We start from the raw sequence: 72089 nt of genomic DNA on the forward strand, positions 1-72089 counted from the left end.
TGACAGTTACCCCTTCCCTCTTGCCTGTATTTTAGCCTAGGGATGTCAGCTGCCCTTGCGTGGTACCCTAGGGCGGGTAATATTAGCCTCACTGCTCTCACAATATAGACATATAAAACACCGCTCAGATATGCTATTGTGCATATAAATGCCACCTTAGTATAACAAAGAAAATTGAAACACTCACTTTAGTTAGACGTCCGTTTACCCCTGCATCCTCCACACAAACGCGTCCCCTGCATAATATCTCCACATACGCGCTGCCTCAGCTCTTGGAGCTTGTGCTCGTAAACCGAAACACGTCTTTGAAATAAGCACGCGCCCAGAAACATTAACAAAACAAACGTTCATATCCTTATCTGATCCAGAAATCTTAAACCGAAAGAACACAGCGCGAGTCTGTCCAAGCTCATATACTCCGCAGCGCGTTTGCTTCGGCTTCGACGTATGTGAAATAAACATGTCCAAACGTGCGCAAAGTTGCCTCGAAACCTTCACCAAATGAACGTCCATGTCCTTATCTGATGCAGAAATGTTACAAAGAAGCCACACAGCGAGAGAACAGGCAAGCTTCTCTACGCAGCAGAGGCCGATGGTTGCGGTGTCTTCCCCCGGCTCCTCTACCCAGCCGACGCCCAGGCTCCGGCTTCTCCTCGGGCTTCTGTTCCTCCATCTGCCTGAGCGCTTTGTTGTATTGTGGCTCATAAAGGTGCAATGAACAGCGGATTAGAGCATCACGCTTGCGAAATCACCCTCTTCTCTATTATATTGATTAACTTCCACTGTTATTGTAACATGAAGTCTGACTCGCTCCACAACTTCTGTTTAGCTTAGCTTAGCATAAAGATGGCGGCTTATCGTTTTTTCCCGTCTGTGTTCGTATATTTTCGTAAGTCCCACCCACTGATCTGTAATTGGTCTGAAGCGTGAGTGGGTCCCACCCATAGCCCCCACCTTGGAAAAATGAGGAATGAGTGTCTGTAGTCTTTCACACTCAACAGAGATACAGGATTTCCTTCTTTCAATGACGCAAAATGACGATTTTTACATAATTGAAAGAAGGAAGTGCCTCACTGAAATCAGTATTTCTCCCATCTCAGGGAAACTGAGGGCATGATGCACGACCATTCAAAAACATGACTGGGGTTCTAACGGTACAAAGCTTAATGCAAATGGGTGAAGTTTCCCTTTAATTAAATTAATGATTTAACACTGTGAGATTGTCAAAACAGTTATTAAAGCAGAAAAGCTTTAAATGTTTAAAGTTCATCAACAACTTGTGAATTTCTGACAGTTCATTTTAAGAGAGTCACATTAAAATGATTTTATCTTGTTAAATGCATTAAAGAGTGCCACATTGTAAGATTTCATAGGTTTCTAGATAAAGTCAGCAACTTTCTATGACCTGCTATTCCATTACAGTAGGTATTTATATTTGCATGATTAAGTTCATTACAGTGCTATAAGTATAAACATTATTTATATATTGCAGAAGTTGAGGTAACACTTTCTGTAACAATTAATTTAGCATTTTATAGCAGTGCATCTATAAAGTAACACTTATAAGGATTTTTTTATTTTATCACTATTTGCATTATTTTATTTAAAAATATGACTTTGTCTAAAATATGAATTTCTATTTTTTGTCCACATGGAAAGCTAATCCTGGACTGTTGAGCCAAACTGTAATTTTTTTACTCATTACAATGAGATATTTAATATAACACTGCTTCCATCAGAGATAGCCGTACACATTACGTTGTAGCGGAAGTTCTGCTGCGCGCGAAATATTCTTAACGGAATTTGCGTAACGGAAATACAAATCCAGCCCCAAACGTGCATCCATTGGCGAATTCGGATTAATGTTTGCCGCGATACCCATCTGATTGGTGCATGGTATTCACACGTAATCATTTGGGCTTGAATTATCAACTGCTCACGCTCAGAATTTCAATTCACCTGGTGGACAAAGGTAAGAGAAGTTATGTTGGTATATATTGTTACTTACTTAGATGTGTAATATGATATGCATCAAGGTGGATGTTTGTCTTATGATTAGAAATAAATTATGTTCATAATTACGATTTAACTATTTATCATGATCGTTAACTGTTTATTTTTAAATCTTCAGCAGCTTTGCAATATTTTGTTTCAGTTAATGTTACACTAAGTCTTAAATTATTATTTAATATTGTCAAGCCATCACAGGAAAGATTTAAGCATCAATAAACTGACTTAAACTGAAAATCAGAGGTGATCAGGCTTGTTTTCTAAGTAGGCTACTAATGCAACAGATTAAGGGTTTTTCAGAAAACACTTCTTGTAAATATTTAGAAGTTATGGATGGTCACTAGTACTCGATGTACTCGACGTGACATTGATGATCGATCACGAAAACGATGATCATGTGGGTTTATTTATTTATTTATTGTGGATGGCAGCATATTGATGTCTGGTTAGCGTTACAAGCGCCTGATAAAGACTGGCCGTGTGTCTCAATCAGCTCCCTTGTTCAGTAGTCAGGGCACTGATCAGGGAGTCGGCCATTTTAAGGGCTGTCTCAATCGCAAAATCCGCCCAGTGCACTGGAACGTTTGTTCCCTAAAAATTACCACAATGCAACGCAAACTCGCCGACCAAAAATCACGTGATCCATCTCAATAAACTTTAAGAAATGTGACAGAACTTTTAAAGACAAACGTTTGTTTTAGTTTTAAATATAAACACACATCGCAAAACAGTAAGGGACCACAATCTACTCAATATTTAAAACAATAATATTTATTTTAAATTGTACATTTTTTTACACATTTAAAATGTAATTGTATTCCTCCATTTTTATGCATGTATGTGTAAGAGAATAATGACAGCGCTTTTTACAATGTTCTCTTTAAAATTAAGTCGGAGATATGTTGGTTTTGCCGGTTGTTGATGAGTAACAGCTGTGAGTGATCACAACGCGCTTAAGCAATCACGTGACAGAAAAATAAGTGAACATTGTCCCAATGTCAAGTAAGCTAGGGTCATTACCAGTGCCCGAACCTGTGTACACGATATACTGATTCACAACCTCGGGAGCTAAGGAACGAATTGAGACACAAGGTTAGTTGAAGTCTTGCATTTTATGCAGATAGATGCATGTTGTATAATACATTTTTGTTGTAAATAAGGCTTAATATTATGTAGAGTGCGTAAAGAAAGCGCATCCGTTTGTGCTTATTAACCATTTAGTTTCACTTCATCACGCAGCTTTTCCTGTAAGAGGTTTCTGTTAAAAAACATTTAATTAATTAATAATCTAAGTATGTGTTCATTGTTCTGTCATAGTTTCTTCAAAATTAAGTTTTATTTAAGTGTTTTTAATAAAAATATTTTCATTTTCAACATGATGCGTATGCTCCGCCCCTTTGATTGCCCCGCCCCCAGTTAATCGAGTACTCGTTCTTCAGACCTATGGATTAATCGAAATGAAAAAATTAGATAAATGCCCATCCCTAATAGAAGTATTCTGATTAACAGTAATGACCATATGCCAAAAATGTACAGCTATAAGATAATTCAACATGTTTTTAGTTAACATTTAATATTTAATAATTTTTACATATAATATAGCTACAGCAGATACAGTGAATAGGACTATATGAAGAATCAAATATAAAGTTATATGTTATTGATAATTAAGTCCTAAAGACTAAAAAGTGTGGTATGGAGGGTAATTGGACATACAATGAGAGGGGCAATGTGAGAAGACGCGCAATACAAAAAGTTAATAAACTAATGCAGTCTTTAGAAAATGAATATGACAGGTAGAAGAGTTGCAGAAATCTGAAGAAGGCTATAATGATGAAAGTTCAATTTGGGATAAAGATGAGTTGCAGGAGGGCAGTGATGAAGGAAATGAGCAAATTAAGGATTGGTTTGCATCTGATGAGGAGGAAATGTATCTTGGTGATGCATGCAGTGACACTGTTGAGGATTTAGGAGGTTCTCTCGCTGAATGGGCATCTAAGTTTAGCATTTCCTTAGTTGCATTATCAGCCCTACTCTGTATTCTACAGGTTCACCATCCCTTTCTGCCAAAAGATGCACGGACGTTACTTCACACAAAAACAACATACATGATAGAAAACATAGCAGGTGGAATTTTTCATTATTTTGGCTGTTGAGTAATGAGTGGTCTGCTGAATATTGATGGCCTACCACTGTATAAGAGCAACAGTACTCAATTTTCGCCTATTCTTGGTATGTTGCATGGATTCAGCAAGAAGCCAGTATTGATTGGTCTTTTTTGTGGCAACTCAAAACCAAAGTCTTTGTCTGAATATTTGCAACATTTGGTGAATGAATTGAAAACACTAAGCAGTGGGCTTGTTTTTCAGGGAAAGATGTTTTTTTTAAACATCTGTTTTGTTGTATGTGACACCCCAGCCCGAGCTTTGTCAGAGGTGTGAAATCACACTGTGCATACCACGGATGTGACAACTGTCACCAAACTGGTGTCCGTATAGGAAGTCGAATGACATTTCCTGAAGTAAATGCAAGGCGTAGGACTGATGAATTCTTCAGACAGAATACAGATATGGAACACCACCACGAACGCTCACCATTGGCTGACCTTAATATTGACATGGTTGTTAGCTTTCCCTATGATTACATTCACTTAGTGTGTTTAGGGGTTATGAGGCGTCTGCTTGATTTGTGGATGGGTTCTCCTGGCCCCCGGCTCTGTCTTATGTCAAGCAGTCAAGCGTCCTTAGTTTCAGACAGGCTACTTTCTTTGAGGGATTATATTCCTTCAGAATTTGCTAGACAACCACATGCACTGGCTGAAAGAAGTAGATGGAAGGCCACAGAATTTCGTCAATTCCTGTTGTACACAGGGCCAGTTGTACTGAAGGATGTGCTAATGTCTCAAGTATATGACAATTTCATGCTTTTGTCAATTGCTGTGTATATTCTACTGAGTTCAGATCATTGTTTAAGGATGAACAATTTGGCAAATTCACTTTTGGTATCATTTGTTGAACATTTTGGTCAGCTTTATGGACAAGAATTTTTAGTTTACAATATTCATGGTTTGGTCCATCTTTGTGAAGATGTTAAAATCTATGGTAATTTAGACTTATTTTCCTCTTTTCCATATGAAAATTTCTTGGGTCAGCTTAAAAGAATGGTTAGGGGCCCACATAATCCGTTGACATAAGTGATTCGCAGATTGTCTGAAATTGATGATGCCAGCTCTAACTGTGGTCACCATTCACAGAAATCTAAAGATTATAAATCAGAACATACTGAAGGACCAGTACCACAGTTTTTCAGGGGAGATTTTAAACAGTTTAAAGTGTTGTCCATGGATGGTGCAGTTATCAAAACTTCTAAGAGAGATTGCTGTGTCAAAATCAAAGACAGGGTGATTTTGGTTGAAAATATCATTGTAGACAGGGAAGTTGAATATATTGTAGGTAGAGAATACAGATGTCAGGAAGCATTCTTTGATTACCCATTGGACTCTAGGGAGTTGGGAATCTTCAAGGTAATCTTTACTCAAATAATGGAGAGTGTGCAAAAGTATGTCAGGTTGCCATTTCAAGACAAGTTTGTTGTTATTCCCAAGCTGCATTTAAACTAGACACACTGCAGACTATCTCGGTACAGAAGACAATTGTGGTTATTATGCACTTTTTTGGGGGGTACATGAAATCATATTTTGTTGCAGATTTTCTGTCTGCTATAAATGTTTTGCACATATACAGTTTTAGAATAGTGTTTCTTCTCCAACATGATCTCACAAAGTTCCGTGGTATAGTCACAGAATATTTTGCTAATTTTTCCGTGGCATTGTCACGGATGTCCACATTTTTCCGTGGCAGTACCATGGACTTTCTTTGCTGTGTCATTGTCACAGATTGGTTACTCAACTGCTTTTATCTATTTTCAAACCATTATCGCTTCGGTTTAGGGTTAGATTTGGTGTTTGCTTTAGAATGTCACTTTAAGTATGGGTTTATACTATTTTTTTCTCATTTATTTTATATTTTCTGATTTTTTAACCATTGTCGCCTGGCGTTAGGATTAGAGCCCAACCGATTTATCGTTTTGCCGATTTTATCGGCCGATATGAGCATGTCGCAGATATATCTGTATCGGCGTATAAGCCGCAGATATGCGCCGATATGAACGTTTGTTACAGAACACATTAAATGCATTTGAAAGATGTAAGTACTTGTTTGTCCAGCAGAGTGCGCCATACTGGTTGCTAATGGTGACCCAGATCACTCACTGTAGTGACACCAGCCAATCCCCCACCCCCTTCACTTCAGTCAGTCTCTCAGTTCAGGTGGCATGGAAGCAGTCACGCAGTGTCTTCTTCACAACATTTTTACACCTGGTATTAAGACGCGCTTTGGTCGATTGGATTATAAATGGACAAGAGAGACGCATTCCCGCTTACATTTGGTGTTTTTAATCCGTCTCTTTGTCGACTTGCGAGTTAAAACGCAAGCGGGAGAAATGACGCGAGACGGAGAAATGACACGTTTAAACTACGCGCAGCCGTGGACTTATATAACACTATATGAGATTACTGCAGATTACAAAGGTGTTGTTAGTTAACATGCTCATTTCAGAGCAATTGATTCAATAAGCTCGCGCAACTCTACGCCCTTGCTAAATAAAAGAGGCGGAGCGAAGACGCTTTAGTTTTATAAAAGTCTAAAGTTTGCACGGAACCCTGGGTTTGTGTTATAAAAACATTGTGCACAACATTAAACATAGCGTACATTAGTATGTGCTCCGTCAAGCATTGTCTTCGTAACTGTGAGTGGCTAACTAATTTGTGAAGTACACAACTTACTGTAAAGCCAAAATTAATCAATGACTTCATAAGTTTCTCTTTATAACGTTATTCTCGTCAAAACTGCAAATGATGCAAGTTTTATGTCTTTTGTTCTCTTTGTGTTTTAAAGTTATTTATTACAAGTCAAGTTTACTGTTTAGTGCACTGATATCCAACTAATTTTGGATAATAAAGTTTGTTAACTTCTTGCCTATAGTACATATCTTTGTCACATCAATATAAGTGTTGGATCACCACATTTGTGAGTGATCACCACATTTGTGAGTGATCATTGCATTGCATTGTATTTATTCATATACAGTATATTATGTTAAAGTATATAGTGTATTCTATGTACAGTACTGTAGTATAATATACTGTAGTACATACTGAACTATAATATACACAAAGAATATCGGCCGATATATCGTTATCGGTCTTTTTTTACTCCCTAATATCTGTATCGGCATCGGCCCGAAAAAACGCATATCGTTCGGGCTCTAGTTAGGATTATAGTTTGGTTTGGGTAAGGATGTCATTTTATGTAAATCTAACCCTAAACCGAAGCTACAATGGTAAGAAAATGGGACAAACCAGTTGTAACCAATCCGTGACAATGACACGGAAAAGAAAGTCTGTGGTACTGCCATGGAAAAAGGCAGAGATCCGTGACAATGACACACACATTCTGTGACTATAGCACGGAAATTCGTGAGATCAGGTTGTTCTTCTCACATTGTCCACTCAAATTAGTTTTTATAGATCATTCCGAAAGAAGCATATATTCAACTGTGCTTTTGTTTTCTGTAGACAATGTATCACATTGTTATTTTTGAGATAACAAATGAAGTAGAAGTAATTGGATCAGTAATGATGAATGTATGTGGCCACCAAACAAAATGGATGTTGTAAAAGCAACAAAAAATAAGGAGCAGCCTGGGAATGGATGGACTCGACACAGGGTCAGAATTATATTTACATCAAGTAAGTAAAATTGTATGCATTTTGTTTTATGTAGAGATATTTTCTAAGTAGACCTTACTGTAAATTAGATTTGCATATTTTATGTTGACCTATTTCACGACACTCTGGAATTCACACTTTGTGAATTATTTTTGTAGATAGTTACAATGAGGCAAGATTAAAGCTACCAGAAGCTGTTGACCATACAGATCTTGCAACAGATGAGGAAGATTCTCCAATTAAAGCTAAACGAAGGAGAGTGTAAGTTGTCTATTTTTACATTTGGACAATTTCGGTGTTATAATAAAACACAAGTTGCAAATGTCACATCCATATGTATTTTACCAATATATTAAAGCATCTGTTTATATATATACATATATATATATATATATATATACACTAGTCAACATTTGAAGTGGATCAAACCCTTTGATAAAAGTTGTCTTAAAACCAATACCCAAGAACTGTTCTTGTCTTAAGACAACTTTGATAAACTTTTTTGAATCACTTCAAATGTTGACTAGTGTATATATTTAAACCCCTGATGGTAGAGTCAAGACATAAAAATATTTCTGTTTTTGAGATACTTAGACATTCTATAAATTAAAATGTACAAACCCTAAGCAAAAATACCCATCAAATAGGGATGGGGACAATTGTTCAATTAATATTTAGTATTTATTGTATTTTTTTTAAGTTTTGTATGCACATTTATAAGGAAGATCCATCAGGTACATGACAGTACAGGAACTCGCATTTACTTATTCATGGAACATAATACAAAATGCTTAAAAACTCAAGAGACCTGGCATGGATATTTAAACCAAATATTCACATATAAGATAGCAGTATGGTTAAAACTTTTGGTAAAAACTTTACTTTTCATGATAAGGTTGACATTAACCTGAAATTTGCCTGTTTGTGATTATATAAACTGTACAAAGTAATCTTTTTAGGCCAAAGAACATACTCTTTCCTGGGAAGGATGAGGACGATGAAATCGGTGTAGAAGCTAATGCAAAGAAAACGTAAGCTTTAGTAGCTTTTCTTGACTTTATTTTATTTAAAAACTGTATAAATTAATAAATTTACTTCTCACTTTCTATGATCAGATCAGATAAGCTGCCTAGTGCACCAAAGATATTTCACCCATTTTCTCCTGACCAGAGATGTATAGTAACGAAGTAGAACTACTTCACTACTGTACTTAAGTACTAAAAGACAGAATCTGTACTCTACTGAAGTATATATTTTTTCTCCTACTTCCACTTTTACTTCAGTACATATTTTCGATGAGTTTAATACTTTTACTCCGATACATTTTTTATGTGCTGCATAGTTACTCGTTACACTCAAATGTTACGAATCATTCCAAACCCACATTATCACTGCCGGAACGGTAATACACATTAGAAACAAACACAGATCGTGGTCTAAACCAATCGGAGAAAGTGAAAGGCGGACCCCTCCCTCCCTCTCAATCACAAATATGAGCCGGGGTTGTGGACAAATGTGAAGCGAAGAAAGAACCAAAATGCGTGAGAGAGACCGAGACCTATATTACCTATTACCATTATATCGACTAATGTTTCATTAATTCTGAATTCTCTATCTCCATGGGGCAGTTTCCCGGACATGGATTAGACTAGTCCTAGACTAAAACATTTTTAAGAGCTGTCCAAACTGAAAACAACTTGTACTGACATATCTTAAAATACATCAGTGCCCTTTGTTTTGCCTCAAAATGTACACAGGTAATGTTTTTAGTAAGACATGTTTGTTAAAACTAGTTATATTTCCAAATTAAACTAAGGCCTAGTCCTGGATTAAGCTAATCCCTGTCCGGGAAACCGCCCCAAGATCAGTTAAATTAATCTGAATTATCTGAACATTCATGTCCTTGTACTCCTGCTACAGCCAAAGGAATTGTGAGTGTCCTTTAGCTTAAACATTTGAAATAATATAAACAATATTATATTCAAACTTTTGACTGTTTTCTTTAATAACTACATTACACAATACTTGTACTTTTACTTTCAGTACTTGAGTAGTATATTTAAAAAAAACCTACTTGCAATACTTAAGTACAAAACATGTTTAATACTTAAGTGCTGTGCTTAAAGAGCACTTCAACTTCTACTCAAGTCACTTTTTTGATAGAGCACTTGTACTTTTACTCAAGTCTGGGTCCCGAGTACTTTATACATCTTTGCTCCTGACTCACCAAAAAATCAGAAGACTAAGAAGAGTGTAAAAAAACAAAAAATGTAAGCAGTCTCAGTCAGTGTTATTCTCATATAAGGTATAATTATTTTTTTATGAAATGTTTTTAACTTGTAAAATGTCTGTAATGCTTTGTTCCATTATTTTGCAAACCCCTAAATACTGTAGTGCACCAAGTCCCTGCACTCCACCAGGCTTGCTTCAGAGAAGCTGTATTTCTCCTGAGCTGTTTGAGGATGACCTGACCCCTGACCTACTTAAAAAAAGCCCCACAGTGGATTTTCAGCTTAAGAGAGGCCGCACTTCTCCTGTCCAGCTTCAGAGAAACTACACTTCTCCTGTCCAGCCTCTGCGTGTTCATACTCCACCTTTCAATCTTCAACATGTTCACACTCCTCTCCAGCTTCAGAGAAACACCTCTCCTGTCCATCCTCAGCGTTTTCACACCCCTTCTGTCCAGCTTCAGAGAGGACAAAAACCTGGCCAGCTTCAGCATGTTAACACCCCTCCTGTCCAGCTTCAGAGAGGACAAACCCCTGGCCAACTTCAGGTCCCAGAAAAGACACGTGACCTCTTTAAAGTCCTGCACGTTCTTCTACGCAGCGTCTGAAATTTGCATATTATTTATTATTTCTCCCTCCAGAAACCACTCACAAGGAGCGTGTGACGTGCCGTTCTATGCTGGTGAATGATCTCAGCTTCAGAGTGGATATTTGACAAGATCCCTGCTTTAATCCAGTTTGCAGACATTTCTCATCGTGATTCTCATTTCTCATTTTAAAGAGTTGAACCATAAGTTCATGTTGCTTATCTGGCAATTTTATGGTATTTTCTGGGACCAAAGGTCTGTGTGAATGGGGTTTTAGTCTCAGGCTAAAATGCATTATTGAGCTGCCTTTATTTAAAGGGGACATTTCACAAGACTTTTTAAAGATGTAAAATAAATCTTTGGTGTGCCAGGGTACATCTGTGAAGTTTTAGCTCAAAATACCCCAAAGATAATTTAGGCATAAGAAAAAAATTTGTTTGGTTCCGGTTTCCGACCGACCCTGCCAATTTATGTGCGACGCAAATTTATTTTATGAGCTTGGGGAAGAAATAATACACATTAAATAAATACACAAAAACTTTGAGGTGAACTATAATTTACCTTTTAGTACAGCACCGTTTTTGTAAAGCACGCGATGCAACGTCCTCTACCAATGCTAAAAACAAGGCAGCTATACGGTCGTTAACACACTCGTTCACACATCGTTGTCGTCACTTAAAAGCACTGGTAACTTTTGGTGTGCATTCGAGATGCTTTTTCGTGCACAGCAACGTAATCTTTTGTGCCCGCCGAAAGTTGTAACTTACAGACCAAAAAAGACGAGCTGAACAACGATATGCAAGTGGGCTTTTCTCTTCCAGAGAGGACAAACCAAGGCTCATTTTTGCGGTCAGAAAGTGAATTATAATATTTGAATTTATGGTATTATGACCAGGGCTTGACATTAACACCCACCAAATGCGGGTAGATTTCGGCCGTGGCGGGTAAGACAGCCAATCCCACTAGCCACTTTGCCAGGTTGAATATAATTTTTTAATTGTAGTTTTCTTAAAAGTTATGCGAAATGATAAACAATACGCAATGCGACAACTTCCACGAGCACTCTGCACCCAGCGCAACGCAAAGAGACCGTTTGTTGAGAGACGCGCACGCGATCAGCGGGCCGTTGCGGACCAAAGCGTCACCTTCCAGAGAGCGCACAAGAGCTGATGGGTTTGGGAATGCACAAGAGGACGCAGTCTGAGCGCATACACACTTCGGGAAAGATAAAACAATTGCATGGAAGTGATTGATTAGATATAAATTGTGTGCAAACTCTCAGGGCCAGAGCGAAGAGAAATTCAGCGCATACCTGAACGCACACGAAATCAAAGAAAACCCGCCAGCTGAGAGGTTTGCGCATCATTTTAATGTTACAATAATGCCCTCTCAACATTTGTCATTAAAAAGTCTTAAATCACTTTTATCAGTAACCATGATCAAGCTTATAAAATACAAATGCATAAACTAGCTGACAGTAAAATTAATGTACATTTCTTGACAGTATTTACTGCTGTTGTTAATAAATATTTAAAGTGGTTGTCAATGGTGTTTGTGTTTATCTTTTCAGTTTAGAATTAGTGTTTCTTCTATACCCCTGCTCTACTTTTAATATATTCATTCAAAGTTAATCTATTTATGCCTTACTTAATAGCATGTTTTTCATGCACCTAAATATATGATATGATCTATACTGATATACCAGCTATATACCAGCTAATAAATGTTGTCTTAATTTGGGTAGTCAGACTGCATTTGAAATTCAGTCTGCATCTAATTTAGCAAGTAAATTTGCTCGAATTAAAGTCATTTTAGGATGCCAAAGTCAAGTTTAATCATATAAAATTGATTTTACCAGCAACAAAAATTTGGCCAGTGAAAATGCTGAGTGGCTAGTAACTTTGAAAAACTAGCCTCTTTGGCTGGTGAGCAAAAAAGTTAATGTCAAATCCTGATTATGACAAAAGAGATAATCCGTGGAGACATGCTGCGCTGCGTGAGACAAACACGCAATATAGCCAAAGTCACCTCATATATCCGCTATTCAATTTAAAAATGTAACAATTTCCTACCTATCCCTTGCTGCCACTGAAAAAAATAAAAATAAAATAAAATCCCTACCGACCCATCACCTAAACTGACAACCAACCAGAACCAAACTTATTTTTTAATGCCTTATTATAGCATGTTAAATTTGCCACTTTGTTGGTGTGAGCAAAAATGTGCCGATTTGGGTGTGTCCTTTAAAATGCAAATTAGCTAATGAAATGCAAACATTGATAGCTATGGTGGTGATTTATTGAAATTGAAAATCAATCATTTTTTTTTCTTTCTCTCTTTCTCTCTGCACTAAATGGGAGTGCCGTGGGTGGATAGTGCAGATTAAGGGGCAGTATTATTATAAGATCCCCTTCTGACATCACAAGGGGAGCCAAATTTCAATGACCTAAGTTACTGGGTTGTTTTTTTTCATATTTTCTAGGTTGATAGAAGCACTGGGGACCAAATTATAGCACTTAAACGAGAAAAGTCAAATTTTCATGGTATGTCCCCTTTAAATGCGCTCTAAGCGAATTCATGCGTTTTAGGCCATAAGACATTTTTTGTTACATATAGCTAACATCTCCTCAATATCCGCTAGCTGCCTGTCCCCTGAACACACTATAAAATCGCGGTCTCTGTAGAAAGCCCAGGCTCCATAAACGGCAACAAAAACAAAGTGGCACAGCCTACTGTACAACAATGAAACATAAAAAATGTGTTCCAGCCAATAAATTACATTTGTTATGTTTTGTGGTTGTAGGCTGTCTACAGAGACCGCGTTTTTGTACCAAAGATTTTTGCTTAGAGCGCCTATAAAATCATCTTGCACTGACTTATCTTTACATATCACTGCCATTGCCTTAAGATGCACATCAGTATTGTTTTTGTAAGGTATGTTTGTAAAAAACACTTAAATGTCTTTCTTTCCCCTAGTTCGTTTGAGCTGTCTCAAGTGAAAGTAACTTAAAATATGCCAGTGCTATTGTTTTCTCTCAAGATATAGACATCAAGACCTGTAAAAGATGCGTAAATATCTTAATTGAACTAAAGCCTAGTCCTGGCTTTAGTTAAGCCTTGTCTGTGAAACTGGGCCATTTCAAGTTTCTTATGAGATTTTTAGGGATTCACAAGTCAAATATAAAAAATTGTTAAGTAGAACAAGGGCTAATCGCTCTGGTTTTATTGACTTTTGGCATCATACAAGTTGGTGGTAAAAAATTTGGTGTCTTATTTTGACAATGAATTTAAATTTGATACCCTTGTCAAATCCTTTTTTCCATCTGGCAAAAGTCAAAACCCCAGCGAAAATGGTTTAAAAAACAGAAAAAAATTGAGAAACCAATAAATAAACGACAAAAAAGATGCCTCGTTTAAGTAAATGGGAAGGACTTCCGTATCATATGCACGCCAGTTCTAAACTTCGTGCTATTTATACGCATCCTCAGGAGATTGGGTAGCAGTAACAGTATAAGACTTTCCCAAACACATTTTTACATGTTCAAAAATAGTGTCTGTTGTAGTTGCCAGCAAATGACCCAGGTATGAATTTTTGTCAATATCACACACCTAGGCTGCATAAATGCGCAAAGGTAAGCTATCATTAGAGTAATAAGTTATTTTACACTTTCATGCGCATGCCCAGTTACGTGATTGATCATGATTCATGCGTTTATGGTGGTTTATAGTGTGGATGAAGATTCTTTTTAAAATGCCAGTATAAACGAGGATCGTTTTCATTTTAAAATGCTGTTTTAAAATGCAAATGCTCTAATATAAACAGGGCCTAAGCTTTTACAAGCTGTTTACACTTGGCATTAAGATGTGTTTTCATCGATCAGATAACAAGTAGACGAAGCTAAAGGCAGGTGTAAACAGTGTTCAAAATGACACATTCATTAGTTTCAAAAAGAGACGCATTTAAATACCTGATGTAAACAGAATGTGTCTCTCTTGTCCACTTGTGATCCGATCGACAAAAACACATTTTAGTGTAAACACCCTCAAAAGTCCTCTGATCAGCTGCTTCTGTCTAGAACTTAAACTTAGAGGAGTCACCCGGCTTTCTCTGTAGTTGCTCCTAGACTATGGAATTTTTACCTTTGCATGTTTGAGCTGCTCCAACAATATCTAGCTTTAAAACTGGGTTACATACCTTACAAAAAACTGCTATTAAACACCTGACAGACCTTCTGCCACTGTGCAGGTATGGTGATCCTGAGGAAAGCCTGGATGTTCAGGAAAAGATTATAACCACAGCACGTCGATACAAGGTGTCACTCTATGACAGAAGTGACTTTGATAGTACACCAGATGCACTGCGAGCCCATCTTTTTGTGAGCATCAAAGGACACATGCGTTGCCTTCTACTAACTGAAGATTCCCTCCTATTACACCTTTGCCGATCCCTGCATCAGTTGGCTGTGTGTAAGCGGGCACACATGGTTCAGCCAACCTACCCAGCTGCCACTGATTTTGGGAGACAATTTGTCAATGGCAAATTGGTGGCAACCATTATACTGAAAGAGGCAAAACCTTCTGAACTCAAACACAGCAAATACTGCCACTGCAAGAAAAGCATGCATGCCCGAGGATGCTCCTGTGCAAGAGCCATTGTGAAGTGTGGCATTGCATGTCTCTGCACCGGGGATCTTTAAGGATTGAACTTGCGCTTGAAGACGGGGACACGTAAGTAGGCTGCGCGCGTGTGTGTGTGTGTTAGAGAGAGAGAGGGGGTTGCATTTATCACGCTGCTGTATAACCCACCTTGCCGTTCTTGTTTGCTGTCTCCTCAGGTGGTGAGGGTGAAGGTCTGTCCCCAGAGCAGTATCTGCAGTGTGCCACCCTTCTGATTATCCCACGTCACATGGACCAGCATCTAGTTAATTATGTTTTTGTTTTGTTTTTCGTTAAAGGGACATTTCACCCATGGAAACATTAATCTTTATTGAAAGTGGGTCATATTTGTAGTTGAAATGTAACATACATTTCAAATATGGTGCCTATTTGACCAAAAAAAAAGACAGAAAGTGACTTTAGGGTGCATTTGTATGGAAGACAACAACTCCCACAACGCACAGCTCTGTAAGCCACTCCCAAATAAAATAGAAACACTTACAGGTCTTCTACCTCGTCTTCTACCTTCTACAGGCAGGTCATCTACCTCGGTCTTCTACCTCCTGTTCTTCCATCTGCCTCAGCTGCTCTTCCCTGTATTGTGGCTCATAAAGATAGCCACAAACATCCAATTCGATCAAAATCACCCTCTTCCATATCATATTTTTAACCTTCCACCATTGTTGGAAAACATCAAGCCTGGCTCCACAGCATCTTTTAGCTTAGATCTCAAAAAGATGCCCGCTGTATCATTTATTTTCGTAAGTCCCACCCACTAATCTGTAATAGGTCTGTAGCCTAAGAGGGTCCCACCCACAGCCCCTCTGGAAAAATACGGACAGAGTGTTTGTAGTCTTACACCCTCAACAAAGATATAGCAATTCCTTCTTTCAATGACGCAAAATGACGATTTTTATATCATTGAAATAAGGAAGTGCAACACTGAAATCTGTATTTCTCCCATCTCAGGGGAAACTGACAATGATGCATGACCATTCAAAAACATGACTGGGTTTCTAAAGCTACAAAGCTTAATGCAAATGGGTGAAGTGTCTCTTTAAAGTTGTAATAGTTGTCCAGTGTTTCCCACAGATCTGAAATTTACTTGTGGTGGTAGCTCGTGAAAAGGGCAATCATTATATCCACCGACAAAAAATGGTCTACTATACATGTGACAAAGAACTCATAATGTGTGACACAACACAATACTTTGATTTATTAAACATTAATATTAATTTCACACTATAGTTCATTAATCTAACCACCCCAAACTTTCTTTGCCATAAACAAAGCTGACACTGTTTGTTAAAGCACCACGAAAACACTTTGTTTTTGCACTGATATATGAAGCAATTTGATGACCCCTTTTATCAAACTCAATTATATACAATACTATGTACAGTATATTAATAGACAGTGCAGGTTTATAAATTATAGATGTGACTGATGTTATTGTTAATAATTTCTATTAGTTAGGCACTTTCACTGCTTCTGCTTTCTGTTTCTCTTTTGCCGATTAAAAAAGCTTAATCCACTCATTATTTCAGATTTAATAGTCTACTTGCTGTCCCGATGACAGACTTTACATTACAGCTTTGCGTTTTTATATCCTGAGTCAGCTAGAGCTTTGCTCATTCAGTATTAGCACTGCTTTTTGCTACAATCTCTGTGCAAACTGTTTAGAGTTTAGTAAAGATATGGTCTATTAATTGTAAGATTATAAAAAAATGGGATAAAGAAAAAATGAAGCGGCGCGTGGTCGTGACAAGAGCCAGCTGTTATCGCCAAAGAAACCGGAGGCACGCTGAAACAGCACTCGAGCTTTGCGGTAGCGGCCGTTCTCCGATCGACTCGGGTTTTACACACAATATTAATCAGACTTGGGACCCGAAGTAATGAACTAGGACCGACCCGGACCCGACTGACAATTTAAAATATAAACCCGGAACCTTACGGGTCCCGCGTCCTCAGTGAAGAAAGACCTCTAATGGTAAAACTCTGCTCAAGTTCAGAAACATGAAAGGATACAATGTGACACTGGTTGCTTCGCGTCACACCCAATTCATTGAGAAACAGAGAGCACGTGAACAGACACTCAACGGGAGAGACACAACGTGCTTGCACACAAAATGAAGCCAACTTGGATGCTATAAACACATATGCACATAAGCATATGCGACCATTTTGGTCGCAGTGTAGTTCCCTGGCTGCTCAGTTACCTCAGTATGTGCTGCAGTTGATCCAGTTTGCCGCGCTGGATGATGAGTTTATGACGCGTGCATCATCTTCACGGTCACCCGGCCCCCACCTTTCTATCTCTCGCGCCGCTCTCTCTCGCTCGCGGAAATTCGTAAAGTGGGGGGGGTCGCAATTTACCTGGGCGCACCGCCCAAGGCACCTAGGCGCACCGCCCAAGTAGAGCCTATGTATGGGAAACACTGTTGTCATCTGAGGCAATAAAATAATTAAAGTAATTTTGCTGTATTATACTTATTGTGTGACACATTTCCATTGGGAGAACAGAGTTATGTTGAAATTAAAAAGATCCCTAGACCATGATGTTAAATAATGTGGACATTAACAATCATGTTATCCAGTATGTCTTTTGGAATTTTGAAAGTAGCCAAAAATTCTATTAAGGTTCTGAGCCTGTTGATCACCAACTAGTAGTGAAATCATCACAGATCCGTTGATTTTGGTTGGATTTTTATAATTTATTCTGTGAAATGAGTATACTGTTTGGTGAAAAGAATGGCATATTGACTGATGTCATAACATGGGGGAATAGTTGATTGCCAATAAAGTAAAGATGAAAATATTGGAAAAAAGTGAAAAAATGCCTACTTTTTTGCATTAAATTGATGCAAAATTATGCAGAAATGTGTTTTAAGAGTTATTTTTTTCAGTGGATGTTGTCAGCACATGTGTTCTGTGTATCTGGAAAGCATTTATTGACAGCTTACTCAACCCACTGAGAATTTGAGGAAAAAAATAATTTTTCACAATTTTCTGATAAAAATAAAGGGTGCACTAAAATGGCCACTTTTTTTCGCGATATTTCCGGCAGAGCATACCTTCCAAATATTGGTTCTTGGGGTCAAAGTTAACATAAAAAACACAAATAAAAAGTATCGCAGACCATGTCAGGTTCAACCCATTTTATTGCGCTTTTGAGACTTTGGCTCCCCGACTATAAGGAAAGCAAGGTTAGTCTTGAGCATAGTATTAACTGCTATAAATGCTATAAATGTAAGCGTTTGTTTGATTGATGCTATACTATTACAATTTGTAGATTCGTATACTTGTTTCAACTAGCCATAATAAGGAAAAATATGACCCTGTTTGTAAACCAGACCAAATCTAATTTGAGATAACGGAAATGAAAGTTTGATTTCAGCTATTAATTTCATATTTAATTCAGAATATTTTCACAGAATGTTCTTTAAATTATGCAGAATGATTTAATGTGGAAAACAGAAAATCAAAATAAATGACTTTAGCTGGCAGGGTTACAATTAAGAGTACAGTATTGTATGTGACTGATTTCTGTGGACTTCTGTTGTAGGGCACAGTTCTGCATAAACCTTTTTGGGGATCTCAGAAATGATGGACACTTAAATGGCAGCAATGAACACCAGTGCCTGCTTCAATTTTGCTTTCAAAATATCCTGCAGGAAGACTTGGATGAATGTGTAGATGTCAGGAAATACAAAACACAGGGATCCCAAAGCAGAGATGTTTATTAATAAATCACAATGGGTAAAGTCTCTCAGCCAACAAATGTCAATCAGCCACCAACAGTCTCTCAGCATAAGATAATTCCCTGGCTATTAAGGCACGGGATGAAGGCATGGGGGGCCCCCAAATACGGAGCAGGGTACGTAGACCACTCCCGTGAGCGCCGCGTCACGAGAGCCACAGGGACAGGGGAGGGCAGATAATTAAACGCCGTGGAGATTTAACCAGCCGCACTGGACCACGGCCTCCGGTCCAAAAGGACTCGCTAGACAGCTCAAAGTCTGGAGCTGTGGCAGAGGGAGGGAACAAGTTAATGGAGTGAATCAGCAGGACAATCGCTGGACAGCGCTTACAGTACTGGACAGTGCGAAGATGTTATTCCAATGTAGCAAAGTCACACTTGGCTGAGTCACAGCAGATGAGTTGGTGAACTGAGACTTGTGATATTCCAACATACAAACAGCGAAGTAGAGTCTTCAAAACACAGGCGGGCAGATGTAGGACTGGGAACTCAGAAGGGGCTAGGACAGCAGAAGGCACAAACGATAATAAGCAAAAATATTCTGATAACACGACACGACACGACACGACAAGACAAGACAAGACACGACACGACAAGACACGACAAGACACGACAAGACACGACAAGAACTAGCAGAGCTAGCGGGCAGGAACATGAAAAACGAACTTGCAACGACACACTAAACACACAGGGAATATATACTGAACCGATTGGGCAACAAATGAGCAACAGCTGTGAATGACCCAGGTGAAGAAGATCACACTAATGCCACCCGTGATAGAGACGCACACATGTGAAGCTGTCAAAACCAAACACAAAAACACAGAGAAACCAAAATAGCAATCAATCAAACTAGAGTCATGACAGTAGAGCTGTGGAATAAGCACAGGATTAGGCCTTTTAGACTTGTGATGTGCCCTGGTGGAGTACCAAATGAGCTGTTTCTTCTACCACACAGGATCACAATCATACATATGTAAAAATGCATTTAACCAATGTAATTTAGATAAGCCAACATAAATGTATCTGCTATAGTATACATAAACAAAGTGTTACTTCTTGCAGATCTGGATCAAGGGTTTTTGGCTTTACAGTTGATGATGTGGACTTAAGAGCTTTTCCAGAGTCAAGGCTGGCAACACCGTTATGTGGGGATAAAGACATTCAGGAGGATCTAGAATTTGCAGAATTGGGAGAAAGCATTACATCTTTTTTTTTACAATAAAGGAAACAGCAGTTCTCTGAGCATGAGAATTCTTAAAGATGACACTAGAAACCACAGGGTACATCATGTTAAGAACTTAATGCCATACATAAACTGAAAACTGACATTTCAACAACTGTGAACACTGATACGACTAGTACATTTGAGGTTAATTAAATGCATCCGAAGCCTGGAGAATTCTGGATTCCGAAATCCATGCAGTTTTAAAACTGCTGTATGTATCTGAAAGCGGTAACTTGAGGGTGTTTGCACATGTATTTGCCATAGGAAAGTGTGAAGTAGCAAGAAAAACGATTCATGGTTGGTGTGTTATTCCACCAGTTGTGCTGATGCGAGACCAGTGGCAAACATCAGCAAATTCTCCAGTGACACTTCAGTCTGGTGTTCTACAAACACAAAAATTAGTATTTCTCTTATATATTTTTAAAGTTTAAAACATCTGTTTGTTAAATTTCAAATAACACACCTTTACAGTCGAGGAGATAGTTTGAGCAAAAGGAAAGGGTCTTGGATTCATTTTGCCTCTGGTTACTACCTGCTAAGTTCTTGTTTGAAGAGGTTTTCCAAATCGATGGCTGTTAGTTTCTTCACAGTTTGGCACAGGAAAGATGTTAAAACATGTGGATGCTGCTGAAGTGCAGTCAGAAAATGCAGGGTGGCAAGTCCATCTTTAAATCTAGTAAAGCAGTCAGAGTATAGTCTGTTTTACATAGAGGCTTGTAGCAGAGATGCTCACAAGTCTCTGAGCTCGAGTCCAAGTCAAGTCTCAAGTCTTTGAGCTTCAGTCCAAGTCAAGTCTGAAGTCTCTGTGCTAGAGGTCAAGTCTCTATTATAATAAGTCTCTGGTTATAATAAGTGTTGCATCACGTACGGCGACCCATCCAGGCTGCTTAGAACACTGCATAGCTATATATATATACAGTACAGTACAGACCAAAAGTTGAGGTTCTGAAGAAAAAGGACTTCCTTGTTTGTCGCTGAACTATAATGAAAGGCCTTGGCTCCTACTGTGCCGGCTCTGTGGGGCCCCTGCAAGTAAGCCTACGATGGCCCTTTATGGGCCCACTTAGGGCTTAGCCCCCAGGAAGCCCTCATACAAAAAAATCCCCAGAGTTATATGAACACTGCTGGATGTATATATTGTCCCATCTTACAGAGTGTTAAAAAGTAGCAATGAAGCAGCATTTAAAAGCTCTGTTATCCTCTTTCTCAACATCTCTGTCTGAAACCTAAAATTGCATTTCACATCTTACTTGTAGAGTCATTTCCTTAACTTATGTTAAGATGTTGGCTGTTTCATTTAAAGTCACCATTATTGTGATCAGTGGTTGTTTTAGTTGGACTTTGACTCTTGACCGTTGGCTTGTAAGTGTTTTCTGGCTGCTATATCTAAGTGTGTTTAAAACACGTTATAGCAAAGAAAAGAAAAGGCAATTGTTATTGAATATTGATGGTTTATACATAAACATTGTCAAACATAATCATTTAATGAACAGATTTATTAATATTGTTTCCTCCCCCCCTCATCAGAAGCATCATTTTCCGTTAATAATGAAATACTACAGTGTAAGGTCCAGAACTCTCATAGCAGTTTATCATTCTGAAAGATTTTGATAGTTTGGACATAAACATTAACCGCTGCATAATGTAGATGCACAGACATCAAGAATCAGAGTATGAATCTCAACAATAATGACAAAGAAAATGGTAAAAAAAAGGTAATTATTTATTCATGCCGCAGTGCATTCTGGGAGTCCTGGATGAGATTTGTAATTTGTTGATACCCAGCATGCATTGCAGCATTAAGCTTTTCATTTTATTGTCACCATCAGGGCCGGAGTGGGGCCACTTTTCAGCCCGGGAGTTTCATGCCCAAGACCGGCCCACTTTTTCCATAGTGTTATTCCAAATTAGCACTTTTTTCAAATTGGATAAATAAAGCAACAGTTCAGCTCTTACTATAGTTTCTATTAATATCATGGTTAAACAAATAAGGTAAAAGTTAAATAATATTTCACTTAAGATGAGAAGTTAACAAAAATATTCCTCTACACTCTAAAAAAGGCTGTGTTATTTTTGACCCATCATGGGTAAATATTGGACAGAACACATGCTGGGTTAAAAATAAGCCAATGTTGGATTGTTGTTATGCAACCATGGATTATAGTAACCCAACAGTTGGGTTAAAACAACCCAGCATTGGGTCAATTTTAACCCAGCAGCGTGTTCTGTCCAATATTTACCCATTATGGGTCAAAAATAATCCAGCCCTTTTTGGAGTCTATTCCACAAGAAAAGGTTGATAAATTATTAGCATTGCTAATGCTATGAGGGCTATGATTAATCAGATGCAAATAGAAACATAAAACCCAGTCCTAATTAAAAAATAAAACAATTTGACAAAAATATTGAATCCAATATTGGGTAAATATATAGCATAACAAGTGATTTATAAGCTTTTGGCTGGTCATTTTTGACTGGGAACAAAATGTGTTATATGAACACAACCTGTTCATATAACTTTGTGTTAAATAAATTTAATTCATATTGTTTTCTCATGGCCTCCTCATTTTCAGCGGGGAACTGGCTTATCTGCTGCTCAGAAGCTGCTTGCATAACACAGTCTCACCCCGTCAATATGTGACGCGGAGGGTATACCTTTCGCGTCATTTTTTGACGAACTGGGGACTTCAATACTATTACGTCCGTTGCATTCTCTTCTCCTATTTTCTTACCATTTTCGCGTCGGTTTAGGGTTAGATTACGCGAAATTAAACAGTGTACGCGAAATTAAACAGTGTACGCGAAATTAAACAGTTGTCACCTGGCGTTGGGGTTAGAAACAGTTGTCACCTGGCGTTGGGGTTAGAGTTAGGTTTGGGTAGGGATGTCATTATGTAAATCTAACCCTAAACCGACGCGAAAATGGTAAGAAAATAGGAGAAGAGAATGCAACGGACGTAATAGTATTGAAGTCCCCAGTTCGTCAAAAAATGACGCGAAAGGTATACCCTCCGCGTCACATATTGACGAATGGTCAAGTGTCGTCAAATATTGACGACATGGGGTGAGACTGGGTTGGCTTGCATAATATTTGCAAAGTCTATGAATCGCCATGTATACATAAAAGGCTAGTATTTAAAAAAAAATTGCCTTGTAAATAGTTTGACAACGGTATTAGCCGAACAATTACGTTGCTAATGCTAATCATTACTAGGCTTATTTCTCTTTAAGTTACCTGTTGTTGTCCTCTTGAAAATAAATCTGTAAGTTTGGCACATTTGGCAGCATCATCCTCCAATGGATTTTTTCTTCAACCTGTTTTTACGCCCTCCTCCTCTCAGACGCGTATTGTTACGGTAGGGCCGGCCCAGCCTACCGGAGAAAAGTTTTTTTGGACGTGCTATGGACCGAACCAACTCTATGGGAGGGGGAAACTCCCTCACATGGTACAACCCATGCAGAGGCTGCGTGCTGCAGTGTCAATGTGAAACGTGTGAAGTGTTTTTTAAGAGAAGATAGACTCACTAACGTGACAAATGTAAAAAAAAAAACTCGACCGGCCCAAAAGTTCTCCCGGTTCTCCCGATTACCCACCCCGGGCCTGGTCACCATCATTGTGATTCATACTCTGATTCTTGATATTTGTGTGTCTACATTATACAGTGGTTAATTTTGAGTGTCAGTGTTTTAAAATTCTTCAGAAAGACAAGCTGCTGTGAGAGAGCTGGATCTCATACTGTGGTATCACATTGCTAGAGAAAGATGCTTCTGATAAGTGTGCAAACAATAAATTAATACATACGTTTTCATATGATGATGTTTAGACTTTATTTACTGAACTGACCAAACGATTGCCCTCTGCCATAACAAACATGTCTTAAACACACAAAGTTATAGCAATCAAACGATTGAAATTGGTCTAGCTCACTTTTTAAGCTGGTCTAGCTGGACTTAGCTGGTCAGGCTGGAAGACCAGCTGGCCCACCAGCATGACCAGCTTTTTCATGCTGGGAGGACCAGCTTAGACCAGCTACTGCCACCTTATACCAGCTAAAACCAGCTACCAGCTTATGCTGGTTTTAGCTGGATTTTTCAGTAGGGATCTTCAGACCACATATTCCGCACTGAGCGTTTCTTTTCTTTTGTTTACGTCGTTTTGAACGTTTTTAAATGCAAAGCTTATAATTAATGGCACAGCAGCGGCTGGTGCAGTCGACATGTTCGCTGTCCTCTAATGTTTGGCCGTGTGCGCGGAGCAGATATGTAGTACGCAGTGTTGTAGTCGAGTCACCAACTGTCGAGTCCGAGTCGAGTCTCGAGTCCCAGTGTTCGAGTCCGAGTCCAAGTCCGAGTCACCAAAGAAGAGTCAGAGTCAAGTCCAAGTCGAGTCACCATTACCAGAGTTCGAGTCCGAGTCGAGTCTCAAGTCCCCAGTGTTCGAGTCCGAGTCGAGTCTCGAGTCCCGTATTAGAGTCTGAGAGTGCCTACATGTCTCCACTCTGGGACCTTCAAAAAACTGATAAAATGTATTAAAGAGGTTCTACATTAAACAAAAATGACACCACTGTCACGATTGCAAAGGGAGTTTATTTATTGATTTGACATATACACTTTACAACGCCATCAAAAGCATGTGTTTACTTCTATTGTTGTGAACTTGTGATTCAGAACTAGCGTAGAAAATTTACAAATTGCATGTTTAATCATGCTGCATTTTCATGTTGCATTTTAAAAGCATCAGATTTGAAAGCATGGTACTGCTCAATCTTGCACGGTGAGGCCTCATCAAAATGCCTCCATGGCTAAACACCCTTTCAATGGGTGCACTGGTGGCAGGAATACAGAATACCTGAGTGGCAAGCTGATAGAGTGCAGGGAACTTGACTTTGTGCTGCTGCCAAAACTCAAAGCATGGGACTGAGTCCTGCTCGGCGATCAGGTCAAGATATGCAGTCAACTGAGCATGGACAGACGGCTTGTTAGTTGAGGAGGGAGTCTTCCGATAGTGGGAGAACATTTTCAGCTTCTTCTGAGGGGCCTCAGGAGGAGATGCTGCAACATCACCTACCCCTGGCTCTGTTGCAGCGGCTGATGATGGTAACTGTTGTTTCTCGCCTTCTGCTTTGATATACTCTGAAACAAAAGAAGGCAGGAGAGGTATGGGTAACACTTTACATGATGGTTCATTAGTTAACATTAGTTAATGTATTAACTAACATAAACTAACAATGAACAATCCATTTGTTTCTGTATTTGTTCATCTTTCTTAACGTTAATAAAAATACAAGTATTCATTGTTGTTTCCACATTAATATCAACAAGATTTTAATAAAGGATTAGTAAATGATGAAATTAACAAAGATTAATAAATACTTTATAAGTGCAGTTCCTTATTAGTTCATGCATGCTGACTAATGTAGTTAACTACATTAAACCGTATTGTATAGTGTTACCAAGGTATTTTATAAATATGTTATTAAATAGGCTTACATAGTAAATGTGGACATAAAACTCATAAAGGTTTGTAACTCACTTGTCTGCATAAAAAAAAACATTTCTCACCTTTAATTTGACTTTTTAGTTGCCCTTTAATGCTATTGTCCAGCTGCACATCATGTTCTAGCCACTGGAAACCAAATGCTGGGTCCAACACGGATGCTACAAAGTAGGCAATGGTGAAAGGAAATTTGGTGGGACCTCTTCCTTCTTCTGGCTCACATCCGGGCATCATCACTGCACTAAAGATCTCTGTAAACCTTGCTTTCATGGAGTTCTCCAGAGCTCTCACCAGCGGCCCACAGTATCTGACTCTTTCTCTTACTTCCTGCAGATGACTGTGCAGAGTGAGGACACAGGGCACAACAACACTGACAGTGAAAGTTTTCTCTCCCTGAGTCAGGTTGGTTGCCTCTAAGAATGGGTCGAGAACTTCGATCAGTTCTTTAAGCTGAGCATATTCTCGCTGTGAAAGGATTAGACTTTTGTGCCCCTCTGAGTCCAACACATATGCTAGCATTTGTATGTCAAAGTTCACATATGCCTTCACTTGCTTCAAAGTAGAATTCCATCGCGTAGCATTTGCTGTTGGAATCGTTGCATCACCGAAGGTTGCTTCAAAGCAGTCTTTAAATGAGGTGCCACTGTGAAGGAGGTTGGCGGCACGGGACAGTTGGATAGGGTGCCTGACAGCCCACTGGCTTCTCTCAAACCATCTTTTATGACCAACTGCAGTGAATGTGTGAAGCACGACAGTCTCTGCATCTTACAGTTTTCATCCAAAGTAGCATTGACTGCCTCTTGGTCTTCTGGTGTCAGATCTTGCCAGATTTCATCCTCCTGCTCTGGCTCTGCAGCCTCATCTTCCTCTGGCAGAAATCTGGCCTGGAATGCTTTCCTCATATTGGATGCATTATCAGTGATGACAAAGTTGATCTTATTTTTAATTAGATATTCTTCAGCACAGCATTCAAACATCATTGCAATCTTTTCTCCGGTGTGTTTGCCATGGACTCTTTCGCAGGTAAGAAGATATGACTGAAGGCTGAGTGCATGGTTTACCTCGGTCACTGTGTGCGCTGTCACTCCAAGGAATGAACGCATCTTACGATCACTCCAAATATCTGTAGTAACAGCAACACTCGATGCTTCAGCCAGCTGGCACTTTATCTGTTCCTTTTGAACTTTTACCATTCCTGGAATGGTCACAGACGAGATAGTGGATCGTGCTATAGGCCTATACCGAGGGTCCAGGACATGAAGGAAGTGCCTGAAGTCCTCATTGTCGACAATGGAGAGAGGCAAGCAACAGCTAATGATAAGATCTTTCACAAGGGCATCACTTATAGCCTTTTGACGTGGATGCTTGGAGTCATAGATCCCTTGTGGTCCAGTATGGAAAAATGATGTAATAGCACTCTGATCTGAAGCAGCTGGTGTCAAATGTGATGCAACGGAGGCACAGTATTGTTGGTACCTAGCGGAAGAAATTATATACAATTAAGCCAAATCAAGCAACATTTTCAGGCACTCTTTCTTACAGCTAGAAATGTATATGATATCACTAGAATTGTCTTTGACCTTAGTTAAAATCATTGTTAACTAGCTGTGGCACAAGTATATTTATTTAATCGTTTAAATATTTGTTTTATATATTTCTAATATATAAGTAACATTAAAGGATTAGTTTACCTCAAAATGAAAATTTCAGTGGAAAAGATTATACGTTTTTAAGGAAACAAGAACAAACTGAGTTGGCATTGAAGTCCATTAAGAAAACATCCTGAAATTATTTTCTTTTAAAAAACTATTTATTTTCCACTGAAGAAAAAAAGATCCTGGATGGCAGTGGGAGGAGTACATGATTAGGAAATTTCCATTTTTGTGTGAACTAATCCTTTAACACTAACAGAAATACACTCAGCGAAAAAAAGAAACCTGCATTTTACAGGACACTGTATTTTAAAGATACTTCAAACGTAAAAATCAATACGATATGCAGAGAGAGAGAGAGAGATTGTGTGTATGACCGAATGATTTAACTTGTGTGTGTGTGTGTGTGTGTGTGTGTGTGTGTGTGTGTGTGTGTGTGTGTGTGTGTGTGTGTGTGTGTGTGTGTGTGTAAACCCCTGGTCAGAGCCTGAATCCACCCACTGGCAATATTTGATTAATGCAAGAAAAGTGGTAAGCTTGAACCTGCTTACGTCACGAGTCATAGACCCAACATCCAATAGGAAAATTCAACTGCAGTAGCCACCGTTCAACCTGAAGAGGGCAGCACTCAGACGTTTTTACACCATATATTGTCGTTTTGAAACACTTTATATCAATCCAAATGTCAAAAAACATACTAGCATCAATGAACAGCACTAATAAACCATCATTCTTACAGATCAGTAACTAAAAAAAGTTGGATTAGGGTTTAGTTACTCTTTAAGTTATCAACAGACAAAAATGCTGTAATCTGAACCAGACATACATTAACCCTAGCTTCTTCTGTTTGTTATACATTATATGCATTCGTCAATAACATTTTTTTGAAAAAAGCAAACGTTAGCCAATAGAAAGCATTTTACTTACTTTTCTGGGTGCATCCGTGAAAGGTGTCTGTTAAAGTTTGAGGTTGTCCCAGTCTTTTCCTCAATTGTGCGATTACACACACAACATTTAGCGCTGCTCTTTCCAGCATTAGAAGCAAAATTCGCGTAGGCGAACTTCACGATCCGGGGCACGTCTTTCTGCATTTTACAAATCTAAGCATTTTGCCCGCGAATCATGCATCATGCAGTGCACGAGCGTAAAAGTGAGTGACGTCAGTGAGTGTGTTGTCAAGCAAAGAGAGCGAGAGGTAGCAGTGTCTGTGAAGGGAGATCGCGACCGGTCTTGGGCACAAAACAGGAAAAGTGTAACACATTATATAATTTTGTATAACATATTTAGTCAAAAACAAAGTGATGAATCCTCAAGTCCGATTGTATATATCCTCGAGTCCGAGTCCAAGTACGAGTCATCAATCCGCGAGTCCAAGTCGAGTCACAAGTCCAGAGAATGGATTCTCGAGTCGGACTCGAGTCCAAAGAATAGTGACTCGAGTCGGACTCGAGTCCGAGTCCAGGACTCGAGTACTCCATCACTGGTAGTACGCATAGACAGTAAAAGAAATGGACACAGCGACCCCATTGGATTCAACGGAGACAAGTGAAATCAATTAGAAGCATGCACTTCCTGGTGGTCGAACGTACTGCGCAAACTCAAACTGAGATTGATGATGTAGATGTCTGTCTCTGTAGAGAAATCCTGCTCACAGAACCATACAGGTACAAAAAGGGCAGTGTTGTTGACAAGGGCAAGGCCTGGTGAACTATAGCAGACACACTGAATTGCTCTCAAGATCTTAAATTCAGAGTTACGCAGAGGTCAGTGAGGGAGAGATTTAGCTTGATTCAGACGAAATACAAGGCCAAAAACAATAAAGACGAGAAGAGCAGTGGAACATCTGCAGAAATAACAGAACTTGATGAACTCATTAAAGAAATAACATAGAAAGAAAGAGCAGCTGAGGAAAATAAAACGAGTGATGAGAGTACGAGGAAGTTAGAGATGGACAGGGCCAAAGCAGAAGAGGCAAGGAAGAAGGCCATGGAGAGGGTTAGCCAGACCAACAGAAGCCTTGGGCTTAGAGAAGCCAGACTGAGAGGGTTCTAAGAGAAAATGAATTGGAATTGAAAAAATACAGTTGAAGAGCAAGCAAAAGCAGCACAACAAACACAAAAGCAGACAAGTGACATGATGCAACTAATGCAACAGCAAATGCAGACTACGCTACTTCAGTAACAGCAAGGGCAAGCATTACTTGGCCTCATTGAAAATTTGCCAAAGAAATGATTGTTATTCTTTTATTAATTCTTTATTTCATTCATAAAACATTTCAATGTATAAATCCTTCTATTAATAAGAAAATATAAAATCTGTTAACATAAAATAGCATATTTTAATAACATGTTGCTAGTAGCCTATAGTTCATGTATATTGTGTGTTTGTGTAAACTAACTATATTTGTAAACTTTATTTTTATTAATAATAAAATAAAAATGTGTTATTATAAAATGTCTCATTCTTTTTAAATACAATTCCGTTTTTATATTGCGTGTTTGTATACTATGTTATATTTATTTTTTCATACATAGGCCTACATAGCACTGTGTAGTTGTGCAAGTATGTGCTACCTCATGAAAAATAGTCATGAATGTGTGCAGGCTCCAAGTTAAAAAACTGCAATGTCTGATTACCGTACAAACAAGTTAGTGCATTTCTTAAAAAAGCAGATACAACATACAATTTTCCAACACTACTCAAACCAATTTTTAAATTCTTTTACAGTTTTTCTCATGCTTTGGTACATTTCTCAGATCAGAATTGAAATTCTCAAAACTACTTGTTCAATTCTCACATTGTGTCACTTGTGCACATCAAAAAAGCAGTTTCTCATTTCTTTGAACAAGTTGCAAATGCTTTGGTACATCCATGCAAATGATTATTGACAATTCTCTGCTTTTTCCTACATTATCAGTTGCTTATGTCATGTTGATCAAAATGTATTATAATGGGTCTCTGTTGAATAGTCTCACCCCCCAAAACATTTGGGCATTAGTTCATAGTATAAGTCTTTGCATGCAAAATGGTTGAACAAGTTGTCATAATACAGGGTTTGGTCAAACATATTTTTGATACATTTCCATTAGACGTTTTTTTTTCTAAATCTGTACTGAATTGGTAAATTGCTCCCAGGTGAATCTTGACTTTATCTAACAGACAGAAACGTGCCCCAGCAAGCCAAAACCGAGACGTTGAAATGATGGCTAACTATAGACCCAATAGTAACCCACTTCTACCCTAAATAACCCTGAATTTGGTTACATGCCATTTTTGCCAAAATAACTTGAAGATGTATGATATTCCAACATGTATAGCAAAGTCAACAGCTGTTCAAGGTATTAGCTTTCATTTCTTTTACATATTCTAAAAGTATACGCATTGTCTATTCTTAGACGTCTATTAGACTTTCTCTGGCAAGCCCAAAGCAGTGCATGTACAGTTTCCCCTAAAGATATTGTTCTATGTTCACATTTCTACTTTTTTTTTCTTTGTGCTGTGTAGTGATTTCTTTTCCTTTATGAAATCTCAATGACAAGGTTTGTCAACAAACTATAGTACAAACAGTAAAAGTGTAAATGTAAATTTTGTCCAGTCTCTTGCAATCAAACTCCCACATAACTTACACTAAGGTGTAAATTACAATTTACAACACTTGTCGTCAAAACCTTTGCCATATTTTACATCAGAACATCACTTCAAAGAGTAAACTGTTATATTGACAACATGACTAAACAATTTGACTGTCTTATCCGTACACAATGACACATGTAATTGTCATTCTGATGGCACTGACATGTTCATTGACACAGATATTTACTTTTGAGAGATGAACTAAGTATTTTGAGTAAAATAGTGGCTTTTGCAGGTTATCCATGGTGTTTTGCTATTTGTACGAATTGTTTTGAGAACTGCACTTGAGAACTGTAAAAAGCGTATATGTACTGAAACACACATCACATGCTTTTGATCTTGTTTTTTTGCAGAGGAAAGGAGCAGAGGTGAGGCCGAGGATGACAATGAACAAGGGGAAAAGAAGGACTGCGGTAAAGAAGACAAAGAACATGAGAAGATCACTGTCAGTTGCTTCATGCAGTGGCTTACTGGTCAGGGACATGTTCCCATTACTTCCACACAGAGAGAAAAATTCAAAATACATTTAGAGTTTGATCATGACTGTCAACTGCGATATGGCCAACATAGTGTATGCTACCCTATTGTAAATGCATGTTCATGTAGCGTGACACTGCCTACACTAAGGTGACCAGACGTCCCCGTTTTCCGGGGACAGTCCCGTTTTTTGGTGTTCTGTCCCCGACTGAAGCTGTCCCCGGAAATGTCCCTGTTTTACAGCATTTCCAAAACAACCAGCAAATACACTGAAAAACCCGATCAACATAGATAGCGTTTGTAGTACCAGACCGGAGCAATCATGTAATTATTATTTTCACCAGCAGAGCGGGCCGCGAGCTACTTATTACTTGCGCACGCCATTGATTTAGCGATGAAGAATTTACAACGAGACACATGAGAAAGCATCATTATCATCAATTAAGTTGTCATAAGATATGAAAACAGTCAAAGTTATGGGGGCTTAAGGTACTAACTACTCATGTTAAGTTAAAATAATAAACCAACGAAGTGAACTGATCACAGTATGCTACGGAACATTTGTTTTGTGTAGGCTAAATATGTTTACATTTTGCATGATTCCTTCTGTTTTTCACGTTTATAATGTTATGAAATCAGCTAAAGTAGTACCTTAGAAGTCATTTTTGATGAGGTATGTCTCTTGTGTAAAAAACGGGAGAAAATAGATTTTTAGGCTACAGAAATTGTCCAATAAATTGAATTAGAAACACTGCAAAAAATGACTTTCTTATAAGTATTTTTCTCTTGTTTTCAGTACAAATACAAAAAAATTCTTAAGTCAAGATGCATTTTCTTGATGGGCAAAATGACCTAAGAATATAAGTCTAATTTTCAGACCAAAATATCAAATAACACTACTTAATTCAAGAAAAATATTTTTGCATGTTTTAAGCACAAATTCACTTAAATTAATTTTTTTTGTCTCAAAGCTAGATTTTTCTCAAAGCTAGAAAATGCATCTTGTTTTAAGATTTTTTAGATATTTGTACTGAAAATAAGACAAAAATACTATTAAGTAAGAAGAAAGTCATTTTTTGCAGTGAACCCACAACAATAAAAAAAGAAAACTTTTTGTCCCCATTTTTTAAATTCATAGATAACAACAAATGAGATTTTAATGATATTTTCACCATTAAACTAGGAAATGTCCCCGGTTTTCATTTAAAAAATCTGGTCACCTTAGCCTACACAGCACCTAGGGACTTACACAGAGTTCGTTGGCATTATGAGACAGGCTGTGAGTAATAGCAGAGAATTTAGTCGTTTGTGAGACTGACTTTTTGTAACGGTTATTCATTGTACTGGGTATGCTCTGTTGCTGCGTTTTAAATAAGTAATACCCTTTGGATATTTTACTGTAGTTTTTTTGGTTTGTTACTGACATGTACCGCCACAGAAGCAGCCAAGATTGCTGTCGGTTGTTCTGAAAGTTTTATTCATAACTGATAATTGTTACTGATATGCAGTAAGCTTTAATGCAAAATAAATCCAAAGTTTTATGCTCGTTTAGCATTTTGGTCTTTTTTAATTTACACTGTATTTGTTAAAACAAACTCCCGGCAAATTAAATACAGTTCTTTAACAGGGATGTTAGAACCAGTTGAATTCACCAGGTCTTCAAGAGCCCTTAACCCATCTTGACTCAAAGGGCATTGAATTCAGGGGAAGGGGTAGGCATTTCATAAAGGAAATGCCAATGTTCAGTAAGGGGTTGTTTATATTAGGTTCAATGTTGAGTGTGTGTGAGTGTTTGAATGTATGTGTAAACCTGCATCTATATAATAAGGTTTCTCCTCTTTTTTATTTTTTTTTATTATTTTCCCTTTTTATTTTTATTTTATTATTATTCCAGACATACTTGAATAACGTTAAAATTGTGTATGGAGAGGACTAAACAGGAAACTAATTTGACTGCTAATATCACAAGTTGGAATGTCAGGGGACTGAGGAAAATGACAAAATTAAAACAAGTATTGAACAGGATAAAAGACCTAAAATCAAAGATTATCTTCATACAAGAATCACATCTGACCACAACAGATATACCAAGGCTAACAAAAAGATGGCCTGGCCAGGTTTTTCATGCCTCCCTCAATAGTCAAGCTAGAGGGGTGATTATTCTTATACACAAATTGATACCATTCAAAACAATAAAAGTCACCAAAGATCCACATGGGAGATACATTATAGTACAGGGCTATATTTTGTCACAGAAAATAAATCTTATTAATATATATGGACCTAATGATGATAACCCGTCCTTTTTTGAAAAACTATTCCTGACCATGTCCACTCTGGAGGGCCCATGCATTATAGGGGGAGACTTTAACTGTACCCTAGATCCGGTTTTGGACAGAACCACTCAAACTGACAACACCCATACAAAAACCAGAAAAATACTCCATACTTATATACATGACCTTAGACTATATGACATCTGGAGAATTAAAAACCCTAATAAACGGGAATATTCATGTTATTCTAGTTCATATAAAAGTCATTCTAGAATTGACTATTTCCTAATATCCGTAGAGTTACAGCCTCAGGTTAAAAATTGCTGGTATAATAGCATTGTAATTAGTGATCATGCAGCTGTGTCTATGGAAATCGAATTGGATAAGATAGGATATAGTCCAAAATGATGGAGATTACAATCATTTTTGTTAAAGGATCCAAATTTTGTCAAATTTATAGAAAATTCTATAGACACATATTTTGAATTAAATAAGGATGAAACTACAGCTAGTATAAGATGGGAAGCCTTTAAGGCCTACATAAGGGGAGAAATTATAAGTTACACCAGTAACAAAAATAAGCAATATAAACAAGAAATACAGTCATTAGAAAAACAAATAAAAAAGATAGAGAGTGAGTTTTATCATGACAGAGATCCAATAAAACTAAAAAACCTTAATAGTATGAGAGCTAAATACGATAAACTGACAACTGAAAGAGTGGCTAGGAGTTTAATGTGGACTAAACAAGCATATTATGACCAAGGTGAAAAAGCAGGCAAACTACTGGCCTGGCGAATTAAGAAAACACAGGCTGAAAGGACAATCCATAGTATAAAGTCAAAAACAGGTACTCTAACGACTGACCCCACAGAGATAAATGATAACTTTAGAGAATTTTATGAGCTGCTATATAAATCTGAATACAATGGAAATGAAGAGGCTCAAAATACTTTTCTTGACCAATTACAATTTCAGACATTATCAGAGGAAGATAAAGCAATACTTGATAATCCACTAACAATAAAAGACATTTTAGATTCTATAGGAGATATGAATAGTGGCAAAGCACCCGGGCCAGATGGACTGCCAATAGAATTTTATAAAGAATTTAAAAGTAAATTAGTACAGCCCCTTCTAGATATGTTTTATGAATCATATGAATTGGGTGTACTTCCAAATTCATTGAGAGTAGCTACTATAACTCTTTTATTAAAACCAAATAAATCTCCAAATGAATGTTCTTCCTATAGGGGAATTAGTCTCATGGGATGTGACATCAAGATATTATGTAAGGCCCTGGCCAGGAGACTAGACATATATTTACCTAAATTGATAAGTGATGACCAACAAGGTTTTGTTAGAAATGGACAAGGTTACCACAACATCAGACGGGTCCTAAATATTTTATATGAGAAACACAACACTAAAGACACAGCAATGTTAGCTTTAGATGCACACCAAGCATTTGACAGAATAGAATGGAATTACCTCCTGGAATTGCTTCCAAGATATGGACTGGGTGAATCATTTCTTCAATGGATTCGACTATTATATACAAATCCCATGGCGCAAATTTTAACTAATGACAACATTTCAAAACCCTTTAACTTACTGCGATCAACAAGACAGGGATGCCCTTTGTCACCACTACTTTTTATATTAGCAATAGAACCTTTGGCAGTAGCTGTGAGATCACATGCCGGAATATCAGGCATTAGAATTGGTGGAGGAGACCATCTAATTTCTTTATTTGCAGATGACATTATATTTTTTCTGACAAATTTAAAGAATAGCATTCTCAATCTGACAAGATTATTAGAAGACTTTGGGAAATTCTCTGGATACAAAATTAATCATTCAAAATCTGTATTAATGTTTTTAAATGAGGAAGAGAGGGCAAACCCCCCCATAACAACACCATTTACATCAACTACTGAGGGTTTTAGGTACCTAGGTGTTAAAATCACTCCAGAACTTAATAAAATAACCTCATCAAACTACAATCCCCTGGTAGATGAAGTCACTAAATTATTAAATCGATGGTCTAATTTACCAATATCCATGATAGGACGAATCAATGTTATAAAAATGACAGTTTTACAAAGGGCATTGAAATTCTGGAACAACAACTCCCAAATCTTCACAGGCATCGTATGAAGCTGCTGTGTCCCAGTCTAGATCTGGCTCTTCAATGTCCTGGGCAGGGATGCGATTTTTCCGTATAAATAAGGATTTCCGTATTTTCGGACCTTGATGGGATTACCCGTCTGAATCGCGTAAATCCGATGAGGTTTTTTTTGTGACGGGGTGGGGGGGTAGGGTTAATCACGCGCGTGTTGTATGCCCGTGTTGTTGCAAGCAAGTGCTGTCTCAGTATGCCTGCGTTGTCTGTATGCGCGCGCTGTCTTTGTGAGCGAGCTTCGCCGTCATCCAACATGGATCCCAGACGTTTTCTGTGTTCTACGTCATACACATCAGGCATGAAAATCCCTCACCTTTTGAAGAAATTCGCCGTTTTGAAGCCAAAAAAGGTGACCCACGTGAATCGTGTAGATTCGATGAGAAAACATTTTCGGGGGCAGAGGGGTATGCACTCGTTGTTTGTAGAAGCGCCCTTCCCCTTCATCCAACATGTATACCAGACATTAGATTTATTTGAGTTCATGCTCTGCTGCAAAAACCAACAGGCAGCCGCAGGTGACATCAACGTATCATGAGAGCGAATTGAGATGTCATAAGGAAGTCTGCTTTCGAAAGGCTCTCGCGCTACTTTTATGTCATCCGCATTTCTGTGTTCTTCGTCATACAAGCTTGTTGAAGATGCGTAGAGCGACTGCCTTCGGGATGTAAAGTCAACACAAAGCGCTGTAAAACTATCATTGTTGAATACTAAGGCATCAATCAATTAAAACAACACATATACACAGACTGACATTGCAAAGTGACCTAAAAGATTTTTTGTTGGAATGGACTTGAACGGATTATGGACATACTCCTCGCTTGTAAGTCACATTGGTCTAACTAGTCTACGGCTGTAAGTACTTAAATGTAAATATGGTAAAACTGCAAAATATTGCATGAAATGCTGTAATAAGAACATAAAGACATACTGTTACAATTTACAGTTACATTTAAGCGATATTAGACTATTTGAGCGACAAAGATGCTAAAGTGAACTGTTTTCAGTGCGCATACGTGCATAAACTCCAAAGCCCACGCGCGTTTCAAAAATCACGCAAACACATCATTTCTTTGGGCTTGACAGGAGATATGCGCAAAACTATATTGTAATATCACAGTCTCTGCAAGTATTCTCACGGTGTTAAAGGGACAGTTCATCTTATAAGAAATACTTATGTTTGAGTCATTATGTTAATCAAACTACAAGACAAAAGGAAAATCACTTTTATAGCTTTAAAAATATCAATTATATTTAATTTATAGAATGAAAACAGTGTTATATATTAATTTAATACCGTTTCTTTACCTAACCAATACTGTTAGATCATCTTACTTTATTTGTAACTTTGTTCTTTTCTATTTTATATGCTTACAATTTCTTGATTTGTTTTCCCAAATCACTTTTTTGCTTATCTGAAAATTATTTAACCCATGACTCAAAAACCATAATGCAATTCATTTAACCAGTACTATATTGTAAAATTTATTCATTTCAAATTAAATGTAGGCCTTCAGGTCCACCTTATTCCAAGGCCAACTTAAAATTGTATAACCTTGCGAGTGATAGTCAGATTATGGCAAAATAAAATTATTACAGATGTAAAACAGTAAGGGAATGCTACTTGTTACAGCTTTCCACATGTATCAATCCATTTAATTAAACATGGTTTCTGTTAGTCAAATGTTTACATTTTAAATTTGAAATCTAAATTTTCCGTCAGAATTAAATAATTGAAATAATGGTCATAATGTATTTTCTGCGTATTTTATGGTGTGCATTTTGTTTCTGCCCACGTGAAGGGATGTTAAGTTCCTTCCTTCTTTTTTGTCCTTGGCCAATCACATGCCTGCCTGGGGTTTAGAATTTAAGCACATGGTTAAAAATCTACTTCATACATGCATTAAAAGCAGTTGGCTGACAAACAAACGCAGGGCCACAATACCTTGTAATTCTCTGGTTGGTCAATGGTTTTGTGCATCAACCCAATCTGCCACAGCTGCTCTGGACTTCGATTCCCTTCTGAGGAGAGTGGATGGTAATTCCAAGCTTCTGCAAATGTGTCCAAGTCTGCCTGAAGTCTTGGGAGAAAACTGTAGTGCACACTGAAAAGGTCCTCAACCACAGATAAGTCCAGCAATCCTTCTGCCTCAAGGGAGTGCAGCATTTCGGAGTATTTGTTGGTAACCATGACTCTGACTTCACGCCAAAGGCGCTCAATCCTGTTAGATATGGAATAAGACAAACTTGTCTCAAAAGTAATGCTATGAATGAGACATTTAAGATAAATTATTAAGCATAAAATTTTGTGACTTAAAAGCTACCTACAGGTATGTCTGATTATTAAAATGAGTTTAATTATAGTAACTTCAGATAGTTTAACTTTACCTCTGATTATGGACACTTTTACCAGATATGAAACTACCACGGTCAGTTCCTCTTGAAGAAAACATGAACCTGGCTATTTTAACATTCTCTACTCCTTGGTCTCCCCTGACCCTAATAAAAAAAAAGATTTATAAAATACATTAAAGGTATACAACTCAGATGTGTTTTACTATACTTACCTAGATGATAGACCAAATTTTTGGATTGCTTCTGAGAAGAACTGGTATGCTGTTGATGCCTGGTTGTTGTTTGCTGCATCCAAGTACATTACCTGCACAAAGAAAGTAAAAGAACAGTAAGTGTAAATATAACTAGAAGGAAAAAAACACATTGGAGATGATTGTATTTTTTTTTAAGTAACAAAACATACAACAACCAAATACAAAATAATAACAACACAACAATAATACAAATAATGAAAACTATTTACACAGGGGTATTGCGATAAAAAAAAAAAAACGTCATTTCAAGGCTTTACAATAGTCTATAGTCTTTTTTGCCTTGGAGTTCCTTACACCCTCCAATGATTTGAGATAATGACAAAGTTCAAATTTAAATTGTACAAAACTAGGTGTATTTTTTGCCCAACGACATTTATGGATGTGATATTTCCCCAAAATAATAAACAAATTAAGAACAAAACTAATTTTCTTTTCTAAAGGCTTGTCATAGAAAAATATAATATTCTTATCCTCCAGAGTAATGTCAATCCCAGAAACCTCCTTAAAAAAAAACTCCAAAAAATTTTAGGACAAATACAATCCAAAAAAACATGACAAATAGTCTCCTCACTCAAATTACAAAAAAGACAATTCAAATCAATATCTTTCTTAAAATTCTTTATGACCTGATTTACTGGGTTAATACAGTGAATAATTTTAAATGAAACCTCACGAATCTTATTAATGACACAGTATCTTCTGGAAACCATAAAAGCCTCTTCCCAATTAATGTCCTGAAAACGTGAATTCCAAAAACTTTTAGCTAGGGGTATTTTCAATGAACGACAAATTTGTCTAAGAAAACTATTGTTGCATTTTTTATCAACAATACTTATACCCTCTAACCTCAAATTAAAGTCAAAGGTTATATTTAAATCAACAGCATTAGCTGCACGCAACAACTGAAGAAGACCAGAAGGTATTGCATCAAAAACAACTGCATAATCCTTTGCAGATATTGGAAATTTGAATCTATCCAGAAATTCTCCATATGAAAGTAAATGACCATCATGGCGAAACAACTGTGTCACCAATAAAATATTGTTATTTAACCAATATTCCAGAAAAAGTGTTTTATTCTTATATTTGATATTTTTATTATTCCAAATCAAACATCTATGGGGAGAGAAATTGTGTTTGTATGCCAGCATCCAGGATAATAAAGCTTGCCTATGAAAGTTAGACAGCTTAATGGGGATTTTATTAATATCAAAATTGCAATTGAGGAGAAACTTAATACCACCAATTTTGTTGAAAACTAAATTTGGAATATAATACCACAATTTGTCATTAGATTTGATACAATGCTGAATCCATTTAATTTTAAAAACAGTATTAGAAACTTCAAAGTCTATAACATTTAAACCACCTTGCTGAAATGAATTACCTAATATTCCTCTATTCAAGTAATGTGGTCCATTCTTCCAAATAAAATTGTACACTTTCTTATTAACTAGATTAATAATTGACTTTGGAGCATCTAAAACCATTGCTGTATAAGATAATCTAGACAACCCTTCAGCCTTTGACAGCAATATTCTACCAGTCAAAGATAAATCTCTGATTAGCCAAACATTAAATTTCTTTTGCACTTTATCAATTAATGGAAAATAATTTACGTCAATTCTTTCCTTTTGATCTTTACATATTATGATCCCCAAATAAGAAACTTGGTTTTTCATTGGTATTCCACACAATTCCCCTACACCATCAGGTATGTCTTTTAAAGGGAACAATTCACACTTATTAATATTTATAGTTAAGCCAGAGACTGACGAAAACATATCTAAACACTTGAGTGCTGCATCTATTTCTTTGTCATTTCTCAAAAATATGGTTGTATCATCTGCAAGCTGTGAACACTTTATTTCTTTGTTGAATAAACGAATACCTTGAAATGGGTTATTTTTAACATGAAGACACAACACTTGCATAACTAATAAAAATAAGAAAGGAGCTATAGGGTCCCCTTGTTTTACACCTCTAGAAATGTTAAATCTGGGAGTTGTACCAAAAGGCAATTTAATAGAAGCATTGCAGTCGCTATACATTGTACGAATTGCTCTAATAAAATTATTACCAAAGCCAAAAAAATCAAGAGTATCCATCAAAAAACATGGTCTACAGAGTCAAAGGCTTTAGAGATGATTGTATTGCATGCTACTTTTCAGGAAACTGAAAAGCATACCTTCCTGGAATAACCATCCACACCACCAAATATTATAATGTTGTACCTACAAAAAAGGTGTTAATTTTGTTGTCATTTTTGTTCCTTTATGTTTCTTTCCATTTTATTTAAAATAACTTTGTACATTTTTGTTTTTAAAATGTTTGTATAAACTAAAGAAATATATCTCTTCCAGGGTACTGCATTAAGATAATCTAGTAAAAACCAATAAGCTTACAAATCTTTATTGGAAAGGACATAATATTTTATACTTGCAATGTACAATCACCCAACCCAATATCACGCAAATACGTGACTATTTCACGTATGGACCAACGTGAAAATGTCACGTTTTGCCGGGTTTGAACGTGAGCATGTCACGTTTTCTGTTTGTGTCACTTTCCTTACCATTGTCGCTTCGGTTTAGGGTTAGATTTACATAAAATGACATCCTTACCTAAACAAACTCTAACCCCAACGTCAGGCGACAATTGCTTAAAGTTTAGAAAATATAAAAGAATAAGTCTTGTATCTTTTTTTATAAACCAATACTTAAAGTGACAAATACTTAAAGTGACATATAACACAAGCACCAAATCTAACCCTAAACCAAAGCGAAAATGGTTTGAAAATAGGACAAAAAAGTTGAGGGTAACACTTTAGAATACGAATCCATTATTAATGAATAACTACACAGGAACAAATGAGTAATTAAACAATATTAATCTAGTAACTACTGTTAACTAACACAAAACTCTGATTAACGTACTGGTAAGTAATAACACCCAGATGAATGTGGTAGTGCACTATTAACTTATCAGTAACTACTATTTTTTTCATACTTCCCAAAGAACTAATGAGAAGTTTCATAATTCATGCTAAACTAAACGATAACTAATATAGGACAAATGACTAACACTACATTAACACATTTACTACTGTAAACTAATACACAAAACTGTTTATATTATCAATAGGTAAAAGCAGACTTGTTCTCATTGAATCATTAAAAGACTACTGGAACTTATAGATTCATCAACCATCCAAATGCCTATACACAGAGGCGCACCTTGTCAACAGGCAAGGCAGGCAACTGCTTGGAGCCCCGAGCCACTAGAGGGCCCCCGAGTTTGTTTCTCGGATGGCCAGCAACACCCGGTAGATGAAAATAGATACTCAACATGACTGCATATCAAAATTCCGATTGGATGGAATGTTGATTGACATTGGCTTAGCCCAGTCAAAATCCAACCCAGGTGAATAACTTGCCAGTTTCGAAAATGAACGTAGCGAATGGGTGACGTTGTATCGTTCAGTCGTGCTGTCGCAGTTGATCCGTACGGATCACAACCCACGGTTTGGCTCGCATGTGATTGCCAGATTAATACACTCAAGTGATTTAAAACAATTTAACCGCAAAAAGGCGCTAAAGTGAGCAGCCCTCTGTACCCACATGTGGTTTAATGTGTCCGATCCAGCTTCAGTCAGGCACGTGCCCCAGTGTAAATCTTTTGTGCCCTGGTGTAAATCTCAAGTTTAAATTTTAACAGTTAACTAGTGCAACCCTTTACAAAGACAATCGCGACAAAACGGATCTATATGCAATGTAGTTACACAATTTACGCTTGTAAAAGCGACGAAACAGTCGCAATGACGCGTGCACGCACATATTCATGTCCGCGCGCGTCTTTGCGTTCATTCGCGCACAACCCCATTCAAAAGACGCCGCGCGAGTGAGTTAGCTTATGAAAACATGACGAGACTAAAGGAAGTTTCTAAATAACAATGCTAATCTTATTTTGAGTCGATCACTATTGGCTTCTGTAGATGGACATCAAAAATGTTTTGTGCAAAGCAGGGAAAGGGAAGAAGAAAGGAGAGGTGATGAGTTAAGGGAGGTAAGACAAACTACATCCTTACTCAGTCAAGTCTCAAACATTAGAGGAAATATCTCAGGGAAACCTCTTGTCAAGTCTTTAGAATTGCATTGTTGCTGAGAAAATCAACAGATGTATGTGTTACACTGTTCTGTATTTTCAGATATGAAACTAATATTTAACTCTAGGACACTAACTTACATAACAGTTAGCAGTAACTATGACTGAGATTATTTAGTAGCAGTCATAAAATGACTGGTTTCTTAAATATAGAAAATATCGAAAAATAGAAAATATTTCTCTGCTGTCATTATTTCCAAACATGTTATGCCATTTATGCATCCAAACATGTTAATAATGTTAGGTATGATGAGGATTATATGTATCTTTCGCAGTAACTGTTGCACTGTAGAATAGTGGGTTAAGCAAAGGACATTGTAACTGTTGCACTGTAGAATAGTGGGTTAAGCAAAGGACATTGTATAGAAGTATTGCACACTTCTTGCACACAGGAAATTTTCTGCTTGGGGCCCCCATAGACCCTAGAATCGCCTCTGCCTATACAGTGATTTTTTTTCTTACCTGTTAAAAAATATGTTTTATGTATGGCTTCAAGCTCATATGTGAATAGTCTGTGAATGGTTAAGATTATCCCCTTTAAGATTAGCTTTCCATTAACTACTATATGAATAACGGTAACCCGCTGGTAATGACTCAAGTGTTACTACATCATTCTAAAGTAATTACAAATTTTTGGGATCAGTATTCTAAAGTGAAGGTCATGGTAACCCCCTAGTATGACTCAATTGTTACTACATCATTCTAAAGTAATTACTAATTTTTGGGATCAGTATTCTAAAGTGAAGATCATGGTAACCCGTTAGTAATGACTCAAGTGTTACTACATCATTCTAAAGTAATTACACATTTTTGGGATCAGTATTCTAAAGTGAATATCATGGTTACCCGCTAGTAATGACTCAAGTGTTACTACATCATTCTAAAGTAATTACAAATTTTTGGGATCAGTATTCTAAAGTGAAGATCATGGTAACCCGTTAGTAATGACTCAAGTGTTACTACATCATTCTAAAGTAATTACACATTTTTGGGATCAGTATTCTAAAGTGAATATCATGGTTACCCGCTAGTAATGACTCAAGTGTTACTACATCATTCTAAAGTAATTACACATTTTTGGGATCAGTATTCTAAAGTGAAGATCATGGTAACCCGCTAGTAATGACTCAAGTGTTACTACATCATTCTAAAGTAATTACTAGTGTGTTACCGTGATCTTCACTTTAGAACACTGATTCAAATCATACATAAAACAATGATTATAAAATTATTATCAAAAATATATATGTGTTTGGCAGACTGTACAATGCACTACTTAATATTCCGGTAATAATCACCTTAGGGCAAATAACCAATGCCCAGGGACCACGAGGACAGTAAAGAGCCAGAGTCACAATGTACAATTTCTCAAGTGTATCAGTGTATTTTAAATATGAATCATTGAGCATAATAAAGCATTCAAATAAATGAACAAAACAAAGTGTAATCCTGCATAACAACAATAACAATAATACAGAAATAACAAAGTTAGATAAAAAAAACTATTAATTGGAGATCTGGTAATGAATAATGAAAAGCAATAAAATGATTAATAGCAAAGTCCCAATAGTTTCAGGGAATGTCTACTTGATGTAACCCGTCGAGTTGAAATAGAGATGCTCATCAGTATGGTGGAAATCCTCACGTGTAGAGTTGAACAGGTGTACCTCAGACGTGTTGCTTTAAAAATGAGCGGATTGGAGTTCATTGTGATGATATTCTGTTGTTGCTCGTGACATCCGGGATTTTTATGTATGTCGGTGTGTGTGTAATGTGGTTCTAAAATAAAACAAAGCGCCATTTGTAAGAGAATCGTTACTTTATAATATTGCTCTTAAAAGGTTAAACATGTGAGACACACATCTGATGTATAAATATATAAAACATTGCAGCTATGTTATCCAATTGGAATAAATTAGGGCTGTCAATAGATTAAAATATTTAATCGCGATTAATCGCATGATTTCATGAGTTAACTCGCGATTAATCGCAAATTAATCGCACATTTTTATCTGTTCTAAATTTACCTAAATGTAACACTTTTCACGTTTTTAATGCTCTAATCAGCATGGATTTGTATAATATATATGCTATATGCAAATGAAGTCTGCAACAGCCTGTTTACATTTTCAACAGAACCATCAGCCATAGTTTTATATATGATTTTCCCCTAAGAAGTCCTTGTTCTTTCTCCATTTCTGTTTGCTGCTGCATCATTTGTGACATGTGCTGGCAAATTCAGTTGGGATGAGCAAATTTAAAAAAATGTGTCATTTATATTTTAACATTCTCTATTAAAAAACTTCAAAACAATTGGAACAATTGTTGGAATCTGACAAAGCATAACAGAACTACACCTGTTTACGCAAAGCAAAAACATATCAATGTGTGTTACATATATGTTTTTCTTTTATTGTTTAATTTTGACATTGAGACAGACTGCTTTAAGATACTGTAGGCTAATGCAACGGTTTGATATAATGTTACACTTTTACTCAACAGTTAACCAAACATTCACTTCAGATATAACAGATTATAGGTCATACCTACATGAATTCTTGTCAAAACAGATATTTTTAAAACTGTAATTTTTTGTTAGATGTCTATTTATATCTGGGTCGCGCACTCGCGTGTTTGTGTGCATGCGCTTCAGACGTCTGCGTCAGACATCGCTTTTGAGCCTTGTCACTCTTAATAACTCTTTTAACATCAATCAGATCCCGAACTTTATCTCTCTTAATAATTATTTTAACATCAATAAAGTCCTGCAGTTTATTTTCTATAATTTCTGAATGCCTTAAAAACGAAACTAAAAAGTGAAAGAAGACGCATCTTTGCTTTATATGGATTTGGGACGGTACACGTGCAGATAAAAATAATTTTAGATGTTTAATGACCATTTAGAGCATTGGATTCGCTAGACGAGAGCTTAATGTTCTTATTTTAATGAAAAGCTCCGCCTCATCTAGACAGCGCCGGTCACTTGCTGCGTCTCAATTCATCCAGCTGTGGGACAAACAGAAATTGCGTGTTGCATTAATCGCGCGTTAATAAAATTAGTGCCGTTAAAATGAATTTGCGTTAACGCGTTATTAACGCGTTTATTTTGACAGCCCTAGAATAAATACTTACAACAATATACCCGACAATACTTCAGATAATAAGATAAGACCGAATAATAAGCAAGAGTGACTTACAATCTTTATTGAGGCACACCATTGAGACTCGTCATATATACGCAAACTCGGATGCAATAATACACCATCTGTAGTCCATCCAACACGAAACCTTCTCTTCGCTCATCACTCTGTTATTTATTCGCCAGTTATGCCATCAATCTGTGATATTATAAACTTTAGAAAGACAGCACATGTACCTTCCTCCATTGCCACAGCGGATCTCGCGTTATTTCTCTCAGAACGCGCGAGTCTCGATACTTCAGCATAACCACGCCTACTAGGCGCAACCAATACCGAAGCGACAATGGATTAAAAATAGGAAAAAGCAGTTGTGTAACCAATACGTGATAATCCACGAAAACAGGAATTCATTATAGGATCACGAAAAAAATAATAAAAAAAATATGTGACTATATCACGAAACTTTGTGTGACTGGGTAGTCTTTTGCACACACTGTATGTATGTATGGAATTTAAATGGTTGATGAATCTATAAGTTCCAGTAGTCTTTAAATGAGAACAAGTCTGCTATTACCTATTGATAATGTAAACAATCTTGTGTATTTGTTTACAGTATTGAACGTTTTAATGTAGTGTTAGTCATTGGTCCTCCATTAGTTGTCGTTTAGTTTGCATGAATTATAAAACTTCTCAGTAGTTCTGGTGGAAACACCCATCATTTTTGCAATCTAATGCACGGGAAGGTTTGTCTGCAACATCTCCGCTAACTCTTCTCTTTCAATTGCAAATCTTGGACGTCCTCTCAGACCAACTGTTACATCCACCATTACATTTGGAGCTGTGGAATATGGTGGTTGTTTGACTAGTTCAAACAGTGCCTGCAGAGCCTGGATGATTTCATTTGGAATTTCCACATGTCTTGAGAGAGCGTGAAGAAGGTACAGGTGGTGGCGCGACAAAAACTCCATGTAATCCCAGTCAATATGAGATCTCAAGAGTGCCCTCTCAAATTTTGAAAGAAGCTTTTCCAAAAGATGCCTTCTCAGTATTTGCTGCAGAATACAGAGGAATAAAATGTGTTTAAACTTATGAGGATCAATTAATATGTTGAGCTTATAAAATGTAACTTTATATCGCAAAAACATTTTATGGCACCAATAACCCAATTAGTACAAAAATAAATCAAAACCATAACCCCATGCGAACATAACATACATCTTTAAAAAAAACAGTGTGTCTTAGATATAAAAGACATTTCTGAATTTGTTGTGTTTCAGAGGGGATGTAACCAAATATGCTATGTACTCTAATTAGATTTCTGAAGGCAAATCTGCTTCTTGTGCAGTATATACTACAGTAAAGAAATTAATATACTTTGTGAATGACGTTGCACAATACCCTAAAAGTGTAGTCAGAAGCGAACTTCTTTTTGCATTAAATGAAAAATACAACCACTCATAACTTACAGTACAGTAATACATGATCAAAAAACAATTAACGTTAAAACTCTACATCACTTGATATGAACAGCTAATTTATACTCAAATCCTCTTGAAGCAATTGTATATGCTGGCAAATGGGTGTTTAATACTAACAACTATTTTTAACTTTAAATGTCAAGACAATATAACAAGACAAAACATAAAATGCATTTAAATTGGCACACTTAAAATGCTAATAACTGATAACGGTTCATTGCAGTCTAAAAATTAGTATATATATCAGGTTTACTTCCGTAACATAACAACAAACATAAAACTTCCTATAAATCATCTGTTTTTATTTACAATGCAACAGCATGATATAAAAAAATGACTCACGTGAATTTGATCTGCTGATGCCATTGCTGAGTCCCAATTCGCCTACTTATACTACGACCTAAAAGTATGTACTGTTTTTGTGAGGAAAATGTACGTACTTTTGAGTGTGTAGCAAAAGAGTATGCAGGTTCTGGGACGTACTTCGATGACGTCATGCAACGTGAACGACAACGTGGTTGCCTAGTTACACACACCAAACGCAGGTCGTTTGTGAGGCGGCTGGTTATGATGTTCATGTGCAACAATGTGTGTAACGAAAGCTACTTATTTTAAAGTCAAAATAGTTAAAGTTTATAGTATAACTATTGTTTAACGTATTTTATGCTTATTTTATACTTATGTATGCAAATCAAAAATACTGCGATGAAAATGAACCATGCTTTTACTATAGTAAAAGTTTAGTAACCATATTTCTTAATAAAGTTAACATTTGTACAGCCACAGTATTACTACAAATAAGTCAGTGTGGTTAAACTATGATTAGTGTAGTAAAAGGTGTTTATTTTCATAAGGCTTTAAGGTATAAATCTAAGACAGAAACATAAAAAGAAATACATAAAAATGCATGACACAGTACTACAGCCATGGTACTTTATTTGCACAACATCAACCGAATATTACGACACAATGAAAGATAACTTTAATTAGGGTTAAACATTTGAATTCTTACACATAAAAGCTGAGGGCGCATCTCGGCTGCTGCGTCTGCTGCCATATTTACATCACCTCAAAGCTCCTCCCTCCCGCACGCAATGGGTTGTGGGCAATATTAGCCGTTAGAGTGTGGATCGATCTGCACTTCGAAATCTAACCGGAAATAGTAGACCATCCGGGTATCTTTGGGATACTCATTTCAACATACTACGTTTTGGGACGTACTAATTCTAGTTTCGAATACTATTTAGGACGGATAGTATGCGAATTGGGACTCAGCACATGTCTCAGTATGCGCACATATCAGTTATGCGCTCGGTTCTTTTTGGCACAGTTATGACGCCATACATATCAGTGAACACCCCTGACCACTCCATGAGTTTCACGTCTTTGTAAACTAAAGTTTAATGCATTTTATGAAGGATTGTTCCAGTGCACCTATACACCCATTGTAGAGGTGGGAGGTGATAGAACAAACAAAATTCAGTCAAAACTGTGCAATTTTATCATAAACAATCTGAAAACAGGGCTTTAAGTGTAAAATACCGAACTTGTCCTTTAAGTTGTTGGTGGCTATTTATTGAGTTAAACATGGTAAGGTAAAAATTTTATAGTCTATGTGTCTCTCTTGTCTTGGTTTCATAACCTAACATTTAGGGCCGGTTTCCCGGAGAAGGCTTATCCTAGTCCCGGACTAAAAAGCATGTTTAAGCTGCTTTAATTTAAAAACACCTTGTCCTGTTTAATTTTAACATTTTATTGACATTGTTTTGTCTTAAGATGTGCACCTGTAGTGTTTTTTGTAAGGTATCTTTGTAAAAACTTCTTAAATGATCTAATATTAATAAGGCCTAGTCCTGGATTAAGTTAAACCATGTCTGGGAAACTGCCCTTATGTGTACAGAAACTAACATTTAGTGTACTTCTGCGTATTTCACTCATAAAACAACATGCCTATCAGAAGAGAGGCTCATAAATATTAATTATTACAGGACAAAACGACCTGTTTTTAGCAGAGCTCCTGAAAGAGGAGCTGTAAAAATACATAGACATTGTTTTTGGTACTTCAACTGCAAATATATATTCTTAAGGACATCATAACCTAAAATAAACTCTAGATAGCTTAATATGTGACCTTTAATAAAAGCAGAATCCTTCTGAGTTATAATGGCATCTCTGTCAACTTGTAATACTGCAGTTGGGGTGGATTTTATTGCCCCTGTACATAATCTTAATGCTTTAAATTGTATCTTGTCCAACTCTCTTAGCAAACTAATAGCTGTGAATGGAAACACTATACTAGAATGTATCAACCCAATATACATGCTTTGCAAAACACAGAATTTTCATTTTTGGGTGAAGTATAACTTTAAGAATTAAGCAAAATGTTACAGTTTTGTTAAAATCAACATTTGCCACTTTTGAAGGGTGCATGCAAAAACCTAGGACTTCTAATTACTGTGCTCCTTTATAGCTCAGTTGTAGATGGATACAGTTCCTTTGGACGTGAAGTTGATGTGAAACTTGGATTTATAAAAAATACTAGCATACAAACCAAGGTACAAAATAACAATGAATGCTTTGTTTGAGCTGATCAGTCAAGTCCATCAGGTCCTCACACATTCCACCCTCTACATACTCGCATCTCATGCCTATAAAAATGTCATCATCAACCCCTCTATACACACAGCCACAACCTCACCACTCAGCCTCAAAATCTTAGGAAATTTCTCTATGATTTAAGGAGTAGCTACTACACTTTTAAGCTATACAATAGTTTATTCTTTCTATGTTGTTTTACTTAGTTTCTTTTTCTGTGATTCAAAGTAAGGGCTGTAGACGAATGTACAAATGAGTAAATGTTTGCAATGCATAAATTGGTTTGTAATGTAAAAACTTGTGTTTATTTGAAATAGTTTAATAAATACCTGAAATGTGATCATAAATGTTGTCTAATTATAAGAAATGGTCCTTTGTTCTAAGTGTAGGCATTTTGCCATGACACATGTCCAGGAGGAGACACAAAATAATCTCTTAGGATATCAAGTTGTTGCATAGCAGTGAGGGTGGGGTTACTTTTCCATCTAGCTTTCACACATTGCATGGCCCCCAGACTTTCTCTCCCCCATGCCCCCTCATGGATTTTATGGTCTACATCAGGGCTATTCAGATCTTACCCTGGAGGGCCGAGCACTACAGGGTTTAACTCCAACCCTGATCAAACACACATGAGCAAGCTAATCAAGGTCTTCATGATCACTAGAAAATCACAGGTGGTTAGGTTTGATTAGGTTTGGAGCTAAACTCTTACCTCCAGGGTAAGATTTGAATAGCCCTGAGTCGTTTCTCAATGTCAAGGACGGATCCTCGGAAGCCAGAATTTCGAGGATACTACATCATCGACGTCCGTCGAAGGACTGTTCCAATGTCAAGGATCCTCTGAATTTTAGTCAAGGACCGAGAAATATCCCATATACAGGAATGGATGCATATGTGTATCCTTCGTGCACTGAAATCACCCACAATCCTATGCGCGCAATGACGTGCACTTGCTAGCCTGTTCCATTTAACGTGTTCTCCGAATGCTTAAGAGGAGCCTCGTCTAGCCTCTGAAGGAAGTGACTTGTAAAGACTAGTCCTGCCAAGGAAGTATCCTTGACATTGAGAAACGGCCCTGGTCTACATCCACCCAGCCTGCCAGTGCTGGAGGCATGTAGGCTTCTGACTGTTGTTCACAAAGGAAGTTGTGAATATATGCTGAAGCCAAGGTAATCTTGGTTACACTGTCTGCGTGAAGTAGCATTGTGGCGCATGTGAGGGCATTTTCTACAACTATGTGCTCATGAAAGGTAGTAACTGTAGATCAGGGGTCACCAACCTTTTTGAAACTAAGAGCTACTTCATGGGTACTTAGTCTTACGAAGGGCTACCAGTTTGATACGCTCTTCTGAAACAGTGTTGCCAACTATTTTCAATGGAAAGTAGCTAAAGCTTGCTTGGAAAGTCGCTAAATGTCGCTAGATTACGTCATTGCGTCATTTGCATAACAGTGACGTCATCGCGTCGCATTTGTATTCTTACTACATTGGCTTACTACATTATTTCACGTTTCTCTTTCTCTCTGAACTGTCAAAATTTTTATTTTAAGACACATGAATGCTTGAAAATGTTTTCTCGTTTGTTTATCTGCTTATGTTCTCATAAAACGAAATGTGTTTATGTTCATGTTTATATGGCCAAACAGTCCAGTTTCAAAACATACACTGATAAATGATGGGAAACGTTGTTTTGTAGGTAAATAGCCCATTAACGCGTCAGCTCCGTATAGTTTGTCTGTTCTATATGTGCTGCTGCTCAGCTCCCTCAAGTACACTTATTTTATGTACAGTGATTCATTTTATTCAAAGACAATTTTACATTTACATCTCGCCATTAATGTAAGCCATTGCGGGATCCGCCTGCTCCGGCTTCCCGCATGCACGATTATGCCGTCTGGACGCGGATAGATAACCACTTCTCCTGACCTGACTGCAACTGGGAGAGACTCTGCTCTGCTGCGCGAGGACTAGACCGCCTGTGAATGCTTTGAGTCGGGGGTGGAGCCCACAGAAGCAGCGGTAGCTGCTCATTGAGAAGAGTGAATGTCACGTAAAAAGTTTCCAACAATGCCAGAAAAAGTCGCTAGATTTGTCGCTAGCCGCTTTTTTAAAAATAAGTCGCTAAGGGGGTCTGAAAAGTCGCTAAATCTAGCGACAAAGTCGCCAAGTTGGCAACACTGTTCTGAAATAACAAATTTGCTCAGTTTGCCTTTAGTTATACATTATTAATAATGATTCATGATACTTATATCTGAAGACACTTTAATCACGTTAATGATTTCTCACAATAACTATCAACAATGACAATAAGTTGAGAAACAAATATCAACATACAGCCATTTAATCTCAGTAATTGTTTTCAGATGATCACTTACATCACTATGTCATAAAAAATGTCCCTTTTAAAAAATCATGAACTATGTTGCACCATCTTTCAAAAAGTCAATTATGCACATTAAAGAACAATCAATCAACTTGCATATTTTTAAATAAATCTTGTCAAATTTTTAACTAATGACCAAATCTGTGGCATTTTTAACAAAATTATAACTGTATAACTTTTAAATTGAACACAATTCTTCAATATTTTAATTCAACTTCACCAAGGCACCAACAAAAGCTGGTCTCTGTTTCTTTGTTTAGTGAGAAGCCTGGCATTGCATGCTGTTCACCAGTGTATTGTAATCTGGTGTGTAACTTGACACTGCAACTGTGAGTGAGTCTTTCAGATGTGCATCAGTGATTCGTGTTCTGTGTTTGTTCTTGATGAAGTTCATGTCAGAAAATGCTGATTCACAGAGATACGTTGAACCAAACAAGCTAGCAACCTTCATAGCTGCTGTGCATACACCACTGTAGTTCTTTGTGTCAACAAGGCACCAAAAGTTTGGTGCAGCCTGGTAGGCTTTGAGGTGGAGGTCATTTTGCAATGTTATAATTTCAATCTCCACTGCTCCAGCATCCAAGTTGAATGTTGCAGTTAGTTGCTCAGCACAGCATGTTGTGTCCACATTCATGAAAGGATTGGAAATGAACGACACGCATGGCTCAAGCTGATAAAGGTCACAAGACCTATTTTCAAAATCTTGCCCAAGTCTGTTTATGACTTCACAGTACTTTTCTGCAACTTTGTCAAATGTCTCAGATGCAGAAGCATTGTCTTTCAGCACAGACTGCACAGAGGGAAAGTGCAGCACCTTTTTTCTCTGTAAATCCACAGAGAACACACTCATCTTAGCTTTAAATGCATTTAAAGCACTTATCATATCAACAACAGTTTTACCTTTGCCTTGCAGCAGTTCAAGTTGTTTAGTTTCCCAGTAATGTCCGTCAAAAATGCAAGGTCAAGTATCCACTCTGTGTCCTCTAGCAGTAAGACGTCTTCGCCTTTGGACAGCTTGAAGTCTTTGATTTCACCCAAAAGTGGAAAAAAAACGAAGTAAAACTCGTCCTCTGCTGAGCCATCGGATTTCTGTGTGTAGCAGCAGGTCACCATATTCAGCTGACATCTCATCCAATAGCACCTTAAAAATCCTGTGCTGTTTTGCTTTGGAGCGGATATTGTTTATAATTTTTACAACGGGAGTCATCACGTGCTCAAAGCCGATCACTTTTGTACATAACGCCTGCTGGTGAATGATGCAGTGGTAATGCAGAAATTTTGGGAAGTCTGGGTCACCTTTACAGTGAGCGATGAAACCTGTATGTCGGCCGATCATAGCAGGGGCCCCGTCTGTAGTCACCGCTACCAGCTTTTCCAATGGTACTTTTTTCTGCACGAAAAACTCCTTCACTGTGTTATAAATATCAACTCCCCTCGTAGTTGTCTTTAAGGGCAGTAGTGCCAGGAGTTCTTCACTTGTGGAGAAATCTTCAAACACCATCCGGATAAAAACCAACAGCTGCGTTGTACTGGTGCTGTCCACAGACTCGTCGCACTGGATGCTAAACCACCTGCACTTCGCCAGATCCCGGTCAGCTGATCGACCAAGTTACCAGACATAGCTGACACCCGTCTAGGTATCGTAGATGGACCCATTTAGACGTTGGAAAGAGTGGAGATTAGATCGGCTCCATTTTTCTCATCTTTAAGGACAGTGTTAGCAATTATCATCATTGCTTCTTTGACAACTTCTCCATCTGAAAATGCCTTCTTCTTTTTAATCAGAAAATGTGTAGCTCTGAACGAGGCTTCGGTTGCTTTTTGTGACTTTTTCGCCGGCCTCGTGAAAAAAGACTGTTGTTTACCCAAAGCTGCCTTTAGCTCACGGGCTTTTTCTGCCCGTAGTGCACTTCGCGGTGGGTAGTGATCATGGTAACTTTTGTGATTCGTAATGAAGTGTCTCTCCACATTGTCCCGCTTTGCCATCGCCACAGTCGCCCCGCAAATGAGACACACGCAGGTTTCCTTCACAGTCGTAAAAAAGAACTCATCCTCCCATTCGTTGTGAAAGTAATTTGTTTTCTTTCTTTTTTCTGCCATTTTTTGGGGGTAAGAAACTGCATTCAGCTCCCAGCTAGCGCTGTGCCCCCCCCCCCCCCGACCGGTTTTGTCATGCGCACAATACTGACGTTTGAACTAGGTCAGAGTTCACATATACTTATCTAAACTTCATTTATAATGAACATATTTTTAAGATATTGTAATTTTTAAATCTATATAAATGCAAGTGTGATTAAAAAAATAGCAACAGAATAAAATAAAATTTGGACGCAGATCACTAGTGAGTTGTGCTATTTTTAGAAAAGGCCCGCGGGTGATTCATGTGGTCCTCGCGGGCACCGTGTTGGTGACCCCTGCTGTAGATCCTGTGTTTGTGGTCCATCTGCCTAAAGGGGTAAGGTTTCATTAAATCTGTTCTCAGAGGGTATGCCTCATCCCCCACTAACATATAGGGAAGTACAATATCACTGTTTGGAAGCTTTTCTGGAGGAGGAACATTTAGGAGACCCTGGTCCAAAGCTTTCTTTAGGTCAGAATGGGCAAAGAGCCCTGCATCAGAGACTCCCTGAGTACCGGCATGAATATAAATGAATTTATAATTTGCATCTACAGCTATGATTCCCAGAAAGCTTCGGTTATGGCTACTCCATTTATTCGCAGTGGTGAAAACATAGCGCAAACTCTCAAACGTTTTCTTCAATTCAATCTCCATTTTTAGATAACATTCATCCAGATAGCCCGTGAAAATTCTACGATCTGACCATGGGCGCCTGTCTCCAGTTATCGGTATTTTGCTAAGTATCTTTCTGAAAGTGGGAGATTTGACGGTATTGATGGCCAACATTTCACCGATGATGAACGAAGCGACAAGTTCGTCCAACTCTTGTGTAGTTACCTCCTGGTGGTGAAAATGAAGTTTAAGCTGCTTATTTGGGGTTGGACCCGACATATCGTCATTTCCCCGCCGGGGATCTTGAGCGACAAGCTTCACGTTAACATGTTTTCCTTTCAAATGTTTGGTGAGGTTAGCAGTTGAGTTAACGGCAGTGGACAAAAGTTTCTCACTAGGACACAGGGTACACCTTACACTAACATTTCTCCCCTTAGTTTCAAAGTGTTTAAAGTAGTGAGAATACCTCCATCCTTCAAAAGTTAGCGTCGGTTGCTTCTCGCTTGCCATGATTGTTTTGCAGACTGTCACCAGCCTCTGTCACGTACAGTGTGGAGTTTGTGTGACTATCGCGCATGCGCAAGCGCGCAGATGCCGCGTGCTGCTGTCAAATCTTACCATGGGAAAAGTAACGTTGTGCCGAATTATAAATTAACTACGTTTCGTTACCAAATTTTCAGTAGTAGCGTGTTACACCACTTTTAACCCGAAAAAGTAGTTACGTTATTTTGTAACGCGTTACACACAACACTGATCTTAACCAGACCTGTACTGCATATTTCGAATTACCCTCCCACACACCCACAGATTCCTATCCTCAAAGATTATTTATTATTATTATTATTATTATTATTAAAGTTTATTTAAATGTTACATACTACAATATTTTAGCCAAAGCTAATTCTCAATGTCAGTCCCTAGTGGGCCTTTACAACATTTAACAATACATAATTAAAATTAACATTATAATACAGTATTACACAATATCAACCAGTTTATACTTAAAAAAGAGAAAACTGATTGTCCATATAAAGTATTACGTTTCGGGGTCTGACAATTCCCGAGCTCCCCTAGTCCTTGAACCCACAGCTCTGAGAGCAACTATACATTCACTCAAGACCTGTGGTGCTTGCTGATTTAAACATTTATGCATCACCTTCATTAAAGAAAATTTAATAAAATTTACAAAAGCTAAAATATTTAACTTCCTTAAACTATGATGTGACCTAATAGGTTTTCTATCTAGGATTTTAACAGCTGTTATAAATCATTTGGACTGGCTTAACTATAGTAGCAGTGGCCTGTGACTATGTGCAAATGCAGTAACGTATGTGCAAGAAGATCATGGTGTGCATGAAAGTGAGAGCAGCATGAAATGGCAGGCATTCTCTAATCTGTCTGAATGTATAGAGATTCGCGTTGGCAACTCGACATATTTTTTTAATATGACTTTCAAATGTAAGTCGAGAGTCAAGTACAAGGCTTAGGTATTTAACCTCTGAGACCTGCTGGATCTTATACCCATTTATCCTTAAATCTAATTCTTCTGGTATGGACTTAAATCTTGAAGCAAAGCAAATAAACATGGTCTTTTTAACATTTAAAATCAGACCTGCGTTTTAAAACCACACCACCAGTCCTTCAGAAACTGCCTGCACATTGTTCCCTCGCACATAAACCACTGCATCATCTGCATATGTAGCAGGGTGACTGAATTCGTTAGCAGTGTTGGGGCTAGTTACTCAAAAAAGTAATATAGTAATGCCTTACTTTACTTTATTACTCCCAGGAGAAAGTAACTAGTTATATAACTAGTTATATTACTAGTTACATTTTTTTCTGGACAAGAATGTTTATTTGGGCAAGCCACGGCCAAGAAAATATCCAAACACAAAACCCCCAAATCAATAAAAATTACAATTTTATTAGATTAAATTTGACAACAATTTACTCATTCAAAATACAGGGATGACAACAGGTTGCAATTCATTTTAGATGGACACCTTTAAATGGACAGCTGATGAAAGAATGACGGTTAACAATAAATTATTTCCTGATAAAGACTTCCAAGAGTTCTGTATTCTTAGCAGGGGGATACCATGATGTTAGTGCACATTATTTACCCACCCACTATGAGATAGGACCAACTGCAGAAGCGCAGAATCATACGTCATGACAGTCTGAGACTGACAGCCCCAGCCTGACAGTCTGAGGCCGGAAGTGGGCGGAGTTGTAATCTCAGACCGGAGGTGGACGGAGAATTATTAAATGTTAAAATCTATTAAAATGCTTTATGCTCAAGCTTTATTTTTTAAGATTTGTGTTAAATTTTATATTTATTTATGACACAACAAAACAAATGGATAATAAACTATACATTTAACTTAAAAAAAAAAAATGTATTGTCTGTAGCAAATAACAATTCTTACGTATTATATTATTTACACAAATGCATAAACATACATACATACGGGTGTGTGTGTGTGTGTATATATATATATATATATATTATATATAATGAATAATTAATTATGTTAATCTCAAATGGCAAAAAGTGCCTCAGTCATTCTGAAATCGCCCTATATTTATGAATAATATACAGTTGTATCTCATATATCGTAAATATATATTTTCAAATTAAATCTTTTTAATACATTTTCATACAATTCATACTTAAAACAAGCACACTGATCTCACGGTACTTTTATGTCAAGTAAATCGGTCTGTGCAAGCGCTGCATTTTTTTATCGACGTGGGTCTTGATCACAGTCCAGTTTTATAATGGGTATGGTTTTCTAACAAAATAAGTGTCCGTGCGGAGCAAAAAAGACAGAAAAACCGCATGACTCCATGATCATATAACAGCATTATTTACTGCCAAAAGCTTGGTGTGCTGGTTTAGACTTTGAAATGGTCCAAAAAAAAACACAGAAGTAGCGGAATGCCTTATAAGGCACACTTCCGGCCTCAGACTGTCAGGCTGGGGCTGTCAGTCTCAGACTGTCATGACGTATGGTTCTGCGCTCCTGCAGTTGGTTAGTATTGCCCACTATAGACAGGTTGCAAGTTTACAAACATTACAGGGTGCGCGCGCAGCCAGGAGGCAGAAAGCCCGATTGGTGAGCTGATCCGCTACTCAAACAACCTTAATTATCGAAGCGTTCTTTATTGTTTGTATATAAATAAAACTTGATTTTAGTAGGATCTGTTTTTCTGTCTTTATTTTTGCAGTGTTACTGTGATACATGTATGAATTATAATGTTAGGCTAGTAACGTATGTTAACATCAGGCACCCAGCACTGACTCTGTTGGTACTATTTTCCACGCAACAACTCCTTGGCATTTTGACTTACAGACATCGCTACTAGCATACAACACAATGCACGTCTCTTCTTTCTGCCTCTCGGTTGCACGCGCAAACAGTTAATGACGTCGCCGTGCAACAGCAATGCACAGCAAATTCATCCAACACCCAAACATATAAATATATCAATTTAACACCGCAAAGTAATAAATACACAATCAATTCAATAAATATCATTAATATCACTCAAGCTAAAGACACAGCCTTCGTCAATTACGGTAAAATTAATATACAAAATTGATGGAATAAACAACCTGCACGCAACCCGTTTACATACAAACAATGAAATGAGCGCCGGGAGACCGTGGCATAACCTCACATTCATCAAGGTCTCCACGGCAAGAAAACCCACCGTAAATACACCACCTTTTGATACAACATAAAAATTACTGCTGGCTTCCTTACCCGCTACCAGACACGGGGCACAGCGTTCGGAGAAACATTAAAGAGTGTGCACTTCACCGTCAAGTTATTTTCCTTCCGTTGAACATAATAAAAAAATGACTGAATCTCCACCCGTCGAAACTAGCAAACCTTCCTCTGAAAAAGAGCTTGCCGTTGTTGACGCTTCCATTTTCCCGATCTGTCTTTGAGTGTGCCGCTCTGTGCTGCTGGCTGCCGGGTGTCGACCAATCGGTGATGGTAAATGATACCTCGTGCCAAACTTAGACCAATCACTGTTCCATTCACGCCCTCCTCCCCTTCCCTTTTGCTCTCTGTGTTGTGTGCCTTGTGTGATGAAGGTGCTACTGGCGAATGTAACGCAAGTAACTAGCTCGGGAAAACTGTAATAATATTACCATTTTCAGACGGGTAATGCGTTACACTACTAGTTACTGAAAAAACTAATATTATTACAGTAACTTTGTAACGCGTTAACACCCAACACTGTTTCATTCACCTGTGCTTAATTTAAGCCCCCGCCCCTTTCTTGGTTGATATAAGGGATGTGTGTTTGTCATATGGCATGCGTCTTGGTATCGGCCTTGTGACGTCATCCGTGGTTGCCGCAGGCTTGGACTGTAAGCTGGCTTCCTCGTCTGCTGTGTGTAGGTTGCCCATGCCACACAGGTATGAGTAGCCGTTTTTTTTTAATAGCAAGAAATTGACCGTGGGCATGCATCATTTCCTCAGTTGCTGCTGAGACAGGAGAAATACAGATTTCAGTGTTGCACATCCTTCTTTCAATTATGTAAAAATCATCATTTTGCATCATTGAAAGAAGGAAGTGCAATATCTTTGTTGAGGGAGTGAGACTACAAACACCCCTTTTCTCTGTAAAATAGGCACCAAATTCTAAATGTATGTTACATTTCGACTACAAATATAACACTTTCAATAAAGATTAATGTTTCTACGGGTGAAATGCTCTTTTAAAGCTGAAACTTATCAAATCCTATCAGAGGTCCAGAATGTCATTGAAACACACCAGTGGCTTTGCTGTCATCAGTATTAATGTTACCCCTCGAAGTACCCCTCCCCACAGAGCCCTCCACCCACATAACAAATCCCAATTTAACCCCTGTGTATTAACAGTATGTATTTATATTTAATTTAATTTGATTCATTACATTCATTTAGATCAGGTAAATTTTTTTGTGCTTCTCACAACAAACAGTTTATCAGTCAGGGTTTCAAAGTAATGTGCATATGGGAATAATATACAGCTATAAGATAATACACTATGTGGTTAGTTAACAACTAACTAACAGCAACATTGACTGGGTTTTACCCAGATAGCACAGGTACGTCTGTAAGATGTCTGGTAAAGATCTGGAGATCTGGAATACATCTGGGGCCTCATTTATCAACATTGCGTAGAAAATGTTCTAGATTTGTACCTACGAATAAAATTTAGAATGTGCCTAAGTACAAAAAAATCGGGATTTATCAAACGTGCGCACGTGGTTCGTACACACATCAGTAAGTAATCCTTGACGATAAATCCCACTTGTTCTTAAGCACCATGCTCGTGCACGTTCATGTTCATTTGCATTTGGAAACGCCTCCAATGAACCATATATGGTGACAACACCTCCCGTTATAAGTCACGTGGTTGTGCTTTTTCCCTCATCGCAATAATGGCAAAGAGAGCATAAAAGAGAAACTTTACAGACGCAGAAATTGAGTTACTGGTGGATGAGGTTAAATCCTAATAACACATCCTGTTTGGTTTACTTAGTATGGGAGGAATGACTAACAAAAGAAAACAAATCTGCATGGGAACATGTTACCAGTGAGTTTAATCCCGTTGGGTATGAGAACACTTTTAGAAATAAAAAAGTCGTTTGACATTAAATTATCAGCAAAAAAAAAAAAAAAAAACGCGTCACAGCACACCGACGTGAAACGAGTGCAACTGGAGGAGGACAACTTTCCACCTTGGACAGCAGCATATATAACCAGCATCATTGGCGAGAACTTTGAAAATGCGCTACCGGCGGAATGGATTATTTGCCAAGTCTTCCAATAACGCAAGATAAGCCATTGCACTGTCAAGCATTTGACGGAGACTTCATTAATACAAATCACATGTGCTTTCACAGATACAGATACATATCACAAATAAATCATTATACTTTGCTGTTACCATACTGACATTAATAATTTTTAACACCTGCTTGTGGATAAAAAATAGACACTTCTTTATACTCACTGGAACAGGGTCCTGTGTAGTATCGCTATTCTACCACTAGATGCTCTGCGTACGCATACTCAGAGGTGTGCGTATATTTACACACATTTCTAAGTATAAGTGCAATTTGATAAATTCCACACTTTGCGTAAAACTGTTCCTACGCACACTTTACGCACACTTCTGTGCGTACGCACGCTTGATAAATGAGCCCCCAGGTGTGTAAAACATCTTATAAAGGAAAAGAGCTGCTTTACATACATTCTAAATCAAAAACGTCTTGCAGACATCTTCAATATGTCTATATGACATCTTTTAGGAGACGTCTCACAGACGTATTGCAGATGAGAAAACAATCTAAATAAGACATCTTGCAGATGTAAACACAGACATCAAATAGACGTCTCCGAGATGTATGTGTGCTATCAGGGTCTGAATGCACTGACAGAGGGCCCCTCACAAAGCTTTGCTTAGGGCCCCCCAGCATCTAGGACCGGCACTGGTCATATAAGGACCTGCTCACTGCTACAACACATTATGCTTGACAAAGCAGTTCTGCTTCAAATGTTTTTAATTGCAAATTTCTTCACCTAATATAATATCATATTTCATATAAGCTTTGCTAAATTAAGCAGACTTTTAAAATTACAACTATAAAGATGATAAACATTTAAACTACAAGAATTCCCACTCAGGCGCAAAAATACATTTTTATAGGAGCAGCAGAAGTCCCTCACACACGTTACTGATAAAAAATGTAATACTACGGTGCAAGTTCATATTGCACCTCCTTCATGTTTTGTGATGTTATAGATAAAAAAGAACAGTTGAATATTAATGCTAAAAAACTAAAATAAACCGAACTGAAACTACGTTGCTTTTGTAAGTTATCAATTTTAATCAAATATAATACTATTTAAAAAGCACCCATGTCATTGCTAAAAACAACATAATTTTGTGTATTTTGTAAAATACAATGTGTTCATGTGATTTATGGTTAAAAACACAGTATTTTCCACATACCGTACATTTTTGTAGCTCCAGATTTTACTCTTTTCCTGAAACGCACAGATTTGAAAAGCTCTGTGTCCCCGATTGGCCAGTTAATCGGCCGGAAATGTGACTGTGACGAGTTGGACAGGTTAGGATCCATATGCAATACTTTATTGAAAGAGATGCACAACACACAGATAATGGGTAGGGCAATGTAGCGATAAATCACAAACGACAGTCCAAGGTCAAGGCAGGCAGATATCAATCATAAACGAGGTACAATCCAACATCGGGGCAGGCGACAAACAAACAGTAATCCAAAAAAAACAGGCAAAAGTCACATCAAGAAACAAAACACGAGTAGACATGAAAAATGCTCAGAAATGCAGGACTAGGCAAACAAGATTTTGCAAAGAGCGTGTGAGTCCCAGGCTAAATCGACCCGCTCATGCCAAACAGGTGGGCGTAATTAGCGGGCCACAGGGGTAGATGGGAATTGATGCCAAGTTATTAATCGGGTAAATGCGGGAACATTTTTACATTTTGTGTATATCATTGAATATCTTTCAGTCCAAATAATTTCTGGTGTTTCAGTAGTTATGCTACGTTACAATTCTGGCACGGCCAGTCGTTTTCTCCAAAAATGGCAGTTGAGGGTATGTTTAAACAGGTGGGATGATACTACCCATGGCACAATGAACACTGCACCTTTAATTCTTTGTTGTGTGCCATCCTGCACACACAATGGACACTGACAGTGGTTTGTGTCTAGTTTGGTTTATGCAATTTTGCCTCTATATTGAACTCTATCTTCCCTGTTCTTAAACTCTTAATGAGTTCTGCCCTCATTCGACCCTCACGGAGCTGACAGTTCTCAGGTCTAATGTTGCGGCACAGTGTATATGCAAATTGAATAGCAAGCAAGCCACAGTTGCTGCTATTGGTTTTCTGCTGAACAGCAAGAAATTTGACCACAAATTGGTCTTCATTTGGCCTTAACAAGCCATGATAAGGCCTGTTCAGTGTTGTTGTCCATCACTGTTAAGAGGCTGTCATAAAGGTAAACCTCATTTTTTTCAGCAAAGAGGTTGCTTGCTGTCACCCAGTGACTTCGCCCTGTATGTAAAATCTGCACAAATTGCCTGGTTGGCATACCCACATTCCCTCCTTTTTCCAAAGCACTAAATTAAAGAGATGACTGAAATCCATCAATGCCACTGTACTTCTTTTGGAAAGCAGGTGAGACGCAAAATCAATCTCATCACTGCTTAGCCAATGTTGTGGGTGCAGAATTAAAGTTTTGGCACTGCTTTTGGGGACTTGCGGTGTTCTCTGAAGTCTTAATGGAGGACTTTTTCAGAGGAGTTCTTCCCATGCCAGTATGGACCAAGATTCCTAAAATCCTGAAGCAGAGGAATAGTTTTTGTTTATAAGTTTAGAAGGAATAAATAAATATGAGACACATTGCTATAAGTTCACAAATAGAATAGTAATCAAACAATAACATTTTCAAGATTCACAAGATTTTTGCTAATAGAATTACTTAAGAAGGCGTAACACTGCACCATAATCATAGCCTAAAGATTATTATTAACAGATTTGTATTACTGCGTTTGAAAAGTGTTACATTTCATTAATATTAAATAAATGAATACCTTTTTGCCTTTAGTGTCAGCACATTGGATCAGTACATCTACTGTTTTTTCCTTCTGTCATGTAGCACATGCTTCCACTGCAGTCTAAACAAAGCATACAATACACACAAACATATAAAGGTCTTCACCTCGGAGAATTAGTTTTTAAAGTCTGCTTTCATTTCATCTCTCTACAAACTCAACACTATTACTCATTACTATCACACTCTGAACAAAGGGCACATTAGAGTTCTTAAATCTTGTAATATAAATTGTTAAGCTAAAGGAAGTCTTCCTTTTATAAAGTCTTGGTTTTACTTGGACTACAACACTGACCAAATGTTCTTCTTCAGATACAGAACACGTGGGGCCTCTGTTTTTTAAGCTTATACACACCTGATTCCCGGGCTCCATATTAGAGCTTTCACACTGTGCGAGGATGCGGTCCGGCATTCCGTTCCATGTGTGGTGCGTATATAGCAGTGCAGAGATCGTTTCTGGACAGTGTATTTCTGCTGTGGTCCAAATGCTGAATTAAAGTGACAGCGCATGGTTTGTGGTCAAAATGAACACAGATAAACATGAAAATATAATAATCTGACCATACATGCGTCTAATTAAATAAAATGTAGTAATGTCAGCATAAACGCATTTAATTTAATTATACTCTTTTTCACAGTCATCTTTTTTACTTTAGGACTAGGGTAATGCAAGAAAAACTACAATTGACCTCAACAAGGTGACATAATAAACAACACTCTTCTCATTCATGGATGTAAAAAAACAAGTTCTTTGTAACATGCAAGATTTATTTTATGAAAACTTAAATGCAAAAGAAAAGGCATAATAGTCGGCAGGGACAGGTGGTCACCCTACTTACGCACTGCACACTGAGTATGTGTGTTTTACAGTGTACCAGCCATTGTTAAGTCAGTGCACACTCAGAGAGTGTGTGACCGACTCGTGCTGAAAAAAATTCACAGGACAACAAGATGATTCTTCTGGGCTTTGAGTTGAAAACATTGATTATGTCATCATAATCTGAACTGTCAATAATTTCTCTTTCAAAGGACAGATTAGTGCCAAGTTGTTCAGGCGTCCAGTCAGCATGGATGACCTCAGGCGTGTTTGCATCCTGTTTGTTGTGGAGAAAAGTCTCTCTACGCTGCAAAATGTTAAAGGCAGTAATATGATGGCCTTCAACAAACCATTGATATTGGGGAAAATGTCGGCAGGGCAGCTATCCATTATTTCTATTAATGTGGGGAAGTTCTCCTTATCCATTTTCCATCTGATGTGCTAGATGAATACAGCATGTTCAGCATCAGGAATATCAATGCCATACAAAGCACACAGATCATTTAAAATGTTTTTCACTCCAAAAGTGGCAGATGCAGGCTCTCATTACACCGTAGGTGTCGTCTTTAAACCTGCAGTTTAACTCTGTTATCTGTCGATCAATGATGCAGTTCCACAAGGCCTTTAAATCCTCATTGCTTCTGATGTAGTGGCACAAAGTCTTAGCTTGAATCTTCATAAGAAAAAATACTCAGGAGACAATGGTTCCAGGTGCCTAACAAAAATTACTTTATTAGCTCGAGCCAACAAAGTGAGACAATCCACACCCCTCAAAGAGGTGCTCAAAGATCATCTGCCCTCCCAACATCGGACTCCATTTTTATACAGTAAGATCAAACACTTCTTATCTGAGATGACGTATACTCTTGTAATTGGTCTCGGTCTGCCACAATTAATTTTATTTGTTTGATGTAGCAAAAGTGCAGCTGAATCCTTCCTCATATCTAAAACGATATATTCTGCTTATTGGTTCTCATGGCCTTGGCCTAGCTTGAAGAGATAGCTTATTATTAATATAGCAAAGTACAGATGGACTGGCTTTGGCTTTCCGTAGCACAACTTATTGTTAATGTAGCGAAGTACAGCCGGACGACTTCTCTAATCTAAAATGACGTACTCTTGTTTGTCGGTTGTTTCGACCTTGTTTCTCATAATAATCATGGTGAGAACAATCGTGGCATAGTCGCAGAATCGCACCTGGTCTCTTTTAATTAGGAAATTGAAAAAACGAAAGTTAACTAATCTAAAATGACGTCCTCTTGTTTATCGGTTATTTCAACCTTTTCTCATAATAACCATGGCGAGAACAATTGTGGCATAGTTGCAGGATTGCACCTGGGCTCTTTTAATTATAAAACAACAGTTAACTGAGAAAACGAAAGTTTAACTGGGTGACATTATATCATAGGCCTAGTATAAATTATATAGTGTATGATCAGTAATATACCCAACAAAAACTACTATACTGACAGCCGAGGTCTTTCCCAGCGTTGTGGTGACAACAGAGTCATGAAACTTTGAAGGCAGCTGCGTTCACGAGAAGCAACCACGTCCCAGTTAGCTGTCTCGTGCTTTTCCATCAGCTCTTCTGTCAGTCTGAGCACTTCAACAAAGTCACACTTCGAATCCTCTCGGAAAGTTGCATATGTAGCTTTAAGTGTTACAATGAGTGAAATACAGTCCGTCACACATAAGCTGTGTCCCAATTCAAGGGCTGCGACCTTATAAGCATGCGACCTTAAAAGGTGAGCACTCTGTCTTTCAAGGTGGCAGCCTCAGAAGTTCACGAAGAGAACTGAAATAAGACGGTCTAACCTTCAGAGGACACATAATTTGCGTCACCTGCCAAGTACAGGTATCTGCGGAACAAAAAGGGGGTGTTTACCAATTGGGGATGTTTTCAAACTGGGAGTAGGCGTTTTTAACCATCCATTCAAAAACGTACGGAAGCCCTGAAAAGCCATATGTCATTCGGAAGCCCTGAAAAGCCAAAAGTCATTAATTTACGTACCACAAAATACAGGAATAAAAAATAATGCAGCATGTCACTTTTTCTGAGTGCCTAAGTGTGGACGTATGGAAACATTTTCTTTACGAATACGCCTAAAGAAACGTGTGACATAATTTTAAGTCATCATCATCATCATCATCATCATCATCTGGATTATCTCTTCCCCAGTGTGTCTGTGGCTCCCCTCTGGATATCATCACCATTAATCACCACTCTGCATTTACTCCAAGTCTTTCAATAAACTCTGTTACATTTTTATATACATCTGTCTCCGTTGTCTTCTGTCGCTGACAGAAAACCGGACCTAAAACAACTAACTATGTCTCAACAGGATGCTTTCCAGAGCCTTGTGGACACCATACGCACAGAGTTACAACAGACACACCAGACCACTGCAACTCATCAGGCTACAGTAAACACAGTTCCCATGGCTCATCCGAATTCATTCTCTAGTGAGGCGAACGAGTGCAAAGGATTCATATTGCAATGTGAACTTATATTTGAGATGCAACCTAATAGTTTCCCCACAGACCGTAGCAAAATAGCTTTTATCTTGTCTCTACTCACCGGAAAAGCACTTCACTGGGCAGTTTCTATCCGAGAACAAAATGGATCCGTCCTCCAGTCCTATCATGCCTTTAGTGAACACTTTCGAGAAGTTTTCGGATTTCCAGAAGGTGACAACTCAATCTGTGATGAACTTTACAATATAAAGCAAGGTAAAGAATCGGCAGCGGAGTTTTCTCTACGTTTTCGCACGCTAGCGGCAGCTAGTGGTTGGGATGAACGAGCACTCATAACCACCTACCGAAACGGTTTAAAAGCAAATCTTCGACTACAACTAGCAGCTTTTGACGATAGTATTGGGCTTGAACGCTTTATCCAGAGAGCGATCCGAACAGAAAATCGTATGCTTGCATGTAATCCTCCTCAGTTTGCACTCTATCGCTCACCAGAGCTGTCCCCTCCAGGACCAGAACTGTTGCAGTTGGATTCCACCCGTATCCCACTGTCAGAGAGACAACGCTGCATTAAAGTAGGGTTATGCTTATACTGTGCCAGTAAAGGACACCTCATCTCAGAATGTCCCATCCGCCCACCCCGGGCTTTGGTGAGTACTGTCCAGCCAGAAAAGCTTATTTACACTCCTCTTACTAGCAAAGTGAAATCATCCTACCGTAATGTCTCCATTATAGCGTCCACCCCTCCTCCAGGAGTAGATAAAATTTCTGGTCCTGGAGAATTCCACTGCGGATGTGATTCTCGGAAGACCATGGCTGATTGAACATCATCCGGAGCTCTCTTGGGACACAGGAGAAATTAAACGCTGGAGTGACCATTGTTTCCCACAATGTTTTCCTAATGTCCCAAAACCTCATCATCCTCTTGAAAAACCTCAGGTATGCAGCACCTCCATTGAAAGCCCTAACGATAATGTTTTTGGTTTTAACTGTAGTAAAACCATGGTTAATTTTCGTAAGGGTAATTCAGTCAGACAAATAAATAATTATGCAAAGGGATACAAACTATTAATGTGCAAAAAAAAAAGATCATTCGCCGTAAGATATTCAAAACTATGAAGTAATCTTGAATCATTCATAAACCATTTTATACCATGCCAGAACATTATGGTGTTGCGATTCAATATGTAAATAACACAGAAAACAAGCAACGGAGAACGAGAGTACCCATCAGTAGTGACAACATCCAGAATGAGTCGAGGGTGATTGCCGTGTGTGGTTCTAAACTATTGACTTTGCTCTCCATCTCTCCTTTTCTCAATAAACATTGTTAACTTGCATTTGACTCCGAACGTTATTGTGACACTGTCGAGGAACATCCTAGACATGGGTACAAATGTTTGTACAGTACAATGTATGAATTAAGGATTTGCAACCACACAACAGTCTGAAATTAGTGAAGGCTTTAAATTAAAACAAATAAAAAGACTGGTAAAAACATTTTTAAATTACCTTTAGTGTAAAATATAACATACCTCAAGATCCTCAGTGAAGAATTCGGTCCATTGCCCAGGACAAAGGTTCCGAGCGATTTCTCTGTCAAAAGTTTAAAAGAAGAAAATTAAGATTTTCCCTACACACAGCTAAACAGGGTTTTGAGGAACTACCCTGCACAAATGCTTTTGTTTTAAATTTCCTTGCCTGTCAAAGTAATATAGGCTGGATTAAGGAGAACTGTCCAACCTTTACTTTTCCAATGACTTTCTTCTCATTGCAAATATGCACAAAATTTTGATAAATACATTGTTTTGTTGCAAGTAAAATGTGTTTCTTAAATTGTATAGGATGAGAACAAAGTCAATAGAAAAAGAAGAACGGAACACAGAACAAGGCTTTAAAAAGCACTCGAAGCAAAACCTGTATATGGCAAAACCAGTATCGCCTGTGTGAACTTAAGCTGGTTTTAAATATAGATAAGACCAAATTAATGATGTTTTCAACCTCTAAAGCTGAGCCAAAAAATGTTCCTGAAATTCTATCACTGCAAGGAGCTAAAATTGAATGTGTTACGAGTTATAAATACTTGGGCATTGTATTGGACAGTCAGCTAAGCTTTAAAGTACATATTGATAAATTAATTTCCAAACTTAAGTTAAAACTTGGCTTTTATTACAGAAACAGAACTTTATTTTTATTTAATGCTAGAAAATATTTGGTATCTGCAACATTTTTACCTTTATTGGATTATGCAGATATACTTTATATGAATGCCCCAACACAATATTTAAAAAAACTTGATACAGTTTTCCATAGTGCCTTGCGTTTTATTATTGGGTGTAGTTATCAAACGCATCACTGTATTTTATATGAGAAGGCAGAGTTACCATCCTTGTATACTCGAAGAAGTTTTAATTGGTATTGTTTTATTTATAAGTCGATTTGCAGTCTTAATCCACATTACTTGTCTCTTAACTTTTCAAACCCCAACGGACGCTACCAACTTCGCTCAAACGATTTCATGCATTATAAAGTTCCTAGGGTTCGAACAGAGATAGGGAAAAAAGGTTTTACATATAATGCCGCCTCCTCTTGGAATTATCTACAGGATACTTTAAAGCTCACCACGTTGCCGTCACTAAATGAGTTTAAGCTGCTTTTAACAAATTACATGTTTTATCCCTTGGTAAATTGTTGTTGTGATTTATGAGTGTGTTTTATGTTTTGTTGTATATTGTATAATTGTATATTTTAACTATTTGTTGCTGCCTTCTTGGCCAGGTCACTCTTGTAAAAGAGATTTTAATCTCAATGAGTTTTAACCTGGTTAAATAAAAAGAACAGTAAGTGCCATCACCAAAACCTGGGCTTCTCAGTGAATTGAGAAATACAATTCACTCAATTTTGGCTTCATGATCTGAAAGATTTTATCATGTGTTAAGTTGTTAGAGAATGCAAAATATCAAGAAATAACATAGAAAGTGAAATAAGCTACATTTTGCAACAACTGGTAGGTTAAAGTAATGCAACATCTAAGCAGACACACACACAGCATCCAGTGTCCTGGCACCCAAGATGGAAAGACCACAGCATCCTTGCTGCTAATTTCAGGCTATATGTATAGTGAAAATATATTACACAAATAAGTAACTTAATGTTTAAGCAGGTCTGGAGTGTCTTTCAATGTGTTACATACATTAAGTCATACATACCGGTAAGCTATCCAGGGGATGTGCACAATGACATGGCTGTTAACTGGATGGATGTCAACATTCTAGAAACAAAAAGGGAAAATGTTAGTTTTGAGTATTTTATCAAAAATGTCTTTATTTCTGCTCTTTAAACCTGTGAGAGTGCAATCTGTTGCAGAACACAGAAGCAGGAATTCAGCACCTGTGGGAAGGGGGTGAAAAATCAATTCTACTTTCATGGTTTTATTGTTTATCGTTTAATATTTTATGCCAGTGTTTCTTACATTTCCTTCAACCTCAGAAAGTTCTGTCAATGTTGTGAAGTCTTTCTGTTTTATTACTGTTGAGCCCACATATGCCACTTCATCATCCTTACTGAAAGAGCTTGAGTCATCTGTCATGAGAATAGAAATGTTCAATTATTGACAATCAACATGTTATAAGTCCTAATCTATCCATCTTTCTGTTAGACCTGGCATTGCACACAATGAATATTGCTGGCTCTGTGAAAAATTACTTGTGTTCCTCTCTTGTAAGTTGCTTAAAGCGACACCATGTAATATTTCAACCTTCATAATAATTTTTCAAGACCCTTGTGATAGTACATTGACATTAAATAGGTTGAATGACATGTCTACCATAGCCTGACGGGGTCTGTATCGCTTTTACTTGTACTTTAAAACTTGGGGTTTCTGGTAGTAACCACCAGAGCACAAAAAAACTACAAAATTCGAATGCTTTACGGCATACGTCACTTCCTCCACACAATTTTTTATTTACGTGAATTTTGCTGGAGGCTACTTACTGAAGGAGTGTAGAGAAAAATACATGTCTAGCTCCCCCTAGTGGCCAAAAAGTTCCGCGGTGTGCCTTTAAAAGTCTGTAATAGTCAGATCAATTCATAAATGCAAGTTTAAATAAAAATCTAAAACTTAAAGGGATAGTTCACCCAAAATGATAATTCTGTTATCATTTACTCACCCTCCTGTTGATCCAACCATGTAAGCATTTCGTTCATCTTCCGATCACAAATTAATATTGTTATGATCAAATATGAGTGCTGGAATACTCCTCCATTGGCTTTAAGGGGGCTCAAACTTGTCCGTCCAGAAAGTCAGTGAAGAAAATCTTTAAATAGTCCATGCCACTACAGTGGCTCAACCGTACATTTCTAAAGCGACGATAATACTTTTCGTGCGAAAAAAAACAAACAAAAGAATGACTTTATTCATCTATTTATTTTCTCTCGTGTAGGCCTCTGACGTTAATTCACGAGAGCTCCATGACGCATGCGTGAGAACTGAACTGACGACGTTCTTCTTCTACTACTACTTGTTACTGGCGGCTCACTCCTTAGGCGTATTACCGCCACCTAGTGTTCAAGATGACGTGGTGGCATAGCCGGAAGCGCTAAACTTTGTTTACAAGCAGGTGAACGCGCGCGCGGTAGTTAAAACCATTATTTGTAAATATAGCCCTTTTCACACAGAAATTCCGTAAAATACACGGCATATGCATCCTGGATTTTTCCGGAATAGTTCGATTTTTTTTTTTTCATTCACACTGCCAAGTTTACCCGGCATGTGACGGTCCCAGAAAGACACGTGACCTATTGAAAGTCCCGCCCTCTCTTCTACGCAGCGTCTGAAGTTTGCATATTATATATTATTTCTCCCTCCAAGAACCACTCGCGTGCATTTTTGTTTATGATAGGATTATTAAGGAGCGTGTGACGCACCATTCTAATGCTGGTGAATGATCTCAGCTTCTGAGTGGATATTTGACGAGCTCCCTGAGCTCTGCTTTAATACAGTTTTCAGACATTTCTCATCGTGACTGTTTATATGCATTTAAAACCCGCATTTTGAGGA

General features: G+C 37.7%; 3 protein-coding genes and 3 long non-coding RNA genes across 6 annotated transcripts; all 6 read right to left on the reverse strand.

The window, feature by feature from the left end:
- Positions 1 to 24530: 24530 nt before the first annotated feature.
- On the reverse strand, positions 24531 to 26833 carry LOC129423734 (uncharacterized). Its single transcript, XM_055180177.2, has 2 exons — positions 25820 to 26833; positions 24531 to 25390 (listed from the first exon to the last, which is right to left on the reverse strand). Exons 1-2 carry the CDS (start codon positions 26271 to 26273, stop codon positions 24957 to 24959), a joined length of 888 nt encoding a protein of 295 aa, XP_055036152.2. The 5' UTR covers positions 26274 to 26833; the 3' UTR covers positions 24531 to 24956.
- Positions 26834 to 35892: 9059 nt separating this feature from the next.
- LOC129446333 (uncharacterized) lies at positions 35893 to 40933 on the reverse strand. The gene is made up of 5 exons (XM_055207283.2): positions 40772 to 40933; positions 38542 to 38633; positions 38363 to 38473; positions 37920 to 38196; positions 35893 to 35991 (listed from the first exon to the last, which is right to left on the reverse strand). Exons 2-5 carry the CDS (start codon positions 38628 to 38630, stop codon positions 35893 to 35895), a joined length of 576 nt encoding a protein of 191 aa, XP_055063258.2. The 5' UTR covers positions 38631 to 38633; positions 40772 to 40933.
- Positions 40934 to 44106: 3173 nt separating this feature from the next.
- Positions 44107 to 46519, reverse strand: LOC141369163 (uncharacterized). The gene is made up of 2 exons (XR_012372730.1): positions 45945 to 46519; positions 44107 to 44526 (listed from the first exon to the last, which is right to left on the reverse strand). It is a non-coding gene; the product is annotated as an uncharacterized lncRNA (long non-coding RNA).
- Positions 46520 to 52598: 6079 nt separating this feature from the next.
- LOC141368889 (general transcription factor II-I repeat domain-containing protein 2-like) lies at positions 52599 to 54328 on the reverse strand. The gene is made up of 4 exons (XM_073873676.1): positions 54208 to 54328; positions 53538 to 53938; positions 53243 to 53431; positions 52599 to 53165 (listed from the first exon to the last, which is right to left on the reverse strand). The coding sequence occupies exons 1-4, from the start codon at positions 54326 to 54328 to the stop codon at positions 52599 to 52601; spliced, it is 1278 nt and encodes a 425-aa protein (XP_073729777.1).
- A 7893-nt stretch (positions 54329 to 62221) lies between these two features.
- On the reverse strand, positions 62222 to 64042 carry LOC129446640 (uncharacterized). The gene is made up of 2 exons (XR_008645244.2): positions 63722 to 64042; positions 62222 to 63469 (listed from the first exon to the last, which is right to left on the reverse strand). It is a non-coding gene; the product is annotated as an uncharacterized lncRNA (long non-coding RNA).
- Positions 64043 to 69876: 5834 nt separating this feature from the next.
- Positions 69877 to 70664, reverse strand: LOC141369164 (uncharacterized). Its single transcript, XR_012372731.1, has 4 exons — positions 70503 to 70664; positions 70373 to 70420; positions 70240 to 70301; positions 69877 to 70139 (listed from the first exon to the last, which is right to left on the reverse strand). It is a non-coding gene; the product is annotated as an uncharacterized lncRNA (long non-coding RNA).
- Between the last annotated feature and the right edge of the window lie 1425 nt (positions 70665 to 72089).

This window comes from Misgurnus anguillicaudatus, chromosome 12, assembly GCF_027580225.2.
Source record: "Misgurnus anguillicaudatus chromosome 12, ASM2758022v2, whole genome shotgun sequence".
NCBI classification, from domain to species: Eukaryota; Metazoa; Chordata; class Actinopteri; order Cypriniformes; family Cobitidae; genus Misgurnus; species Misgurnus anguillicaudatus.

Excerpts from the sequence above, each read along its gene's own strand:
- LOC129423734 (XM_055180177.2), bottom strand. The coding sequence starts at position 26,273 with ATGCTAGCATATGTGTTGGACTCAGAGGGGCACAAAAGTCTAATCCTT. Across the intron at positions 25,391-25,819 it reads ACTAAAAAGTCAAATTAAAG|AGTATATCAAAGCAGAAGGC; the intron begins GTGAGAAATGTT and ends CTTTTGTTTCAG.
- LOC129446333 (XM_055207283.2), bottom strand. The coding sequence starts at position 38,630 with ATGTACTTGGATGCAGCAAACAACAACCAGGCATCAACAGCATACCAG. Across the intron at positions 38,197-38,362 it reads AAAAGTGTCCATAATCAGAG|GATTGAGCGCCTTTGGCGTG; the intron begins GTAAAGTTAAAC and ends CATATCTAACAG. Across the intron at positions 35,992-37,919 it reads ACCAACCAGAGAATTACAAG|GACATTGAAGAGCCAGATCT; the intron begins GTATTGTGGCCC and ends ATCCCTGCCCAG.
- LOC141368889 (XM_073873676.1), bottom strand. The coding sequence starts at position 54,328 with ATGGCAAAGCGGGACAATGTGGAGAGACACTTCATTACGAATCACAAA. Across the intron at positions 53,432-53,537 it reads AGCACGTGATGACTCCCGTT|AAATCCGATGGCTCAGCAGA; the intron begins GTAAAAATTATA and ends TGCTACACACAG. Across the intron at positions 53,166-53,242 it reads TGAACTGCTGCAAGGCAAAG|AGAAAAAAGGTGCTGCACTT; the intron begins GTAAAACTGTTG and ends GTGGATTTACAG.